Raw genomic sequence first — 70,943 nt, forward strand, 5'->3', positions numbered from 1 at the left:
CCATGGAGGGCTTCTGAATAGGACAGTAACATGATCAAAGTTTTGCTAAAGGAACAAGTAATGTGGCATTGGGGGTGAGCCTAGAGATAGGGAAACTGCTTAATAAGTAAGGGGTAAAAATATTCTAATTTAGAGTGGTTTACTGTCCAAGTGGAAAGAAAAGACAGTTGGCCCAGCTGATGCCAGAAGCCCTTGGTCAGGCTATGTACAAACTGTACTCATTATTTTCATTGATGTCATCTGCTTACCATGCACACTTGAGTCTCATGTCACATAATAAGTTATTCAGGACATTAGCTATGCAGCTATGTGTTTTATTTACTTTAAACACAGAACTACCTTTTGGTCAGCCAAAAAAAATCAAAATGAGTCTACATTCTCTGAAACTACAGCTCATGTTGTTGTTTTTAGCTATTTTCAGTTGTGTCTGACTCTTCATGACCCCATTTGGGGTTTTCTCAGCAAAGACACTGGAGTGGTTTGCCGTTTCCTTCTCCAGCTCATTTTACAGAGGAGGAAACTGAGGTGAACAGGGTTCAGTGACTTGCTCAGGGTCACCAAGCAAGTAAGTGTCTGAGGTTGAATTTGAACTCAGGTCTTCCTGAGTTCTATCCACTACAGTGCCAGCTGGCTATCTTCACTAATAGCTCATGAGCTCCCCCTGATGTGTTAATCCAAAACAAAGGCATTCATCAAAATGACGTAGCAAGAAATGGAACATCTTCCTTATAAACCTGGGGCACACTGTCCCTGGGGCAAACACACAACACAAGCACACAATAGGAAGAATGAAGACACATAGAGCCCACAAGTAGAGTGCCGCTCACATGAGGAGGAGTAACTCCAGCCTCTGTTCCTGTTGACCTTGGTCTCAGTAGGCTATGCTGGGCATAGATATAATTATTTTTTACCTTTCTTTGTATCACCAGCACTTAGTACCGTGCCTGCCTGGCACATAGTAGGTGCTTAGTAAGTGACTGTTGACTTGACTTTCCTCTCCCCACCTCAAATATGCTTCATACCCCTGCCAGACCAGTCCTCCTCATGCAGACATCTGGTCACATCCCTCCTTTACTCAAACACCCTCACTGTCTCCCTATTGTCTACTGTGTAAAGGTCAACATCTTTTTTCTCTTTTATTTCATATGGCCCCTGGATGCTGCACCACTGAAACTCTCAACCAAGGGACTGCTCTGCTCTTTTACAAAGAGGAGATGACATGAGACCCTTGCCATCAGACCAGTGGAAGCCTCTCCTGTTTTGCTGACTTGGAGACTTGACTTCCCATCTCTTGAGCAGGAGATCCCCAGTCTCAGGTGTCAAGACTTTCACAGCTCAAGGGTGGTGCTAACAAGCTATTGCCCACAAGCTTAGCCTTCCCCCCCCACACTCCTTCCTGATCCCTCACCACGTGTCCTTGGTCAATTAGAGACCTCATCCGTATTATGATTAACCAATAGGCCTCCTCAGTTTGCATTTCTGCTGGTCAGGTAGTGGCCATTTTCCCAATAACCACACAACATCTCTGAGGTTCAGGGTTTTCCAAGTTTTACTTCTGGATCTTTCCCATTTTTTCATGAAAAAATGCCTGTTGATCAGTATATTTCTAGCCTTTCCATACACAAATACTGCTACTTCAGGCCTACAAAGGAAGAAGTAAAAAAAAAAAAGAAGAAGCATTTTCCACACTCTTACAAAATCATATTTAAAGCAAAGTAATTCCAACAGGACAACTTTTTTTGGGGGGGGGGGAGGGTGTCAGGGATTAGGAAAGACTCCAAGGTGGGTGAGGGGAGGGGCAGGATCCCAGTTGTACTTTGCAGGAAGCTGTGTGTTCTAGGAGATGAAGGTGAAGAGGAAAGGCACTTCCGACAGGAGGGACAGCCTGGGCAAAGACATGGAGGTGATAGAGCTCAGTAGCCTGGTGAAGTCACTCTCTCCTCTCCTCCCCCCTCCCTCCAACAAGGAGATGGGCTAACATACAGATCATTGCATTTCCCCAGCTCTGGCCTCCCCACCTGTACCCCTCTGGAGATCCTCAAGTAAAGAAAAGGCCCAAGACACATCCCTGACCAAAGCCAGACACTTACACATTCACTGGCTACTCACCCACACTGAGATTCAAATTCATCTGCCATTCAGTTTTCAATTCCCTGACTGGGTCTGGGGCTGGGGGTGGAGGGGGTAGGGCATCCTAGTTCCTCCCCCGATCTGGGGCTGTCCAGCCAAGGAGTCTGTCCAGACCACCTCTCTACCTGGGTGGGAGAGTGGGGAGGGGGCCTCTTCTGTATGCCAGACTCAGAAAGGGGCCCCACGGCAAGGCGTTGCCACATGGGAACAGGGAAAGAAATATCCCTCCAGAGAAAAGCTGCCAGAGTCCATCCAAGGGTCCTGTCCCTAAGAAAAACCATGGCTGTCTCTCGCAGGAGGCCTCCTGTCATTGAGCCATGTTTCTGTGGGGCCCAACTTTGTTTCTGGGTCAGATCTTTGAGAGAACACACACGGAGACCAACCTGTCTGCTCTCACTTCCGGGCCACCTCTGCTAAAAGGCAGGACCCAGGATCCTGCTAGGGCTGGGGGGGGGGGGGGGGGGGCAGTTGTGATGGAGGCAGGACTCTCTCTGACCTCCAACTTGGGGAAGTGGGGATGGGGGAACTGAAACCTCCCAGGTTTTCCACTGGCTGTTTGGAGCCCAGTGCTGAATGGGATGTATCCATACAAACCGAATCCCTTTATTTGCCCTACCTGACAGCACCCATCATCAGGCAGATCTGGCGCCCTGTCCACTTCAGTGCATTCCCAGGATACAACTTCTGGGCCAGACAGGAACAGAGTAACAGGAGAGCTCTGCACAAGAGGAAGCCACCTCTGGGGGGGCGGCCTGGTGAACTCCTTGGGCATGCCGTTTTCATGCTTACTTCATGAAGTGCCCATGGATGAGTCAGGGATGGGAAGGGGGTTTGGGGAGAGGGGAGAGGGCCAGGTCGCCTGCTGCCACATGTGCGGGCTGCATGTCCACCCTAGGGGTGGACAAAGGAGGCAAAGAGAGCTGCCCCAACTCAGCTCCCAACAGTCAAACAGAATAGGCCCAGAAATGACCTTCTCTCCCCTCAAGCATCCTTCTTGAGCTGAGGCCTCCTTTCCCTTTCCTAGCAATGAAGGGAGTGCCTGCCCTAGCTGCAGCTTTTTACACTAATAAGGGAAGGCTCATTACTACATTGACCTTAGGTTCCAGATTTTTTGGGGGGGGGCAGTCCAAATTTCAAATGCAAATTCTGTCCCATTACCTTCATATGTCCAATAAAAACCTTTTTGAGGCCTTGTGGTTCAGTTCGGGGTTCAAGAGATATGGTCACCAGAACTCATTAATTTACTTTGCCTGGCTGAATTGGACTTAATTCATGACCCTCACCTTAATCCATCAGTCCCTTCTACAACCTCCTACGGCCTTCACTTGCAGCCCTCAGAAAGCAACCTGTTCCATTTGGGGGTGGGGTGAGCTTCTAATTATTTGAAAGTTTCTCTTCACATCCAGACTCCGTCTGCTTCTCCAAAACTTCCCCCTATTTTTCCTGGTTTGACCCTCTGGGGCCACGCTAACCCCACTTTAACCTGGTAGCCTTTCAAAGTCTTGAAAACAGGTCTTGGGTTCCCCCCTAGTCCTCTCTTGTCCACTTCCTTCATCTAATCCCAGTTGCTCTCCTCTCCAAGCTCTCTGGCTAATGAATGTCCAGCCTAAATGGGGCCCTCAGAACTGAAGACAATCCTCTCAATGGGGTCTGGTCAGGAATCACTCAAGAGGCCCAAACCAGAGTGCTCTGGGAGACCTGGGGTGGGGGAGGTGGGGGCCATCTTCATTGACTGAGGCCCTGGGGAAGGCTCCCTGGAGAAGGTGGCATTTGAATTGGTCTTTGAAGCCTGGCTAGAGAGGGGAAAGAGAAACTTTCAGGCCCAGGGAACCAAGAAGTCAAAGGCATAGATTCCTGAAAGCACAGAGAATATTCAAGGCCAGTGAGCTGTCTGGCTTGCCAGGAGCGCTGCATGCACAGCGGGGGGCCATATGAAATAAAAGAGAAAAAAGATGTTGACCTTTACACAGTAGACAATAGGGAGCCAGTGAGGGTGTTTGAGTAAAGGAGGGATGTGACCAGATGTCTGCGTGAGGAGGACTGGTCTGGCAGGGGTATGAGGCATATTCGAGGTGGGGAGAGGAAAGTCAGGTCAACAGTCACTTACTAAGCACCTACTACGTGCCAGGCAGGCACGGTACTAAGTGCTGGTGATACAAAGAAAGGTAAAAAATAAACCCAACAATCCCTGCTTTCAAGGATCTCCCAGGTGAATGGGGGAAGGTAACATGGAAACAATATACAAACAAGATAAATATGAGATCAGCTGGAGATAATCACCAGAGGGAGGGGGGTCCTGCAGAAGATGGGATTGTAGATGGGACTTGGAGGAAGCAAGAGAGGTGAGGAGGAAGGGAGAGGGTTCCAGCATGGGGCCAGCCGGAGCTGGAGCGTCTAGTTTGAGGAATGGCCAGGAGGCCAGAGTCATGGGATGAAGAGGATGTGGTGGGGAGTGAGGTGTCAGCAGACTGGAAAGGGAGGAGGGGGCAGGTTAAGAAGGGCATTGAAGGCCAAACACAGCATTTTGTACTGGCTCCTGGGGGTAATAAGGAGCCACTGGAGTTTACTGAATAAGGGGATGACATGATCAAGACAGTCTAGAGAGAAGGACTAGTTGGGAGATCTTCCAGATGTCTATTGATCACAAACTCATTTCTTCCCGTTCTCTCAGGAGAGCACGTGAGTGCAGCCTGGGGTGGGGGAGGTGAGGGCCATGTTCATTGACTGAGGCCCTGGGGAAGGCTCCCTGGAGAAGGTGGCATTTGAATTGGGCTTTGAAGACTGGCTAGAGAGGGGAAAGAGGCTCCAGGCTGGCACCTCTGGGAAGGAAGGCCAGCTGGAGCAGAAGCAATGCCTCCCAGGTCCAAATGGAGGGATGTCTCCACCGAGGAACTGTATTTCTCAAAAATCCCAGGTGAAATACTTCCAGCTCCTGAGCTGCTAGACAAAGCCAAAATCAGGGTAATTAGCAACAAGGAGCATGTATTAAGAACATGCAATTAACAACCACTGGGTTATAATTTGTGTCTAACCCTCCTGTGCAAAGATCATTAATACAGTATCCAGTGATTTCTCCCTTGCACTGTGGGAGAGGGAGCTGGAAGCCAGCAACATCGCCCAGTAATAAGGAGAGGAGCCAGGTAGTGAGGGTGGAGCCTTGGCACTTAAGCCTCCACAGAAGCAGGAAAAGGTACAGACCTTGCTATCAAGCAAAATCCAGCACCTTTCCAACATAAGTCGATGCATGCTATCTCAGAGCCAATGACAACACAAGTCAAAGAAGGGACCACCTTAAAAAACAGCTGGGGAAATGGGTACCGTGTGACCTTGGATAAGTCACTTAACTCCTGTTCGCCTCAGCATCCTCATCTGTAAAGTGGGTTGCTTATCACTACCCTGTCTACCTCCTCTTGATTGTAGGTTATAACTATAATAGGCGGGGGTTGCCTCTCTAGCAGGGGTGAGAGAAAGAGGAGTCACTATTCACTGGAGAAGCTTTTTTGCACGTGGGACTGCCAGGGCAACTTGTTCCTAGCTGTGAGGATTACATCAAATGGTACAAATTTGGGAAAGGGGAAGAGTCGCATGGGGAGGGAAGTTGGAGAAGTGAATGGACTCAGCTACTAGAAAGGTCCAGGACATTTGTAAGCAATTAGGAGCAGAGCTGTGGAGTGAGAGGAGTCCAGCCCAAATCCTGATCATTCCAGAGTGGAGGCAAGGTACTTAAGATTCTAGTCTGCCCCCTGAGAGATTAAGACATCTCTCCATTGCCAGCCACTGAGAGTGTGCAGAGAGGAGACAGGCGGTCAACAAGCATTTCTTAAATGCTTACTGAGCCAGGCATTGTGGTAATGAATGGGCCCACACACTGAGGAAGTTTCCTCACCCTCTCAGTTTCCCCAGGAGGCTTTTATCCTACCCCACTCCCATCAGGGAAGGTGTAGGAACTGTTATTTGTTTGCATATGGGGAAGAGAATGATGCTTTTTTTTTTTTTTACTTCCTTTCCTTTTATTTACATTTCTTTCACGGTTTAATTAAATGCTTTTGCTATATTGTTTCTCATCTAATCTGCCACTGTACTAGGTAGGGGCTTGCTCCATGACATGCAGAGTCAATTGTCCCCAACAGGGTGACAACAGGTGTACTGAATCTGGGATTGAAAGGGGTTCCAGAGGTGCAGGGCATCCGTGCTATATTACATGCAAGGACACTCGGCAAAATAAAAAGTATTGTCTTTCCTCCATGCCTTGAAGGTTCCTCCATTCCATCTGCGTGCATCTTCCATCCACTGATACTGATCTCTCCACCCTTCAGTGCATCATTTCATCAATCGTTTTGATTCATCACCTAGTGGCCAACCATTTTGTATTTAGCTCAGCTGGATTTCAAAAAGCAAACACACAGTCTATCACTGCGGCCTGTACTCAAAGCCTTGCCAGCTTGGCCTGAGACCTGCCAAAGCTTGGACTCCACTGGCAGAGGCTTTGAGAGCCCGAGGTCACCACCACTCCATAATGAGGCAGTAGAAAAGGACTTGATTGGAGAAGAAACATTCAAGACACATGACTAGTAGCCTTAGGCAAGGCACTTCCCTTTCCTTGGCCTCCATTTCTTCACCTGTAAAAAATGGGACTAGACCCTCCATTCTAAATCCTCAGCTCCTATTACTTCACACTCAGTCTTATGCTCTGATATCCTTAGAGAGGTTTTTGGTCTTGGTGGTGGTTTTTCTGAGGGTGTGAAAGCAAGAGAAAGAAAACACTGCAAGCTGTGACTGGTTGCTACTCTCTTCAGCCCTCCTCAACAACTCACTGCCCAGTCAGCCTCCAGATGCCTTTCCCAGCTCCCATACTTATACTTAGCCAAGCCTCAAGCAAGGACACAGCTCAATTCAATTCAATTAGACAATCACTTGGCCAGTTCCTGCTATGTGCGAGATACTGTACTAGTCACTGGGAGTGCAACCACCCTGCTCTCAAAAAGCTTACATTTTAATAGAAGTTCCACTTTGCACCCAGCATATAAGAGGCACTGTGATATAGTAGATAGAGAGCTAGACTCAGAAGAAACCCAGTGAAGTAGGCACTACAGGTGTTGTTATTCCTATTTTACAGATGAAGAAACTGAGAAGACAGGTTAAGTTACTCACTCAGGTAATGGACCTGAAGTAGCAACCAGTAGCCAGTCAGAAATTTTTTAGGTAGGTCCCATCTTATACACAAAACTACTCTATTGCCTCATGCTTGAGGAAAATTTCCAGGGAGGTGGCAAAGCACTTATTCACCTCCTGAGCTCAACTCAACTGTCAAGCCCTTCAGAAGATCCTCCCTGGGCATTCCAGTCAATGGTTCTTTTGGGTGATCTTTAGTAAATCCCTTAACTACTCTGGGTGTCCCTGTGCAAATTTGGGAAATGGGGGAGTAATACAATGTCTCCCCTTGTATCCTGATTCTAGCAGAACTTGTCTGTGAAATACAGAAGAAAAAGAGCTCTATAAAGAAAATACCACCATTCTGCTTAGAGCCTATGTGAAAACGCAGCAACGTGAGGACCGATGGTTTGCATTCTGGACCCAAACTAAGGTTGTGGCAACTGGCCCCATCACTTCCTAGCAAACAGAGGGAGAAGAAATGGAAGCAGTGTCTGATTTTATATTCTTGGGCTCAAAGATCATTGCAGACATCGACTGCGGCCGTGAAATTAAAAGACGCTTGTTCCGTGGAAGGAAAGCTATGGCAAATCTGGGCAGCAGACTAAAAAGCAGAGACATCACCTTGCCGACAAAGGTCTGTAGAGTCAAAGCTATGGTTTTCCCAGCAGCAATGTAGGCTGGGAGAGTTGGACTCTAAGGAAAGCTGAGAGCTGCAGAATTAATGCTTTTGAATTGTGGAATTGTGCTGCTGGAGAAGACTTCTGAGAGTCCCTGGGACAGCAAGGAAGTCAAATCCTTCAAGAAATCAATTCAGGCCATTCACTGGAAGGTCAAATACTGAAGCTGAAGCTTAAATCTTTGGCCCCATATGAGAAGACAGGGCCCATTGGAAAAGACCCTGATGTTGAGAAAGATTGAAGACAGAAGGGAAAGGCAATAGCAGAGGATGAGATGGATAGAGGGTGTCCTGGAAACGATGAACATGAGCGTGGACAGACTTCGAGAGAGAGTGCAGGATAGAAGGGTCTGGTGCACTATGGTCCTGGGGGTTACGAAGAGTTGGATTGGATGAGTGAACAGCAGCAACATTATGGACACAGAGGCCCAAAAGCCTGGGGGTTAGTCCTGCCTCCAAACATTTCTAGCTTTGTGGCCTAGGGCCAAGCATTTCATTTCTCAGAGCCTCAGCTTCCTGATCTGTAAAATGGGGATAATAATTGCACCTACTTCCCAGAGTTATTGGGAGGCTCAAAGCATTTTGCCAACATGGAAGCACTCTAGAAAAGTGAGCTATTATTATTTTATCATTTTAAAATATCAAACTCAACACCCAGCCTCATTTAAAAATACTCAGGGCCCAATCTTGACTTTGGTTCTTTCCGCATATTTCCCACTAACTTGAAAGAGAGCTTGGCTTTCCTTGTCTATACATAATTAGACAAGGTAATCATCAAATACCATATTTTCATACCCGTATAATGAGTCTCCAAAGTCAATAATGAACTGCAAATATTCATAGAAAATATTCCTTTCTAATTTTAGGATTGATAATTCTCTCCTGGTTCTATTTGTGCACCAGGAATGATGCTGGGTTCGGTTGCTTCCCACGATGTACACCGGGGCCCATTTTGCTCCTCCTCCCCTGAGCTAGCAGTGAGCTCTGCAGAGAGCCTGGGATGGGGGGAGGGAGGGGAGGAGGAAGAGGAGGGGGAGGGGCATGGGTGGAGCTTGTCACATCTGCTGCTGCTCATCAAGTAGAAGGCCAAACATAGCCCAGAGGGGCTTTGACACAATTTGTATGACCCTGGACAACTCAGTCTCAATCTCCTCATTTGTATTATGTGATGCCTATCATATGTGACATGATATGATATGTGCCTATCATATGTATAGTAAGGCTCAAATGAGATCACAATGTATTTAAAAGTGCTTTATGAACCTTCAAGATCAGCTGTTATTCTTACTTCTGGGTTTGGTTTTTGTTGTGAGGGGAAGGGAGTTGGAGAGAATGGGGTGGGGCTAGGGAACAGGAATACTAGAGTCATCAAGGTCAGCTCTGCTAGTGCTCGTGTGTTGCCATCCATTCTTCCTCGCCAGTCTTGAGATGTGACTTTCATCTCCACTAGGAGACAAGAACCAGATGGGCCTGGCACTCCCTTCCCCATCCACCCCATACTCGACATTTTGTAACAGATTTCAAAGTGCCCCCCTTAGCTCTGAATCCTTGCCTTGAGAATCATCTTCTCACTGACCTCTCCTTGTATGATTTGGGGACTGAAGAATGTGCCATATGAAAAGGGCCTAAAAGAGCTAGTAGAGGAGGGATGTTCAACTGGAAGGAAGGAAAGAAAGAAGGAAGGAAGGAAGGGAGGAGGAAGGGAGGAGGGAGGAAGGAAGGAAGGAAGGAGGGAAGGAAGGAAAGAAGGAAGGAAGGAAAGAAGGAGGGAGAGAGGGAGAAGAGAGGGAGGGAGGAAGAAAGGGAAGGAGGGAGGGAGGAATGAAGGAAGGAAGGAAGAGAAGAAGGGAGGGATGACGGAAGGAAGGAAAGAGGGAAGAAGGAAGGAAGGAGGGAGGGATCAAGGAAGGAAGGAAGGAAAGAAGGAAGGAAAGAGGGAGGGAGGGAGGAAAGCTCAGTAGAAGGAGGGTAGACATGTTATCCACCTTCAAGCAGTTGAAGTTTGTCATGATGAAAGAGGGTCTCCAGCCCAACAGGACCAGAGCTGCCCAGCTTCCAAACTTACACATGATGTGATAACTCTTTAGGCAATTGAGTCCTCAATTTTACCTTCAAACTACTTCCTAGCTCATGGGATACATGCTCCAAAACTGGAGGGGACCTGAATGAACCAGTTACTCCAATGCTTTATAGATGGGGAAACCGAGGCCCCAAGAGGGGAAAACACTTGTTCCAAGTCCCACTACTAGTAAGTCACAGAGCTGAGATTTGAGCCCAGATTCCTTGACTCCAGAAACAATGCTTTTTGCTTCTCCTGATCCCCATGGGCTCCTCTGAACAGTTGTCCTGGCATATTTGTTCTGACCCTTGGCCCACTCTTTTCCCTCTTCAATTTTTCTGTTTTTCCTTGCTCAATAGGAATCGCATTTACTTGGGAAACCCTCTCGTCTTTGAGAAGTAGCATGGTGGGATGGGTAGAGCATTGGACTTGGCATAAGGAAGACAGGTCCAACTCTGGCCTCAGACACTTGCTAGCTGTGTGTGAGCCTAGGCAAATCATTCATCTGTCCCAGCCTTAGTTTCCTGATCTTTAAAATGGGGATGGTGTCTATACAGGATGTCCCCAGAGTCTGGGTGTGGTTTTAAACACTTGAAACTCTCTGAAGACTTTGGGGATACTTTGCATGTGGATATCAATTATTATTCTTATTATTATATTTCCATTTCCTAGGGAAATTTGGTAGCTGTTCCTATCTCCCTGCCCTCCCTATGTGATCTGTAGTGGGGCTTATCTCTCGTATCCTGTCCCCCCACTCCCTGGGGGCAGCAGGACAAACGGGTCACTTTGTCATCAGGTGTTTGTAAGAGCCATTTGTGGGGGAAAAGGAAAAGGACAAAATAGAACAAGATGTCGGATCTCTAAGTATGGACAAGTATCCGCCAAGGGAGCTCCCTCCCCTTACCCTGGCACAGAGACCAGGTCTTTTCAGCCTTTCAAGCCTTTTCAGTCAAGCTCCTCTCACTCCTGCCCATCTTCCCAGGATCCCTCTTCATGAAATCCCACTGCATTATCTCCCCCAAAGCTGTTTTAAAGACATCCTCACTGTAAAGGACATTCTGAATCCAAGCAAACAGGAATCATGGCCCAGTCTGCAGCTGCTTGCCAGTCAACGGCAGTCTCTGTGGGCATCCGGGGGCCCAGGGATGTGAGTTGGATGGTGAGCAACCTTGCCCTCAATGTGGGCTCCCAGCCATGGGGAGCCCACCTACTGAGGGCAACTGAGTCAGAGGGCTGCTGGTTACTTGCAATTGATGTATTTCCACCTTCTGAAAATAGGGGTGTAGTCTATTGACATTGAACTTGGAATTTTTTTAGGCTGGCTAGTCCATCTGGGCACAATGGGGACAGTGAGACTTTTGGAACAGAGGATGCGGGAAGCCAGGCATCAAAGCTACATTACTGCAGCAGCTTCTCAGTTGATGTCCCTGCTTCTAGTGTTCTGTGCCCCTCCTCTCTCTCTCTCTCTCTCTCTCTCTCTCTCTCTCTCTCTCTCTCTCTCTGTGTGTCTCTCTATCTGTCTCTGTCTCTGTGTCTCTCTGTGTCAGTTTCTCTTTGTGTCTCTCTCTCTCACATACACACACACACACACACACACACACACACACACGCACACACACAGAGTGAGGAGGATCCACCTTCCCTTGATCTCTTGACCTTGGTCCCTCTTCATCCTGCCTAAGGCAACTCCAGCCATGCCATGGTTGCTGAGCCCACCCATGGGGCACTGCAGGGCTCTGGGTGCCCAGTGAAATGCTTCAGGAAAGCAGAGGGCAGATCGACTGTGCGGTTCTGGGCTGGTACTTGTGCTGTTTTATCCTTAAGGCACCATCATCCCAGGCCAGGGCCCAGCTGGAGTGTTTCTGCTCCTGCTCACGTAGGAAGTTGCAACTTCTTCCTTGAAGAGTCTTCTTTCTGACCTTCCAGCTCTGCTGGGAGCCTGAGGGCTCATCATCGGAAATGGTCTGTTCCCCATAATTCCTTTCGTCAATACTGAGAGCATCCCTCTTTCCCAGCAACCTCATCAGACAAAACCGAATCTTGTGCAAATACAGGAGCCTCTGTTAAGAACGGAAGGAGTTCACGTAACTAACCCTTTGCCCAGTGGATCTGCCCAACTTACACCCCCTCTTCACTGCTTCTTGCTATTGGCTGAAGACCAGTCCCTGAGCCCCACATAAACATTTAAAATGTAGATAAATCTGTCAGGTCATCAGAGCAGGAGAAAGAGGATGCTGCCAGTGATTCTGCCAAAGCTTTGGGGGCTTGGAGTGGGGAGGCTCAGACTCGGGACAGCCCCTTTAGGTCCCAGGGAGTTTCTGGTCCCCCAGGAGTTCAGGGCTGGTACTATTTATGTGGAATGTGTAATTGTTTGATTTCATTGAATGTTTAATCAGATGGATGCACCTTGGCCTCGATGCTCTGGGGAAGTGAGTGCCATGGTAGGCAGCCTTCCCCTCAATATCTTCTAACCACAGAGAGCCCACTCCCTGAGAGGAACTGAGTCAGGGAGCAGCTGGTCCCTTGGACTTGATTCAATTCATCTTTTTGCAAATATGGATTTCAGTCTATCAAATGACATGGCTGAACCTGTCATTTTTCTGGGTTGGGGTCCTCACTGGGTGGGGAAGCAGGGAGATGGGCCATGGCAGATGCCAGGCCAGCCAGAGGCTGGAAAAGAGTCATGAGGCTTGGGGGTGAGGGTACAAAGAGAAGCTCAGAGTGTCACTGTCACCATTCCAGCAGCGTGGGGGAAGGGCCTGAGTCACAAGTAGAATCCTTTCTTTCACTGGTCCTGTTAACATTTATTGAGTGCCCACTGTGTGTATCTTTGCCTTTGAGTGGCCCTGGCTAGGTGGTGCAGTGGTTGGAGCACTAGACTTGGCATCGGGAAGACCTGAGGTCAAATGCATCTTTAGACACTTCCTAGCTATGTGACCCTGTTTGCAAAATGGGGATAATAATAACACCTACCTCCCAGAGTTGTTGTGAGGATCAAATAATGAGGTAATAATGGTAAAGCTCTCAGCACAGTGCCTGGCACATAGTAAATGCTATATAAATGTTAACAACTATTATTACAATTGTTGTTACTGTTATTGCTATTATTATTATTATTATTATTACTACACCAATGTCCCCAGGAAGGTGCAGCGAAGGACAGGGAAGACACAGGTGGGCCTTCTGAGAGCTGGTTGGGAGATTTTCTCCAAGAGTGAAGAAGAGGAGAGGGTGAGAACAGTTGATCATGGAGGGATGAGTGCCAGGGAACAGCTCATAGCTACTATAAAATACCTCATTGTGATGGCTAGCTGGGCTTCCTCTTGGCTTAGCATCCCAGCAGGGCATTTAGCCTTCACCAGTCCCTGGCTTAGCATTCACTGAGGCACCTGGAGGTCCCACAAGCCTTTCATCTCATTCCACTTGCTATCACAGACCTGGCATGGGAGGTTCTAGAACCAACAAATGACCTGTCCAGTGCCAGATCTGGGAGTGGGGTCTAAGCTGTGAAGGGCAAGAAAACTGAATGTTTCATCCCTATCATGGAATCAGGCAGTAGTGAACACAGTCCAGAGGAAAGAGGACTGGATTTGGAGTCAGAGGTATTGTTTTTAAATCTTCACTCTTCCACTTACTATATGTTTGATAGTTACTTAACCTCTTTGGGGGGGCCAAAATTCCCTCATCTGTCTATATCCTAATTATCTGTCAATGCACTCCAGGTTCAAGTCATGCTTTGAGGCAGCATCTACTCAAAGCCCTAGCTCATGAGCCCCCACCAATGTTTCTTTGCCCAAATCAAACAGAGGGCACTCTAGTTCAAAGCAAAAGATGTTTAATTAAAAGAGCGTAGCGAATAAATGACAAAGAACTCCTGCCCAATCTGCACACACTGCACACACACAAAGAATCTGATAGTTGGAAGAGACCTCAGTGGCCATCTAATCCAACCTGTAAATAAAAGGAATTCCCACGAGAACATAACCACCAAGTGTACACCCAGGCATTCATTCTCCCACAGCTTCCCACACCATCACTGGGAGATGATACATGTAGGGAATGCACATGGCCTATGAGCTGATGTCTTCTGCTGGCCTAGCGATGTCATTGAACTATAAGGTGTTATGAACCACTGGGGTCTTCCACTGCTTTATTCTCTTTACTGCTGGTTTCTCTGCCAAGCCACTCTCTGCTCAGTCTCTGTTGCTGTCCTCTACCAACCATAGGCCCAATATTGTCTCCTCAGTGAGGCTGAGAGCACCCCGGTGGGCAGGGACTGTAGTCTTTTCATTTCAGAGCCCATGTTGAGGGCTCTGAGCCCAGGGGCCATGACAGGAGGGAAGCACAGAGGTCACGGTGCTCAGGCCTTCTACCCTCATCGCTAAGGGACAGGACCTCTGCCTTCTCTGAGCCCTCTTTTTCAACCTTTTTCAAATATCCCAGCAAAGGTCTTATCATTCATTTTTGCTCTACTGTTCTATTGTCTCTTCTGCTCCAGATGAGAAGATGCCACAGTAACAACCCTGGGCAGCTCATTGGCTCCAGGGTGGAGCTGGTGTTCCTATACCACTTTAGGGCCCTTGCTCTCTCTATTAAACAGCGAAGTGAGCACTGTGCAGGGGGGAGGAGGGATTCTGGAGAGGGAAGGGAAATAGGAAGAGGGGAGCCTGGGGTAGCAGACCCCTGGTAAGAGAGCTACAAGGGAGGGAACTCACGTTTTTGAAAGTACCTGGAACACCTCCTGTGTCCTAACAATAATGACCCCTAACAGGCTCCATTCTCATGACAACATTCAAAGTGTAACTTCAGCATCTCACTCCTCAGAAGCCCAGGAACCAGGGCACCAAGTGCCTGCTGGTTTATTTTTAGCCTTGATATCATTCCCCCTCCCCCTCCCATCCTAGAGGGAGCCCAGACTGGCTTATTTAAGACCACACCATGATGCTGTGAAACTCGTGGGTGCCCTGGAGACCCTACCATGTGCTGGAGGGGGGGAAGAGAGAATAGCCCAGATTGTAATTCCCAGGCAATGTCCCTCTCAGCAGGAGCAGCCCCATGGCAGCATGGGTTTGGCAAAGGGACCCTGCCTCTTGTTGCCCCAAGGAGCCAAAAGCCTGTTTCACAGGGTTCAACAAGATGACCGTGAGTGGCAGGCATTGACATTTTCATAAGTGGCCCCAAATCCAATCTCTCTAAATGATTGATTCTGTAAAGAGACCCCCATTTGTCCAAATGCCAGTGGAATGAGTGAGGCCTTTTTGCCCCACAGCTTTTGCCTAGATGAGGACAGAAGGCTACGCAGGGGGGCTCTGGTGGTCCCAGAATGGTGGCTGAGAGGTTTCCTGAGCCAGAGCCTTGCCTCTTTCCCTTGAATCTGTCACAGTCAGCAGTCAGCCTCCCCCTCCCTCCTTGTGATGCTTTGACCCTGGACTGCTCAGTAGCAAGCTATGTTCTGAGTAACAGACCCATTTCTCAAACTCCTTAAGATGTGTAGAATGCTTTCCTTCCAACAACCCTGGGAAGGAGAAAGGGGGCAGAAGTATTGCTATCACATTGTGCTGATGAGGAAACTGAGGCACAGGAAATGGAGACTTGAATTGGTGTAACTTGCCCACTGTCCCATGGCTAGTGTGCATCAGGGCTGGGACTGAAAGCCAGGCCAAAAAGGCCTGCAAAAAGCACACTACAGTGCCGCCTGACCAGCTCCTTAATCCCTTTCAGGACTGTTTGTGTGGCCCTGGAGGGAAGCAGGATAGTGGCCAGGGCTGGGGTCAGGAGGGAGTCAATGCTGGCAGACTTGTCTTGTAAGCATGTGAAAGGGAAATCCGAGCCGAAAAATGCATCTCTATCCACCTAGGAAGAAAGCTGCTAAGGCATGAAATCTCTTCAAGAGCTCAGAAAGAAATCCTCTTAGAGCAAGCTCCCCAGACCCATTTCCAATTCAAATGGAGGCTCCAGGGTCCTTTTTGGGATCTCCAAGGGATTCAGGAGAATTGTAAAATGGCAGGACTGGAATCAGGACCCTCTGAAATCATCTAGTTCAACCTCCCCTTATTTTCCTCATGAGGAAACTGAGGCACAGGGAGGCGACCACAGCAAGCAAGTGGCAGGACTGGGATTCAAATGCAGGCCTCCTGACTGCCAGGGTAGTGCCCCCCTCCCCTGCACTTCATCTCCCTTCTCAGCCCCTGCTGGCCCCTATTCCACTGCCTGATGTAGGAACCCTTGGAATCAGCTAGAATGTGCCCAGCCTTCTCTGTGTGGTGTCTATCTAGAGTGATTCCTGAGCAGGCAGAGCCATTGCTAACAATTGGCATATGGAGGCAAGAAGCACGGAGGGGGCCCTTATTTGGAAAGTGAGGGAGAAGCTGCCCCGTGGCAGGACGTGGCTGGTGTAAGAACGTTGCTGGGCAGCATGGTGGAGGAGCTCCAAGGGCCCAGATCCCAGCTCTAGGGCTTCATGATCTCTGGGCCTCAGTTTCCTCATGTATCCAATCAGGAGGCTGTACTTCATGAGTTCAAGGATCTCTTACAGCTCTAGGTCTATCATTCAATAGGAAAGGACGTTTGTGCCAACCACATAGGAATAATAGTCATAAGCGCTCAGGGAAGTATTGATGGGTTTTGGTGGAGGATTCTTGAGGCATTTGGGGGAAAGGAACCCTTGAGGGCCTGGAGACCCCAGGGGGAAGGAGGGAAGAAGAAAAGTGTGAAAGTTGTAAAGCTAATATCCCATACCAATCTAGTCAATGGCTCCTAGCCCCCCTGGCTTTGGGCAAGTGAAAAGGAAAAGAGAAAGCGGTAGCTAAGGCTAAGACTTAGGGGTTGGGGGAACTGGTAGGGAGAAAGCCTTGGACTTCCTTCCCAGACATGCCCTTCCCCACCCCCAGCACCCCAAGAGACTAGAACGGCCAGCTGGTTCAGGGGTGGAGGCAATGCTCCAGCTCCATGGTGTACGAATTCACGATGGGCTTGGGAAGCCTTCCGGCAAAGCAGGAGAGCCAGGTGCAGATCAGCATGGCCACTGCAGCTCCGCCCCCAGCGCAGTAGTATGCCCAACCAAGCTGGCAGGTACCTGGGGGAAGAAGAAGCAGAAATGGGCGGGAGGGGCACAAAGTCGGGAGCTAGCCTCCTCTCACTGGCCCAGTCTGGCCTGGCTCACACGAGCCTGGCTCCTTTGGGCCAATCCAGCGGCTGCACACCATGCAGGGCCCTGAGCATGGGAATGCTGAGGGGCCTCTAGGCTGGCCAGGGACTGTTCACCAATGATCAGTCACCCGAAAGCTGGATGAGAAATCAAAGAAGAAATCAACACCGACAGCCCTAGCCAAGCCACTTTCAAGCCCTCCCTGTTGTCCTTTCCCAGTGCTGCCCCTTCTTCTCCATTCCCATAGTCCAGGCTCTCTCTCGGTACTTCCCTGCTGGACCCACATGGCCTCCCCACCTCCAGGCTCACCCATCTCCCAATCATTCTCCCCCACGGTTCCCAAGATCATCTTCCTAAGACACGGGGCAGCCTCAGGCCCTCCCTTTCCCCAAATCCTTCAAAGGTTTCTTCAGCCTCCGGGACAAAATCCCCAACTCCATACCAAGGAAGGCCCTTCCCCACAAGTGGGCGCCAATTTTCCTTTCTAGCTTCATTTCCCTTTGCTCCCCTTCATTTACTCTCCATCCCAGGCAAGGCTACCCTCATCTTGGTTTGCCCTTTCCACGTACTCCAAGAGGGCCCGTTAACCTTCTGCCCATCCTCCAAGCTTAGAGTTCACAGAACGAGAGATAGAGAGCTGAAGAGGACCTAAAGTACATCTAGGCCAACTTTCTCCCCATTTTATAGATGAGGAAACTGAGGCCAGGAGAGGTGAAGTGATAGGCTCCAATTCTCATAGACAGTCAATGGCAGAGCTAGAATTTGAATCCAGACTCCCTGACTCATGGTGGTCTAGGGGAGGGAGCACTGGGGCTAGATTCAGAAGACTTGGATTCTCTTTCACATACTCCCTATGTGACCTTGGGCAAAGTCCTTTAGTCTGTCTGGGCCTCAGTTTCTTCATCTATGAAAATGAGGGGATTGGTCTAGATGATCTTTTAGGGTCTCAAAATCTATGGCCCATTAAAAGTCCAGGGCAGCTAGATGGCACAGTGGATAGAGCACTGGCCTTTCAGTCAAGAGGACCTGAGTTCAAATCCGGCCTCAGACACACTACTTACTACTAGCTATGTGACCCTAAACAAGTCACTTAACTCTGATTGCCTTGCAAAAAAAAATATTATAGCCATATTGATGATTTGTATCAGTGAAGAGAGTGTCTACCTGGAGAGTTTCCCACACTGATGAAATCATGAGTTCAGACCAAAAAAAAAAATTACAGGATTAAATTTTGGGGCAGCTAGGTGGCATAGTGGATAGAGCACCTGCCCTGGAGTCAGGAGGACCTGAGTTCAAATCTGCCCTCAGACACATAGCACAACACTCACTAGCTGTGTGACTCTGGGCAACTCATTTAACCCCAATTGCCTCTAAATAAATGAATGAATGAATGAATGAATGAATGAATGAATGAATGAATGAATGAATGCCGATAAAGGTCCAATAATCCGATACCCTTCTCACAGCCACCTACCCCCTGCCTAGGATTTCTCCCTCCTTAGATTTTCCCGGAGACTTTTGTCTGGGTCTGTCCTTTGCATCCCCCACCTCCAATCACAATATACCTCATAATAGACTTATTTACGTACTTTTTGTATCCTTCCCACCCCAACCCCCCCACAAGATTGTAAACTCGATTGTAAACTTGAGAGATGGGCAATGTCATGGCTACTTTGGGATCTCCAGCAATGGAAATGTAGTTTCCCACCTATTAGGTACCTCCTAAGTGTTTGCTGCTGAATTTGTGGAAAATGAACCCATACCCCTCTTCCCTCCCCTTGGTCTTACCATCCCCAGCCCCTTACATACATACACACACATACACACACACACACACATATATATATATGTGTGTGTATATATATATATATATACACACACAAATATATTTTTTTTGGGTTGGGCTGCCCCTGAGTCCGTAGCCCGCCCCTCCAATTATCCAGGTAGTAGACAGTCTGGGGCCATCTCTGCACGCAGAGGGTCCAACCAGCTCAGCATCCTGCTCCCTCCTGGCCCAGAGACCATGGGGAGCCCAACCAGCTTGTCTCCCTACTATTTACTGCTACTGCTTGTCAGGTCAGCCCCTTGTTAGAGCAGACAAGATGTTTCTATTATAGAAGTGCACCTTGGGACCAGGAAATGACTTGTTTTCCTAAATGAACAGAATAAATGCATAAAATGCCATTATCCCAAAGCCCTCAGCAAAAAGAAAGCTGCTGAAGAGTGGGAGGCAGTGCCTGGAGCAGTGAACTGCCTAGGAAGTCCCACTATTGTCTCTGGGGCCTGAGCTGGCTCCTGTCTCCTGCCCCGAAGGCACTTTGGACTTCTTCCCCCCCTCCCCCCGGGGGGCCCACTGAGTAATCTCTAAAGCCCAGGTTGTGACCTGGAAGACTGATGGGGGGGGGAATAGCTACTCTCCCTCATCTGTTTCAGGGCCTGCTCCACCCCCTGCTTGAGGGACCTTGAGGCAAACTGAAGGAAAGTGGACTGCAAAGGGTGGGATGGATTCAGCGCAGCCAGAGGGAGAGTGTTCAGAATCTTCAGATCAGAGCATCAAGAGCTAGGAGCCACCTTCAGGCCCTTTAAATCTAAGTGCCCATTTTACAGCATGGAAAACTGAAGTGTTGAGAAAGGAAGGGAACTTCGAGATTGTCTAGTTTTAGCCCCTCATTGCCGAGAAAGGGAGCCTGAGGCCCAGAGAGGACCTCTTCATGTCCAGCAACTAGCCAACTCTTGTTCTTTCTACCTTCCCCTCGTCTCTATCCAATTCAGTTCTGAAGGACCTCTAGCCCGGCCTCTTGTGACAACTTCACTCATTACCAATGTCTCTCCTGACTCCAATCTGTCCTTCCCACTACTGGCAAATGGATATTCTCCGAGCCCTGGGTTCAAATCCACCTCCCTGGGCCTCATTTTCCTCCTCTGGACTAGATGGCCTGGGAGCTGTCCTCCACCTCTCATGAAGATGATGATGAGGAGGAAGATGACAAGCACAATGATGAAGACAGCAGCAGGCATTTCGGGAGCATTTTAAGGTTTGGAAAGTGCTTTAGAGCTATTATCTCATGTAATCCTTGAAGCAATCTTGGCAGTAGGTGCTATTATTATCCCTATTTTACAGAAGAGAAGCCTGAGGCCGAAAGAGGATGTGAATGCCCAGAGTCCTGCAGCTAGTCAGTATCTGAGGGAGGATTCAAATTCAGGTCTTTCTGATTCCTAGTCCAAAGCTCTTTCTTTGTTTTCTTTTTTTGTTTGTTTGTTTTGGTTTTGGTTTTGGTTTTTTTGTTAGGCAATTGGGGTTAAGTGACTTGCCTAGGGTCACACAGCTAGTATTAAGTGTTTGGTCTGAGGGCAGATTTGAATTCAGGTCCTCCTGACTTCAAGGCCAGTGCTCTATCCACTGTGCCACCTAGCTGCCCCCGAAGCTCTTTCAAAGACACCACTTAACTGCCTCTAAGGATCCTTATAGGATCTGGGAACACAAATCGGACCTATTGAAAAAAATTTTAGTGGCTCCCTATTGCCTCTCAAATAAAATACCAAATAGCCCAGCAAAGCCCTCCACGTGATCTGGTTCCCAACTCCCTTTCCAAATTGATTTCATTTTACTCCTTCTCATGCACTCTGTATCTGAGCCAAACAAGCTGCTTGCCATTGGTAGAATCCCAGGTTCACCAAATCTCAGGATTGGAGAGTTGGAAGGGACCTCACCTCAGTGATTGTCTATCTAAGCCAACCCATTTGGTGAACGTGCCCACCAAGTGGTTAGCTAGACTCTTCTTGAGGACCTCCAAGGAGAGGGGTCCAACCGCCTTCCCAGGCAGCCCACACCACTTTGGGACAACTCCAGTAGTGAGGAAAGTCTTTCTGACGGCAAGCCTCAATGAGCCCCATGGCTGCTTCTCCCCACTGCTCCTCCTGGTTCTACCCTTGGGACAAACAACACCTCCGCTCCCTCCTTCACATGACTGCTGAATCTCCTCTTCTCTGCACTAAACCTGCCCAGCTCCTCCAGCTGATCAAAGATTACACGGACCCCAGGCCCTTTGCCATGCCCAGTCGCTTTCTGAATATTTCCACCTCTTCGACGGCCTTCTTAAGTCATGGCACCCAGAGTGGGGTCTGACAATGGCGGAGGACTGGGGGACTGTCGGCTCCTTCCCCCGAGAAAGTGCTTGCTCTTTGGCTGCCATTTCACTCTGTTCATTATGCATTGAAACCCCCCAGATCCTTTTTCAGAACAACTGCGGCCCTCCCAAATTATACTTGTAAAGTCATACACAAAAGAAAAGACTTTCTGTTTATCCCTATTGAATTGTATCTTATTAGATTTAGCCCAGAGCTCAGGTCTGGCAAGATCTTTGGAATTAGGACTCTTGTCCACCTTTGTGTTATCTGCAAACTGGATGAGCAGGCCATCCATGCCTTCACCCAAGTCACTGATGGAAACGGGAAATAAGGCCAAGTGCAGGTCCCTGGGAGACCTCCTGCCACATTGACATGGGACCAATCCCAATCGCCTTTGGATGTTGGCCTTCTAACCAGTTTTGAATTTATCTGACTTTTCATCTTCCACCTCTGCACCTTTCTACAGGTAGTCCCCATGGAATGGACTGCCTCCATCACTCTTTCTCCCAGAATCCCTAGCATCTTTGGAATCAGTAGCTCAGGTACTATTTCTTCCAAGAAGCCTTTCCTGATAGCCTTTTGATATTAGTACAAGCTTCCTCTTAAAATTACTTTGTGTTTATTTATCAAGTCAATCAATAGGTCTTTGCCAAATGCCTGCTTAGCCAAGCACTATGCTAAGCCCCAGAGATACAAATGCAATGAATGGAACAGTTCTTGCCCTCAAGGAGGTTATATTCTATGGGGGAGATATCAAGTACTAGTATAAGTATATATTGAATAGATACAAATCAATAGAAGGCAATCAAGGAGAGAGGGAGAGAAGGAGGGAGGGAGGGCACTAGCAGTGGGATGAGGGGGTCAAGAAAGACTTCTGGTAGAGGGTAGTGCTTAAAAGAAGAGAGAGATTCTATAATGCAGAGAGGTAAGGAGGGAGTTAATTCCAGGCACAGGGAACAGTCAATGCAAAGGCATAGTGATGAGAGATTAAGTGACATATATATAGAATGGAGAAAAGGCCAGTTTGGCTAGATTACAGAGTGTGGGAAGGGGCCAGGTTGCAAAGGGCTTCAAAAACTAAGTGGGAGTTTAGATTTGATCCTAGAGGCAATAGGGAGCCAGATTGCAAGGGGAAATGAAGAGAGAGAACATAGAATTCTTTTCAAGGAGCTTGGCTGAGAAATGGAGGAGAGATAAAGGATGATGGCTTGAGAAGGTGAAACGGTCTAAGGCAGGCTTTGGGGGAGCCATATATGGGGAGAAATTGGAGCTTTAAAAGAGGAGGCTGGTTAGGGATATGATCTGCTGGAGAAGACAGGAGGGGAAAGAGTAACCTGTAGAGGAAGGGTTGGCCTTAGCAAGAAGAGTCATTGATTTATTGGAGATCAGAAAGATGGGAGGAGAGAATTGGGGGTGGGGGAAGATGCTTTGAGGTGAAGAAAAGGGGAGAAGAGGGAGCTCCCATCAAATGGTCATTAGCTTAGCAGAGGGACCTGTATTTATGTCCCATTCCCTAGTCAAATGGAAGCTCCCTGAGGGCAGGAATTGTTTCTCCTTTGTCTTTGTGTCCCTAGAACCCAGTGCCTGGTCTACTGAGTGAATGTAAAGGGACTTGCCCCAAATCACCCAGGGAATAAGGAGCAGAGCCATGGCTTGAACCCAAGCCCTCTGACCCCCAATCATAGAATCATAGACTTAGAGATGGATAGTACCTTTGAAGTCATTTGATCCAACCCCCTCATTTTACAGATAGAGAAACTGAGACCCAGAGAGCAAAAGGGACTTTGCTAAGGTCACACAGCTAGGGAGGGGCAAAGCCCTGTCGTCTGCCTGCAAAATCCAGTCCTCTTTTCAAGGCACCACATTGTCTCTTCTCTGGGGAGAGAAAGGAGGAAAGTGGAGGAAGAGGAAGAGGAAGAGAAAGAGACAGAGGGAAAGAAAGAAAGAGAGAGAGAAGGGAAAGGATAAGGAAAGAGGAGAGGGAGGGACAGAGGGAGAAAGGAGGGGGATAGGGAAAGTGGAGAAGGAGGGAGGAGGGAGAGAGAGAGAAAGAGAGGGGGGAGAAGGGAGGGATAGGGAGAGAGGAGAGGGAGGAGGGAGAGAGGGGGTGGAGGGGGGGGAGAGCCTAAAAAGAAAAGCATGATGCTAGGAACCAGGATACTCTGCTTCTATTCTTCCATCCCTCCACTATCTGGGTTACTTTGGGCAAATCACCTAACATTTCTGGGCCTCAGTTACCTTTTCTGTAAAATGGGGACAACAAGAAGCAGGAAGCAGAGCTCAATGCCCTCTTGTGGCCTCTACTAGCCAGAAAGAGCTGAGATATCTTGAAATATATGGCTAGAACCCAGCCTCTGTTGAGCCTGAGATGACAGAAAGGCAGGAGCTGGGCACCTTGTTCTTGGGCATTGTTTGCATGGTTTTTGACCCTCAGTGCCTACACCAGACTTTCTCAAGAGCCAGCATTCCTGGCAAACATGGCCCCAAGCTCGTGGAAGAGAAGGATGGAGGGAAGGGAGCAGAGGAGGGTCTTTGGAGCATCGAGCCTTGGCCACAGCAGCTGCAGTGCCTGGCTGAGGCCGAGGCCAATCTCATCCTTCTCTACTCTGTGCTTGCTCGCTGTGTCTTCTCTAACACCCTATCTGTGAGTCATTCTATTCCAGTGTGGAATTTGCTGTGACAAGATCCCTCATAAAAGTTATTAAATCATCACTCAGCAATGGGGCTGACATTTAAATCAGACACTTTGCTTTTATTCCAAGTTGCGAATCAAATTGATTTGGAGCCTGACTCTGTTTCCTTAGATTTGGCATTAAATTATGCCATACAGAACCAGTGTTTGGTTTGGGGTCTCCCTGCTGGGCTTCCACTCATCACAGGGACCTCAGATGGTGCTCACTTCAGGCTCAGGACCATTCTCCAAACCCCTGGGGGTTGCTGTGAGTGACCAGGCTGAGTTTGAACAGAACTACAGCATGAGACAGGGGCATGTGGGGGCGGGGAGAGTGAAGGGAGGGCAAGGCCAGCTCCCAGGTAGAGCAGGTTCTAGGTCCATGCAGGGCAAGACTTGACTCTACCCCTTCATGTGCCATCCATCCATCCATCCACGCATCTATCTCTCTATCTATCTATACATGATACTGGGTATTCAGGCAATCAACAAGCATTTAGTAAAAGTGCCTACTGTGTGCCAGGCACTGTGCTCAGCACTGAGGCTGTAAGGACATAACTGAAACAGAGCCTGCCCACAAGGAACTTACATTCCAATGGAGGGGACAACAGGCGATGTATACAGAGTAGCTAGATGGTGATCTGAGAGGGGAAGGCCCTAGCAGCTGGGGAGGCCACAGAAATGGCTCCCGCACAAGAAATCATTTTAGCTGAGTCTTAAAGGTAGCCAAGGGTTCTAAGAGGCAGAGGTAAGGAGGGAGAAGAAGGAAACAGTGGCCCTTATGGGTAGTTGGAAAGATACTTAAGGGCACAAGTGGTGCAGATACATTTAGACTAAGAACTCCCCTTCTGGCTGGGGACAGTCATTGTTGACATGATTGAGCTGTAGATGCTGAGACAGAGACAGAGAGATGGGGTGGATGAGGAGGAGAGACACAGAGAGAAAGAGATGGGGAGGGGGAAAAGAGAGAAAGAGAGAGAGAGAGAGAGAGAGAGAGAGAGAGAGAGAGAGAGAGAGAGAGAGAGAGAGAGCTGTGAAAGAGGTTACTCTACAAGAGGGTAGGTGAGGAAGCCAGGATATACGGGGAAGCCCTGAATGGTGTCATTTGAGGCAGAATTTGGAAGGAGCTTGGGAAGAAAGGAATGAAGATGGTTGAAGGGCAGAACCAGCATAGGGGAGCTAAACAGAAGGTTGTATATCTGGAACAGAGGACATTTTCAGTTCTCAGTAATACCACTGAAGATATGACAACTATGACCAAGTTAGGAGTTGGGTGGGTACAAGAAGAGCAGTTTGGACGTGGGCCTCAGGATGGGTGTGGGACCCTAAGAAAAAAGGCTTCTATTTCACCAGTGACTGAGGGAGCTGAGAGCCACAAGGAAGGCTTATCTACCAAGACAAGAGAGCCTGAGTTAATGATTGGTGCTGCAGAAAGAGATGGCTCACTGGTCTGGAGATTATGTGGGAAGGAAGGACTTGGAAGAGATTGGGCCACGCTTTCAGCTAACCAGGGCTGACTAATTTCAGAGACCTACATGCTGCTTATCTAGAAGCTGTAGCTTGAAATGTCCCCAAGGTGGGCCCTTTAACTGTAGATACTGTGGGGAGGAGGGTCGAATTGGCAGCCATAGGAAAAGGGGAGTAATCCCTTGAGTTTGGGCCAGAGGTGGGGAATCTGTGGCCTTCTAGATCCTTGGGTATGGCCTTTATTTTTACAGAACAAATCCTTTTATGAAGAGGATTTCTTCTGTGAAATTTGGATTCAGTCAAAGGGTGGCACTTGAGGACTTAGAGGGCCACATGTGGCCTCGAGGCCGCAGGTTCTCTACCCTTGGTCTGGGCTCTGAAGGAGAAATCCCCTAGTCCGATGGGGTGGTGGCAGTAGAAAGAGGTTCCCAAACAGCCAGGGTCCCTTTTGTATCCTGAGCATTCTTGCATGACAGGGGCCACAATTACTCCTGGGCTTATGGGCACCAAGTAGTTTTGGGGAGGAGCCAGCAGCCTAGGGCAATGAGCTTTCCAAGGAGCATGGGAAGGAACCAGAGAAAAAGGACAAAAGAAGATAGAGACAGGGAGATGGAAAGGAGGGGAGGGGGCCAGAAGAGGCAGAAAGGAGGTTTTCCTTGGAGAACAGCAGGCAGGATGCTCATGGGGGCTGCCATGGGGGAGGGAGGCAGGATTAGGCCCTTTCCTTGGCTCTTTCCCAATGTGGGGCCACCTGGCCCAGGAGCAGCGGTTGTCCCCTCCCTTGCCCACCCCCTAGCTGAGCTTGCAAAGTCATGTGCAGACTCTTTTTCTAGAAGAACTCTTGCTGAAAGGGAGGCCTGCTGGGGCCAGAAATGGGCACCACCCAGGAATGCCTCACTGTCTCCCCTAGACAGGCATCTCCAAAGGAAAATGCCAAGGAAGTTGAGACTCATGGCCAAGGGCCCCCAGACCACAACGGGAAGCAGAATCCAGGCCCTGCTGCTGAATTGGGAGGAAGAGGAGCTGCTGCCTCCTCGCTGTGTGACTGCGGCCAAGTCCTTTTCCTTCTCTGGTCTTGGCTTCCTCTTCTGTGAAATGAGGGGGTTGGACAGGGGACCTCAAAGGTCTAGAGGTAGTAGGCTTTGTGCATAGGAGACATTCTGGGTGTGGCCCCGATGGGGGTCTCTTCCCTGCACTCTGGGTTTGGGGTACGCTGCAGCAGCTTGGGGCTTGGGGCAGCTAGGTGGTGCCATAGTACAAGAATGCCAGGCCTGGAGTCAGGAAGATTCACCTTCCTGAGTTCAAATCTGGCCACAGACACTTCCTAGCTGTGTGACCCTGGGCAAGTCACTTCACCCTGTTTGCCTCAGTTTCCTCATCTGTAAAATGAGCTGGGGAAGGAAATGGCAAATCACTCCAGTATCCCTGCCAAGAAAATCCCAAATGGGATCATGGAGAGTCTGACATGATTGAAACAACTAAGCAATAAATAGCAGCAGCTTGTGGCTTTCGCACATGCCCGGCTGGCAAAATGGAGGGGCACAGAAGACTGCCAGCCTCCTCAAGTAGCTCCCTCGTGTAGCTGGCCACCTTCTGGGCCCTTCTCTGTGGCAGTCTGCTGAGGGTAGGGTCAGATGCCAATGCTGAGCAAAACAGCCTTCAAAAGCTAACGGGGTGCCAGTTTTTGAGGCAGGCAAGACTTAGGCTTGGGTCCCAGCTCTACAGTGTCCTAGCTGTGTGACTCTGGACAGGTCAGTTCCCCTTTGGGAGTCTCAGTTTCTTTATATGTCAGATGGGGCTAATAATAAACACTTCTACTACCCACTTCACAAAGGACATATAGTCCTTAGAGGGTGAAAGAAACTTTTGTCATTGGCCCGTGTCTCAGTGCTAGGTCTGCAGTGAGGGTCTGCCCCTATCTGGGACTAACTTTGATCATGGGTACGAGAACTCAGGTGGAACACTGTTGCTGCTTTGGTGACTGCATGGGTCCCAAGACTCCAGTGAGGAAGGGGAGGGAACTGCCTCTCAATTTCCTCAGCTGCCTCACTGGCCTGGCCTTTATTGCCCCATTTAAACAGCATAGCTCCCCCTGGGAAGGCAGCAGCTATTACTATCCCTCCCCCAGCCCCAAATGCAATCTCTCCTTTTCTCTTTTTTTTTAACACATGGAGAAACCGAGGCTCTGAGAAAGGAAGCAACTCACCAGACATTACATAGCTAGTAATGAGGCCAAGCCCCAGGCCTGGAACTCAAGGCTTTGGCTCCCAGACTTGCAGTCCATTTTCCAAGGCATTCTGGGATCTTTTGCAGGCCAACCAAGGCAGGAGAGGCAGGAACCCCACTAAGGAAAGAAGGCAGGAGGAGAAGGGCCCCCCCCAAGAGCGGAGTGGAAAGGGGGGAGCAGGAGGAAGAGAAGGAAAAGTGATGTGATGGACAGGATGGTGAGTCAGGGCCAGGGGAAGGGAGGCTACAGTGAAATTGGATGTCTTTGTTGCCACCATGTGGCTGCTGACTGAGAGACAAGCTGTCCTGGGAGCTCTCCTCATGGCCTCCATGGCTCTGCTTCCCAGAGCCCCCCAGAGCTGGCAGAGTCTGAGAGCCCACGAGGCCCAAACCCCACTGGAGAAGGGACCTGGCCAAGGGTATCCAAAGAGTCAGGGGCATAAGGAAGGGCAGGAGCCAAGGTTCCTGCCTTCTCCTCCTTCCTGGTGCCTTCTAGGCCTCCTTTCAGGGCCTGCTGAGGGCTGCTACTCTGGGGATGTGGGCCTTGCTTACAGTCTCCCAGTACCCTGCATGAGCACAAAGGATGTGCTGGACATCATAAGAGGGAAGCAGTCAAAAGAGAGGCCTGGAGATGGAGCACTTGGGAAGATCTCATGCCAGCCAGTGGGCTAGCAAATGATAAGACGGGGCCAAGGGGAGCCTCCGTCTGGGCAGGTCAGAATCTGAGCCCCAGAGCTGGATCTGAAAGACCCTGGAGAGCGACAGGAACAACATACATGAGAGGAGGAGAAGGGATCCCTTGGCCCCAGGTGGCAGAAGCAACAGGCCAAGTGGCAGAGGCACAGACTGGGACTTCGCACGCCCATGGACACGCTCTCAAATATCCAACCTCCCAGTTCCTCAACGTCCTCACTTCCCAAGACCTGGTCCTCCACTCTACTCCTACCACTGCTCTTTACCCTCACAGTGACCTCCAGTCTTTAGACTCCTCAGGGCATCAGCCCTTTCCTGGCTACCCTCTGCTCCCTTCCCTAGCTCTACTCTGTCCTCTCCTCTAGAAGCCCTTGCCCCCTGGGCTTATTGCTTACCATGACTTGCCAAGCTACACCCCATCATCTGCCATGTTTGCTCCCCATCACAAGTGGAACAGGTGAAAATCACCAAACTGCTGACCGGACCCACTACAAATACGTCACCTGATCGCAGCTGGGCACTCCCTACGGCACCTCTCCACGGTGGCCCAGTCTCCAAAGATGCCCTTGCAAAGCTCCTTTTGCTCCTTAAAGCCCCTCCCTCAAGCTGAGGAGCCCTCCCCCACCCCCATCTCCCATTACTCAGGCATCTTCCTGCACTGTGTCCTCCTTTACTCCTGTCTCTGAAGAGGTAGTGCCTCATTCCAAGCCAGAGCCAAAGCCAAAGCCTCTCCATGCATCCTCAGGCCTCTGCCCTGCCCTCCTGGCCAGCACATTGCCCCGTTTCTCATCTTGACCCTCAGATCTTCGGTCTCTGCCTATGTACTCACCTTCTATAGGAAGCCTTCCCCAGCCCCTTTTAATTCTTTTGCCTTCCTCTGTTAATTATTTCCTATTACCTTTTTGGTCTCATCAACTCCCAAGGGGTTCAATGGTCATTTCTGGGCAGGTGATTCCCAGATCTATATACATCAGCCCTAATCTCCCTCCTGAATTTCAGTCTTGTTTCACCCCCTCACTGCCTTTGGACATCTCAAACTGGATGTTGTAAAGTTTCTCAAATTCCACCCCACTCTGGGTCTTTCCCCCAAATCCTCACTTCTTCCTAATGTCCTTATTATTGTCAAGGCTTCTCCAGGCTCACAACATCAGCATCGTTCTTGACTCCCCAGCCAATCTGCTGCTGAGGCCTATTGATTTGGCCTTCACATCTCTCAGATACACCCCCTTCTCTCCTCTGACACTGCCACCCCCAACGCAGGCCCTTAGCACCTGCTGGTTAAGCTTCCTGCCACAACTCTCTCCCACACCAGTCTATCCCAAAACATAGGTCTGACCATGTCGCCACGATCAAATAAAAGTCCTCCATTTGGCCTTAAAACTTCTACAACCTTGTCCCTTCCTCCTCCCTTTTAAGTGTTATACTTTACTTCCCTCCATGGACTGACTATAATCTAACCACATTGGCCTTCTGCTGTCCCTTGAACACGACATCCTATCTCCCATCTCCAGGCCTTTGCATTGGCTGTGTCCCAGGCCTGGAATGCTCTCCCTCCTCCCCTCTGTCGAGGAGTTTTCCTTGGTTTCCTTCTAGACTCAGCTCTGAGATCCCCTTCATGGATCTACTTATCTTTATGTTGTCTCCTCAGCTAGACTGGGAACTCCTTGTGGGCAGAGAATGTGTTTTTGCCTGTTGGTGTCTCCCCAGCGCTTAGCACAGCACCTGGCACAGCACCTGGCACTGATGAAATCTTCGCTAAATGCTTGTTGAATGACTAAAGCTTGATTTCAGGAGAAATTTTCAATCAATGGGAGCTATCCCAAAGTGGAACAGACAGCCTGGGGCACCTTGAGAAGAATCTGAATGGCCTCTAGTCTGTGATATGGTCAGATGCGGCCTCAGAGATTCCTTCCAACTTGAGGACTCTCCAGGTCTGATAGCCTAGGAATCCCCCCCAAGCAGGTCTGAGGTCCTGGGAATCTGCCTCCCTCAAGAAGGTCTGAGGTCTTGGGAATCCCCCCTCCAGGAGACCTTATGGCCTGGGAATCCCTCCTCCTTCCCTGCCCCACCCCACCCCTCCCTGTCCCTACTACTCCCCTCTTCCGGCACACTGAGGCCACTTGGGTACCTCTTACCTAAGTGAAACTGACTGGAGGCATTCCCACAGGTCTGCATCACCTCAGAGCTGTTCCAGCCTAGGGGGTACAAGGCACAGCCTGCACCAATCAGCAGACCTAGGACAAAAACATATATACTGGAGAATGGGTTGAGAAGCCCCAGATCCAGTCCACCTCCTCCAGGAAGCCTTCCTTGATTACTCCCAGCTACCCTGTTCTTTCCTTTTTCAGATCTGCCATAGTCTCAGTCATGCATACCATGAAAATAGTCAAGGTGGTGATCTAAACAGAACCCAGTGAGTAATGTAGGCCACTGAGGGGGGACCTGCTTGTTAGTAAGACCTGGCCAGACCTCTGCCTTGATAGGAAACATGTCTCTTCCATCACCCCCAAGGACTGCTGTGACCTACCACCAAGCTTGACTCTGTCAGAGGCTCTGGTGGGGAGTGAGGCACATGCTGACCTGGCTCAGGTGTTCAGACAGCTGGGTGAAGCACCAAAGAGAGGAGTCCCAGACCTCTTCTGTGCTCCTCTTTTTCCTGAGGAAGCATCAGGAATCATCTCTGCATGGAAGAGCCTCGCTCTCCATTCAGATTGCTCCCACCTTGGGAGGATGTCAAAGCATCTTCTAAACTAGACAGAAGAAACTGGGTAGAAGCTTCAGCAGAACTAAGTGTACGGCATCAAGGACGACTCCCTGACAGGAACGCAATGAGTAAGCAAGGGAAATGATGACGTCTCCTTCATGGGATAGCTTTAAAAATAGATGAGATTCTCTCCTGTGGACGATCACTTCATTGTGGTATTTTTGCCTTGAGGATTGGGGGTAGCTCAGAGAGTAACATTTCCACTTCTCTCCAATGAGAACAAGATCCCAGCAACTCTGTGAAGTAGGCAGTGCAAGCATTAGTATGCCCATTTGATGGATGAGAAAACTGAGGCTCAGAGTGGAGCAGTCACTTACTCATGGGCACAGAGCTTCTAACTGTCAGAGCCAGGATCCAAACTTAGCTCTCCTGACTCCTGAGGCTACAGCACTTCTGACTTCAGTATGCTACCTTCCTTCTCAAGGAGGGGGCTGTGGTTCACCCACTGGGAGCACCAGAGGCTCAGGGCCAGGCTGTAAAGGTAGACCAAAGCCAGGCTCCTCTGCCCAGTGCCCATGCCTACTGTCATCCCAAAGAGCAGCTCAAATTGCCTGGAAGCCAAAGAGAAGCAAAGCTGCCTTCCGCCCCAGGCCCCAGGCCCCAGGCCCAGCTTCTCAGGGAGCAAAGAGGGTTCTGGTCAGGTGCCCTCTTAGCTACTGAGCCCAAGGCTAGAAGAGATCTGCAGGAGCCTGGACAAAAGAGGGGAAGGGGGGGGGCAGAGCCAAGATGGCACAGGGAAAGCAGTGACTGTCTTGAGCTCTCTCCCAAAGCCCTCCAAATACCTAAAAAAAAAATGGCTCTAAACAAATTCTAAAGCAGCAGAACCCACAAAAAGAGTGAAACAAATTTCCAGCCCAAGACAACCTGGTTGGTTGATCAGAAAGGTATATTGTGCTGGACAGGGAGAGGAGTGCAGTGCGGCATGGGTGCGCAGGCCACAGCGAACCTGGAGCAGGCCTCAGAGGACTGAATTGGTGGCAGCTGTGGCAGTTTCCAGACTTCTCAACCCCTGAACGCCAAAGACAACTTAGAAGGCCAGTGGGAAAAGTCTGTGTCTGCAGTGAGAGAGGAGCTAGGTCTCAGCTGCAAGTCTCGAAGGTGGCCTGGGGCCACGGCTTTTTCCTGAGCTCCCGGCCCACAGACTGAGGGGGAATCAAGTGGCTGATCAGAGGGGGATTGCAGGGATCTCTTTGCCAGCACTGAGGCAGGAATCCCTTGCTTTGCCCACGCTTGGATCTGGGTCACAGTTATCTTACTTTGGTGACAAAGAAGATCAAAACATACAACCAGAAGAAGACAACAAAGCCAAAGCTCCTACATCCAAAGCCTCCAAGAAAAATATGAATCAGTTCCAGACCTTGGAAGAGCTCAAAAAGGATTTTGAGAAGCAAGTAAGAGAAGTAGAGGAAAAACTGAGAGTGATGCAAGAAAATCATGAAAAACAAGTCAACAGCTTGCTAAAGGAGACCCAAAAAAATACTGAAGAAAATAACACCTTAAAAAATAGCCTAACCCAAATGGCAAAAGAGGTCCAAAAAGACAATGAGGAGAAGAATGCCCTAAAAAGCAACATTGGCCAAATGGAAAAGGAAGTCCAAAAGATTACTGAAGAAAATACTTCCTTAAAAATTGTAATAGAGCAATTGGAAGCTAGCAACTTTATGAGAAATCAAGACACCATAAAACAAATCCAAAAGAATGAAAAATTAGAAAACAAAGTGAAATATCTCATTTGAAAAACAACTGACCTGGAAAATAGATCCAGGAGAGAGAATTTAAAAATTATTGGACTCTCTGAAAGCCATGATCAAAAAAAGAGCTTAGACATCATCTTTCAAGAAATTATCCAGGAAAACTGTCCAGATATTTTAGAACCAGGGGGCAAAATAGAAATTGAAAGAATCCACCAATCTCCTCCTGAAAGAGATCCCCAAAGGAAAACTCCTAGCAATATTTTTGTAGCCAAATTCCAGAGTTCCCAGGTCAAGGAGAAAATACTACAAGCAGCCAGAAAGAAACAATTCAAGTATTGTGGAAACACAATCAGGATAACACAAGATTTAGCTGCTTCTACATTAAGGGACCACAGGGCTTGGAATATGATATTCCGGATAGCAAAGGAGATAGGATTACAACCAAGAATCACCTACCCAGCAAAACTGAGTATAATCCTACAGGGGAATAAATGGTCATTCTGTGAAATAGAGGACTTTCAAGCATTCTTGATGAAAAGACCAGAGTTGAATAGAAAATTTGATTTTCAAATACAGGACTCGAGTGGAACATGAAGAGGTAAACAGGAAAGAGAATATCATAAGAGACTTATTAAGTTTGAACTGTTTACATTCCTGCATGGAAAGATGATATTTGTAACTCATGAGACCTTTGTCAATATTAGGGTAGTCGAAGGGGAAAAAATTATATGTACGTATATATAGATATAGATAGATAGATAGAGGGCACAGGGTGAGTTGAAAATGAAGGGGTCATATCTGGAGAATAAAATTAAGGAGTGAGAGAGGAATATACCAGGAGAAGGAGAAAGGAAGAGGTAGAACGGGGTAAATTATCTCACAAAAAAAAAACAGAAAAGAAAAGGCTCTTACGGGGAAACGGGAAGGTGAGAGGGAATGAGTGAATCTTATTCTCATAGGATTTGCCTTAAGGAGGGTAAAACATACACACTCAATTGGGTGTGGAAATGCGTCTTACCCTACAGGAAAATAGAGGGGGAAGGGGACAAGAGAGTAGGGGAATGATAGAGAGGAGGGCAGATTGGGAAAGGGGGTAATCAGAGGCAAATACTTCTGAGGAGGGACAGGGTCAAAAGAAAGAATAGAATAAATGGATGGGTGGGATAGGATTAAGGGAAACAGAGTTAGTTTTTCACAGCATGTCTACTATGAAAGTGTTTTGCATAACTGCACATGTATAGCCTATATTGAGTTGCTTGCCTTTTCAATGAGGGTGGGTGGGGAGGGAGGAAGGGAGAAAATTTGGAACCCAAAATTTTAAAAACACATGTTTTAAAAAAAATGTTTTCACATGCAGCAGGAAAATAAGAAATACAGGAAATGGGGTACAGAAATCCATCCTGCCCTACAGGAAAATTGAAGGGGAAGGGAATAAGAGAAGGGGGGAAAAGATAGAAGGGAAGGCAGACTAGGGGAAGGGGTATTTAGAATGCATGCCATCTTGGGGTGGGGGGAAGGGCAAGATGGGGTGAAAATTTGGAACTCAAAATCTTATGGAAGTAAATGTTGAAAACAAAAAAATAAAAAAAATTACCATTAAAAAATTTTTTTAAAAAAAGAGGGAAAAGGACTGGTTCAAGGTCCCCCGAAACATGAATGGTAGAGCCCCAGGCCCTATGGTTCCTCCCAGCCCTCTCCAAGGTGGGGCTCAGTTGCCAAAGGCTTGAGAGGAAATAGTAACAGTTAGGTTGGCTCTACCCTGTGCCCCCTGTTCCAGGCTTCATTCAGCTTCCTCACCCTACCTTCCCTTTCCTTCTAACTGTGCCCTAGATGAGGCTCCACAAGGGACCAATCAGAGTGTGCCCAGCTTGACACAAAGGTGATTCGGGGGGAGGGAGGCACCACCATCCCTTGTGTCCATCCAGGGAAAGGACACCAAGGGTAGCCATCCGGTGGGAGAAGGCTAAGAGAGCAGAGAAAACATGCATTTCCACCCAGCCATCTGCCTTGTAACTCTCAATTAATTCCATTATGTTTGCTCAAAAGGGGGAGGCCAACTCTTCCGTGCACGTTTAAAAAGCAAAATGAAGTCCAAGGTCAATTACATGCAAGTGTATTGGGAATCCATAGCATCTCACACACTTCTGTAAGAGGCTGGAGAACTGGGGTAAATTGCAACAGGCTGTGGCATGCTGGGCCACATCCAGAAAGCGTCTCCACGACCACCGCGGGCAGAAGGACAGGAAGGGGAAAGAACAGGGAGGCCAGGGAGTCGGACTGGATTCCTCACTGTGGCTCACCGACTTTGGGTGACCTTGGCCAAAGGATTCTATGTTTCCTAGGCTTTCATTTCAAAGCAAAGATCACACAAAAGTAGCCATACTGTAGGATCCTAGGTGCTAGTGCTGAAAGGGACCTTGGAAACCTACTCATTAAACAGAGGAGGAAACCGAGGCTGAGAACAATTATGGAACTTGCCCGATGTCAAATGCATAGGGCAGGATTTGAATCCAGAGTCTCTGCCTCAAAATCTAGGGTTCTTTCTCCTTTACCATGAGTGCAGCAAGGATGAAAGAAATGGCAATGCCTGTTGGGACTCTGGAGGCTTTCAGAGAAGATGGGAGGAGGCATTGCTAGGAAGCCCTAGCTCCATTCTGAGGAGTCCAGGCACACGGCTTCCAATGGCTATGTCAGGGTAGAGATTCCATTCAATGTAATTCAACAAGCATTTATTATGTTCTTACTATGTGCCAGGCATGGTGGTATCTGCTGGGGGGGGCGAAGGTCCAAATGCCAAAAGTCAAAAGGTCTTTGCCTTTCAGGAGCTTACATTTTATCAGGGGAGATAACATGCACACATATAAATCTACAAAGTATATACAAAGCTATTTTGGGGGGTGGGGGAGAACTCTACCAAGTGAGGGATTCAGAAAAGGCCTCATGCACATAGATGACACCTGAACTGAGCCTTGAAGGATGCCAGGGATTCTATGGGGCAGAACTGAGGAGAGGTGGGGAGGAGGAGGGCATGCCAAGCATGGGAAACAGCATGGATAAAGGCATAGAGGCAAGAGATGAATGCCACTTGCAGGAAACAGAAAGGACTCTGGTTTAGCTGGAAAGTGATGTCTGTGAAGAGGAGTAATGGGAAACTGGTCAGAAAAGCTTTGCATGAAAGGGCAGGAGAGATTACTAGGGAGCCAGTGGAGCTGGGCAAGGAGGGGGTGATGTGGTCAGAACTGTGCTTGAGGAATGCCATCGTGGTAGCTCAATGGAGGCAAGGAGACTGATCGGGAGGCAACTGTGATAGTCCTAGAGAGTGGGGCTGGTGTACTGACTTTGTGAGTGGAGAGGAGAGCACGCATGTGAGAGATAGTAGAGGAATAGAATCAACCCGATTTCACAGCTTTTTGGATGTAGGAGCCACGGATCATGGAAGGAGAAGGCAGAATCAAGGCTGACTCCAAGGCTGTGAGCCTGGCAGGCCAGAGGGATGGTGGGCCCCACAACAGGAACAAGGAAGTGAGGTTTGGGGTGCAACAGAATGAGTTCTGTTTAAGGCATGTCAAGTTTGAGCTGTCTACGGAACGTCCAGCTGGAGGCGTCCAAGAGGCAGTGATGCAGGCCTGGGGCTTAGGAAGCAGACCAGGGCTGGAAGTTTGGGTGTGGAAATGACAGTTGAAACCTTGGAAACCATTAGAGCGCCAAGGGAGAAAGTACAAAAGGTTGGTGTCCTTGACAGAGCCAGAGATAGGGCTGTTTGGGATGATCAGGGCTGGGAAGGCGTACTGTAGCCACACATGGAGCTCAGAGCCCAGAGGGCAGGGCTGGCTTCATGGATCCAAATGGGGGCCTCAGCACGGCTGGAGTAGAGGCCTGGCAAGTCACCCCTCAGACTAGAGCCACATCTGGGATGCTCTTTAAGCTCTTTTACTTGTGGTAGGAGAGGAAGGGTCCTTTACATCACCCAGCCTGTGCCCCACTCTGAGGCCAGTCAGGCACTTCCACAGAGTGTAGTTGAGCTGCAAGGGCTGGGGCCTGGAAGGACCTTGGGAAACCAGTTTAAATCTGTGCTCCAGAAAAAACAGTAAGACTTTCCTGTGTAATGCTGCTACGGTTGTTCCGGGGGATTTGTCTTGCCATCATAGCTGAAAAGGAGGCCCTAGCAGCTGTTGGTAGCAGTCCCCACCTGAGGCCCCACCTCAACCAGCTGCTGCCTTCTTCCTTATGGGAGGAGTGGATGGTGGCCACTGATCTGGAGGTGAAATGTGCCCCGTATTTGTCTCTCTCCCCCCACGGGCTGGAGCAGCTCCCTAAGGTGCTGTTCCACCCCATGAGCCCCTGCTAGAGTAGCAGGGGGGATCTGTGGGGGGAGGGCTGTGGGGGGGTGTGCTGGGGTCACCTTGTCTGGTCTGACTCTGGGCAGGAGCAGCTCCTGACTCCTTCCTGCATTTGGCTCCCACATCTCATCTCCGCGGTCAAGGGCTTGGCAGAGAGAACGGAGACTGGGTCCTTAATGGATGTTCTCTCAGTGGTTTGGGGGCCCATAGACATGAATCTTCCCTGGACGTAATTGGCTCCTTGGCTGATGTATTTTGGTTAATGCACACACTGCCGAGAAAGTGCAGGACCCAGGACAAAATCAATCTCCCTCAGCTGACCTGGGGGCTGGGGAAGCCCACCTCCTGTCTCTCTAGTGTCTTCCTTCCTTGGCACACAACTGGCTGCCTTCCCACCCAGGAGGAAGCTGGCCTCTGGGGCTTGGATGGCCAGCCTGTATCTGGTACCCACATAGTGTTTCCTAAGTGACACCCTAGGGTACCGCTGTCCCAGGGCAGTGCCATCCCCACATCTCAGCGAGCCTTGTCAGGTACACTCCTAGAAAAGGGGAATTTTACAAATGGGGAAGTTGAGGCACAGAGAAGAGAAGGCAAGTGGGAAGAACGAGGCCCCTAAGAGCTAGGACCAGACTGCCAAGTCTTGGTTTTAAGAAACATGGAGGACTGGAAAGAGCCCTGGTCTGAGGCTAGCTCCGCCATGACTTCCATTCTCTCCCTTGTGTGCTCCATCCTTCACGCCGCTACCAAAATACTCTTGCGATCTGGCCATGTCACTCCCTCGCTCAGCTGGCTTCTAGCTAGGATAAAGTACAGGTTCCTAATGCCGGCATTTAGAACCCTTCTGAAAGGACCATGGCTTTACTTACCCACCTGTATATAGTTGTTTCCCCCCACCATGTTAATGCTTCCTCCATTCTCGGGTTACCTGGGACTTAGCCAGGAAGACCACCTTTCTCAGCCTCAGGATCCTCATACTTGCACTACCTCTTTCCCCCAGAAATGTGCCACATCCACCCTCATTTGGATGAACATGGAAGAGCTGACTTCATAATCCCACCCCCCACATTTATTAGCTGTGTGACTCTGGTCAAGTTACTTAACTCTCAGTTTTCTCATCTGGAAAATGGGGATAAATATAGCACTTAGTTCCCAGGGTTGTTGTGAGGATCACATGAGATGATTGTAAAGTGTTTTGCAAACCTTAAAGTGCTTAATGGTAGTTAGTAATTGTATTATTATTATTATTGGTACTTCTCTCTTTTCCATTCTGCCACCCTCAGCTCAGTGCTTGAGCCAAGCCCTAAAGGAGACTAGGGATCCTCAGAGATGAAGATCCTTCCAGAAGTGAGGACCAATGCATTCTGGGCATGGAGGGCAGCCTGTGCAAAGGCAGGGGTGGAGATAGGAGATGGAAGGCCCAGAATGAAGATCTCTAATTGGCCAGTTTGGTCAATGAGGATGATGATGGTGATGGTAATGGTGATGGTGATGATGATGGTGATAATGAGGATAATGATGATGATGGTGATGGTGATAATGATGATGAGGATGATGATGATGATGATGATGATGATGGTGATGGTGATGGTGATGAGGATGGTTATGGTGATGATGATGATGATGATGGTGATAATGAGGATAATGATGAGGATGATGATGGTGATGGTAATGGTGATGATGATGATGATGGTGATAATGAGGATAATGATGATGATGATGATGGTGATGATGATGAGGATGATGATGATGATGATGATGATGATGATGGTGATGGTGATGGTGGTGATGATGCTGAGTGTGTAATAATACTGGAAAGCTAGGTTTGGGCCAGGTTGTAAAGGGCTTTCAAAGCCAAATAGTCATTCCTTGAGGTGAAAGTGAGCCACTGGAATTTAAGCTGGGAGTGACATGGTCACACTTTTGCTGTAGTAAAATGGGTCCTATTGTTATCCCAGAATAAGGGAACTGAGGTGAAAACACTTGTCTAGGCTCACAGAGCAGCACTGGCTGGCCTCCTTTTCCAGGGCAGCCCTCTCCCTAAGCTCTTCCTTTGGCAGCCCATTCCCAGCCAAGGCTGACCCCAGGGCCACAGCCAGGTATGCAAAGGATGGGAAAGAACTCCCCCAGATTTGTATATGATTTGCAGGGGGCTGCCTGCGTATCTATTCTCAGACAATACCAGCTAGATGGGATGAGGTTCCTCTGAAGCCCATGACCGCATGCCTCTCCTCTCTGTTCTTTGTCACCCTCCCACCTGTGGCCATGGCCAGGGCCATGCAGCCAGGGCCCCTAGAGTAGATGAGGAACCCAAGTGAAGCAGGAGATGACAGGGTTCCCAAGCTCATAAACCCAAAGGAGCTAGGCCAAGGCCCTCATTTTACAGAGCGGGAAACTGAGACCCAGGCACTGGGAAAGGCCCCAGAAAATGTGTGCAGGCCCAGCAGTGGCCCCAGAACAGGGTGAGCCTTCCAAAGAAGTGGGGCAATCACAATGACAATGATAACAGTAATAACATCACTAACCGTGACAATAACGAGGGTAACGCTAACACATTTATGTAAGTAAGTTTGCAGAACCTATGAGCTTCTGGCTCTCACTCCAAGTCTCCTAACAAGCCTGTCAGGCAGGTACAAGTTTACTGTCTTCCTCACTTGACCAATGAAGAAGGGAAGGCACGGACTCCAGCCCAGACACTGGAGGTTGGACTCCAGCCCACGGCAGCTTCCTGACCAAGTTCAGCACTAATCTCTCTAGCAGGCTTTCTCTCTAGAGAGGCCTGGGATGGCTGGAGCAGACCGGAAGGCCCCTTCCCTCCCCCTCATTTCTCCCCTGCTGGGTTGACAAGATGTCTACAATTCTATCACTAGAGAGTCATTCATTTAGCTGGCAGCTAAAAGTCATACCTTGGGGTGCAGGGATTTATAGGAGATAGACTCTGCCGGATGGGGGCCTACCAGAGCACAAGCCTACAGAGAAGACTGGGTACCTTCAGGGAAGCAGCAGATAGAGGAGGAGAGGAGCCCAAGGGGGCAGCAGTAATGATGCCTCCATTAACCTGCCACGGGTGATACACAGGCCTTGATGAAGGCAGCCCCTCCCCAGCCCACCCGTTCCTCTGCCCCAGCCTTACCTCCCACAAACTGGGCTGCTCCCATGCATCGGCCCATGATCCTGGAGATGAGCTCATCCATGCAGCAACCCAGGATGGCCCCCAGTGCCACCAGGAGCAGCAGGGCACAGCCTGTGCCCGTCACCACGGTGCACATCTGCCAGGCCAGGCTGGGGATGGCGTTAAAGTTGGCATAGCGGCCACACTCTTCCACCATCACCAGGCTGCGCCCTTCACCTCGGACAGGGTAGTTACAACGCCGGAACATGCTGAAGGACACTGGCTTCCCGAGCTGGGAGCCAAAGAGCCAGTAAGGTAGGAAGTAGCTGGTGGTGCTGGCCACAGCAGTGAGCAGAGACAGCACGGCCCAGAGGATGCCAACCAGGGTCAGGCTGCCCTTCATGCTTTCAGAAGGCCGAGTGGGACCACCAAAGGCTGCAAAGAGCTTACAACAGTCACACATGAACCCTGCCTGCCAGCTGAGGCCTGATGGGGAGGCCGATCCTGAGGGCAGACCGAGATCCACTCCTCCTCTAGCCGAGGCCCTTCTCCTCTGGAATAGAATTCTGCCTGGTCTCAGGCCCAAGGCCTTCTCCTGTGGCTGGTGTGGTGGGCTGCTTCTCACTGGTGCTGCGATGGGAGAGGTACAGAACTGTGTTAGTAGCTACCCTGTCCTCCAGCTCAAATTCAGGGTGCTGGGTGGGGGCAGGCAGACTTTTCATCAGCCCAGGCAAGCAACAGCCTCTGTCCATCCTAAAGCCTCCCATAGTCCAGCTACAAGCCCCCTTTCCAGGCTGATGGCACATTCCTCTCCCTGCTTTCCCCCACACTCCCTGCCCAGTCCACACCTCATCTGCCACCTCTGTGGCTCTGCATTGGCTGTCCCTCGGGTCTACGGTCTGCACCCTTATCACCGCCCATGGTTCTTCAAAGTTCAGCTCAGCCGCTCCCTCCCATATGAGGCCTTTCCTGAGCCCCCAGTTGCTAGTGTCCCTCCCTCTGCCCCCACCCCATCAACATTACTTGTATTTATTCTCTCTACTAATGTGTGTGTACGTATAAATCTTTAATCACTGAAATAAATAGCTTCAAGAGCTTACAACTCCACTAAAACTCCTAGAACAGCCGGTAGGCCTTTGAAGGCAGGGCACATTTCACTTTGGTGTCTATATTCCCAGCGCTTGGCATACCGTGCCTGGCATACATCCAGTGCTTAATAAATGCTGGGACTGAATTGACTGGGGGGCGGGGGGAATCATGTAGCTCCCATCCATGGGCAGCCAGAAAGCCTCCTGCTTCCTGTGCGGCTGCTCAAAGGAGGCCCACCCACCCCCCAGCCTGACAGGTCCAGAGGGAAAGTGCTGACAGTCACTGAGAGATGTCTCGGGAGCTCCTGCCTCCCCAGCAGGTTAATGTCTGAGGAATGCCCCCTTCTGTCCTCAGGCCCCACTATGTGCCAGGCAGGCACTGTGCTAAGCACTTTACAGATATCATCTTATTTGATCCTCATAACTACCCCGGGATAGAGGTGCTATTATTATCCCCATTTTACAGGTGAGGAAACTGAGGTGGAGGGTTGCCTCTCTAAAGGTTACTAAGAAGAGTTGTTATTTCTACTTCACTTGGGCCTCCCAACGACCTCATGAGGTAAATACTGTGAGGATCATTATTCCCATCTTACAAATGAGGAAACTGAGGCTCAGAAAGGGACTGACCACACAGCTAGTAAACTTTTGAAGTGAGATGTGAATCTGGGTCCTTTCTGATCCTCACAACAACCTTGTGAGGTAAACACTACAGGGATTAATAACCCTCTTTACAGATGAGAAAGAAAGTGAGTTACTTGTCCATGACCACTTAGCTAATAAGTACCTGGGGAGAGATCCCGATGCCTCTGCTAGAATGTGCCAATAGCAAGGTTCTGTTGTCCTAGGGCTGGAGGGAAGGAGGGGGAGGGAAAGGCCGTGGTGAGGGAGAAGGGAGAGAGGGGGACAGAGAGATCAGAGACATCAAGAGCCTGGGGATGCCAAGGGCCAGCATCCTCTTGGTCTACAGAGATGGGCATCATTCAGAAGAGCTTCCCTGAACACGGGCCTGGAAGGGACCTTCCCAGGTCAGCCACTCTATTCCCCTGCTTCTGCTTATAAGGCAGGTGCCGATTTTTAAAGGGCCTCTCAGCGGTCTGTGCTGCTGTCAGTAACACTCGCTGCCGATGCCTTCTTTGTTAGGGCCCTTCTACATCTCTCCCACTACAACTAATGGCCATCCCCTCTCGTTGGGTGCTTAGCAGAAAGAACCAATAGCTGGTCTCTGTACATTCCTAGAGTCTCCAGACCCATACGAGACATCTACCAGGTCATTAACAAGCTCCGAGTGTCCCCAAACATCCATCGTCTGCCACCTGCCCCCTACTTCCCTGCTGGTTTCTGCTGCTGAGGGCATCACCTCATTTCTCCCCCCGAGTCACCTTGGATTCTTCCCTCTTCCTCACTGGCCATCACCAATCGGGTGCCAGGGCCTGCGGCTTCTGCCTTTACTGTAGCTTGTCTTTCAGTTCCGCTCCCCCAGATACCACCCTTGTGTTGGCCTTCACCCTCTCTCGCCTGGATTATCGGAATCGTTCTCTGCTTCCAGTCTTCCTTCTCCTGTGAATCCTCCATATGGCTGTCTCAGATACAGATCTAATCAGATCAGTCCCCTGCTGAAAACTCTTCTGCGGCTCCCAGTCACCTTTGAGTAAAGTCTAAATGCCCTAGGCTGGCACTGAAGGCCTCTATCTACCTGTTCTGTAGTCTGTACTGAAACTGGTGTCTGTGCTGTTAGATGAGCCCAGAATTCTGACTCCTGGCTCTGCCTTGCAGAGGCAGGGCCCCATGCTCACCGTGCCCTCCCTGCTCTCTTCTGCCAGTAGAATTCTTAGCTTCCTTCAAGGCCTAACTCACCATGCTACCTCCTCCAGGAAGCCTTCCTGATTTCCCCAGTTGTTAATGTTCCCCCCCTTCTCTAATCACCTTATAGGCACTGTGTGCATAAATTCATTAGGCCAGGGAAACATAAATTTCTTAAGGGAACAGACTGCATTTAATTTCTTTTTTTTATTTTTGTTTTTGTTTTTGTATTGCTGGGGCCTAACACAGGCTCTTGTATGCTGTATGACAGAATCATAGAATTTCAGGGGTGGAAATCATCGCCAACTAGGTTGATCCACACTGGAACAAGAGTCCTGTCTACAATTTCCCCCACTAGAGGTTGTCCAGCATCTGACTGAAGCCTTCCATTGAGGCAGGAGAGCCCCTCCATCCCCTTCGGGGTAGCCCAGGCCACTTGGGACTTGCACATTGTTAGGAAGTTTTCCTGATATCCAGCCAAAGTCTGTCTCTCTGCCATGACCCTCGCTCCATCTACTCCCATAACTCATGTGTCCCCCCCTAAACCTTTAACCCAGGCCTGCACAACCTGTGGCCTGTGGGCAGCTAATGGCCAAAGGATTTCTGGTGGCCCATGAGAAAATGTAGAGGATGTTTTCCTGTACATTTTTCGCTGGCCACCGGAAATCCTTTGGCAGGCTGCAGGTAGCGTAGGTCTGCTTTAACCAGTCACAGAGCATGGACGTAGAACCTTTCCCCATCCTGTTTGCTCCCCCCCCTCCCATATGCTGTCTATGTCCTTCCTAAACTGTGGTGTCCAGAAGTGACCCCATGCTCCAGAAGTGACCTGAGCAGAGCAGAGGATGGAGCGACGATCCCCTCCTTATTCCTGGACACTCTTTTTAATGCAGCCCAAGATCAAATGATCTAGGAGGTTGGGGAGTGGAGGCTTCCCTATCTCACTATTGTCTCATGGAGCTTGCAGTCCACTCAAATCCCCAGATCCTTTTCAGAAAAACCACCACGTTACATTGCTGCCTCCATCTGGTACAGAAGGCCTCCCCCCTCCCGTTAGTACCCCGTCCTTCTTGCGCTAACTTGGTAATACTTTGTATTTTCTGACTTCAGTACAACAAGGATTATTGCAACCTCCAGTAGAATGTAAACTGAGAAGAGGCAGGGCCTTTGTTTAGCTTTGGTTTCTCCAGGGCCTTTCACAGAGTAGGCATTTAATAATGTCTGCTGAACTGACCCACTTGCCCACCAGAGCTCTTGGCCCACTGGGAGCCAGCTGATGAGGTATCTTGGGCTTCCAGTGGTCTCTACCTTGGAATCCTTTAACCAAGGACACCTGGCTAGTGGATAAAGGGTCGGAGTCTAAACCTGCTTCCAAGGTGGGTGGGTTCTAGTCCTGCGTCTGAGACTGGCTTGGTGGCCCTGAGCAAGTCACGAGCTCTCAGATGCACATCCTCCCACAGGAGGATCCCCACACTAATGAGCGTAGGGAGTAGCGCTGGGAGCCAGTTCTGAATAGGATGGCGGGGGAGTCTCTTGTCCAGCAGCTGCCATGGAAAAGGGCTGGAATCTTGCTCAAGGGGGATGGGCCTTCAAGCAAGGTGCTACCAGAAGGGAAGAGCCAGCCTTGACTGAATTGTCAGTGACTTGGAAGCAACTGGGAATGTGCTAATCCTCTCCTTGCCTCTTCTCCCTTCTCATCCGCCAGCTATCTGCTGTTCTGAATGTCGATGACCATGCCTGCGCCCCTTGCAAAGCTGTCTGGGAGGGATTTCCAAGGCACTGCTCTTCCCCATTTTTCTCAACAGGACCTTCTGGCTCTTCTCTTTGTCTCTTCTGCCCACAAGACACTCAAGATGCTGCTGGCATATGCCCTTGGTAAGTGAATAACTTTCATGGAGATCTCTCCACTTCAGAGCTCTCTCCAGCCAATCTCGTCCTGCCTCTTCTCCCATTTGACACACATCACGTTGCAGATACTCAAACATCACCTGGAAACTAGATGGCACAGCATGCTACTGAGGAAAGAACCCTGAGTTCACTGTGCAGTTATGCCACCTGCTAGTTGCGTGACCTTGGAATAGTCATTTCATTTCTTTGGGCCTCAGTTTCCTTCTCTGTAAAATGAGGGGGTTGGGTCAGATGACCTCTAAGGTCCTTTCCAGCTCTCGATCTAAAAGTCTATAACCAATGTGGTAAAGGCATGACTCCTTGGCCCCCTCCCAGACCTTCCCCTTCACCTCACATCCCCATTTCTGTGGTGTAACTACAACTCATCTCCACTGCAGCCTACCCTTCGCTCGCTCCTCCCCGGATCACTGCCCCTGGAGCCCAAAGTCATGGAATCTCCTGGGGACTTCCTTGCCCCAAACCAGGTTCCCAGCCCTAAGCCTGGTGTCCCCTACCACAGCTGACCCTCTCCGTTTTGTCTGTCTCCCTCCCTTTTGTCTGTCTCCCCTGTTCCAGCTGCGGTGAAAGGTCACCAGCAGTGGGCAGTATCTTTGATGGGAGTGTGGCTGGCACATAAAGGGGGCAGCCTGGAGGCCATCCACTCAGGACTGGTAGAGCAAATGAAGCTGCCTACAGAATCGGAGGGCGTGACCCCAGCCAGGGATTTGGAGAGTGTCAGAGCTGGGCAGGTATCCCTTCATTTAATAGAAGAGAAAACTGAGGCCAGGAGAGGGGAAGTGACTTACTTGCCCAAGTTCCCACAGCTGATACATGGCAGGACCACATAGTAGAATTAGGGGTAGCCAGGTGGATACCAGATGAAGTTGAGAAGACCTGAGTTCAAATGTGACCTTCAACACTAACTAGCTGTGTGACCCTGGGCAAGTCACTTAACTTTGTTTACCTCAGTTTCCTCAACTGTAAAATGGAGATAATAATAGTACCTATCTCCCATTGGTCTTGTGAGGGTCAAATGGGAATCTAGCACATAGGAGGCACTATACAAATGTTAGCTATTTTTAGAATCCACATCTACTAATTCCTAGTCCTGAGTTCTCTCCGCTTCACCATCCTACCTTCCCTTAAAAGAGACCTTTGCTTCACTCTATAAAAAGAGAACCTCCCAAATTTGAATGTGACACCCCCCTGGGCAGCCTGAAGCCATCTACTTTTACTGATGCTCAGTGTGGACTGTAACATATCTACAGATTCTGGGGGAAAGGGAGACACCTTTCAATGTCTTTTTAAAAAAAGCTATCGTCTCCTACGAGGTGGGCTCCTCTGTGATACGGCGAGCTTGAGAAGGCTGTGCCCGCACAGGCAGACTGCCCCGTGTGAAAGCCAAGGTCGGAGCGGTGCCTCACCCATTTCTAGGTTCCTGCCTCTTGTATGGGTGCACGCAATGAAACATGGATCTGGAAGCTGACAGGGAGCTAAAGAAAGTTATGTTTGATTGAGATGAAATGGCCCAAATTTCAAATGGAAGAGAAAGAGACTAGGAATAATGCCAAGAGGCTGATGCTTTGGTCGTTAATCTGAGGAGAATCCATCTTTGCTATGGGACTAGAGAGGCATGGTGCAGCAATGCCCCTGGACGTGGAAGCAGGGAGACTGGGGTTCAAATCTCACCTCTAACACTCCCAGAGTGACCCTAGGCAAGCCATCTCACTTCTTGGAGACTCGGTTTTCCATCTGTAAAATGGGGATAATAACAGCACCAATCTCATAGAGTTCTGGTGAGGCTCAAATGACAAAATATATAGAAAACACTCTCTACGGAGATATCAGCTATTTTTCTATACTAGTTCAACCACCATCATTTTACCAATTGAGGCTCAGAGAAGGAAAGAGATCAGCCCAGGCCACCAAGGGAATTCAAAGCAGAGCTAGTACTTGGACTTGGCCCTTCCCCCTCCCCCTTCCCCCTCCCCCTTCCCCCTTCTTTCTCCCCTCTCTCCCTCCTGCTCCCGCCTGCTCTGCTAAAATGTCTTTCTTTGGGGCAGCTAGGCGGAGCAGTGGATAGAGGACCGGCCCTGGAGTCAGCAGGACCTGAGTTCAAATCTGGCCTCAGACACATGATCCTCACTAGCTGTGTGACCCTGGGCAAGTCACTTAACCCCAACTGCTTTGAAAAAAAAAAGTCTTTCTTCTCTCGAGTTTCACAATAGCCCTATATGCAAAGAGGGACCTCCACACTGATTTCCGGAGCTCCTTCCCTGGCACCTCAGCCCTCTGACCCTGGATACCACACACCTCTGGCCTGTTGGACATGTCAATCTCAATGACACTCTGATTCAAAGGCTACTTCCCTACAGACTTACAGACCCAGAGGAGCCCAAGTCCTTCCCTGCACCCCAGTTTCCAAGCTTCTTCTGTGCTTGTCCCTTTTCCCAAATGCTTCTTCTGCTCAATTCACTTCTCTTGCTCTGCTCTAGGAGCTGAGTTGGGAGCTGGCGGGATTCAGGTGGGAAGGGGTGGCAAAGGCAAAAGCCAGACAGTTCTCTTCCCTGCCCCTGCCCCTGCCCCTGCCCTCTCTGATGGAAGGAAGCAGACACTGGAGCCAACGACAGAACGTCAAAACCAGATGGGGGGGCAGGCAGGGCTAGGATTGAAGTCAGGGCCAATTTTCTCACCTCTGGAGCTGTCCAGAAGAGGAGTGGGCTGCCCCGAGGATGCGAGGGCTTTCCTCTCCCTGGGGGCCTGCCGGCCCTGCCTGTTATGCTGGGGTGGGGGGCACTCTTACATACCCCCTAGATGCCAGGTGCCTTGCTAGGCTCCTTGGGGCCATACAGGCAAAACCAAAGCAGCTGGCCACTAAAGAGGTCCCTCCGTCCCTTCAGATTCTCAGGGCTAGATTCGGAGTCAAAGGACCTGGTTTTCAGTGAGGACTCTGCCAGCTACTCTCTGAGTGACATTGGGCAAGGCTTTTCCTCCCCCTTTCTGGGCCTCAGTTTCCTTATCTGCCAAGTGAGAAATGTGGACTAGAAAGCGTCTAAGGTCCCTCCCAGCTCTACATCTCTCACCCCATACTGTCCCTGTCCCTCCCCCCCTTCTCACCACGCCCCCATCTCTCTTCCTTCGCTCCTCTCCTTCAATCCTCCAGAGACGGGGCGAAGAGTTTAACCTCGGACTTCTTTTTCCAAAGGAGTCATAGAGGGAAGAGAACGGGAGGGGAAAGGAGCCCGAGCCCGTGCAGGGGCAGGGGCAGGGGCAGGGGGCTGGCCGGGTGCCCGACGAGCCTCCAGAAGGGAGGCACTGAGCGGACTGCTTGGTCTCTAGTGCGAGCCTGGGGCGCAGGGTCGGGGGTAGGAGCCGCCTCAGAGGACAGGAGCCCCTGACCTTGGTCCTAGGGGGTGGGCGTGGGGGCAGGCTTAGCCTCAGACACCAGAGTTCCCTCTTACCCTGAAGGCTGGCAGGCTCGGCGTTCAGAGGCTCACAGGGAAGGCACTTGCCAGAGTCGTACCGGGCTGGGCTCAGAGCCGCCTCTGGCTCCTCTGCCGCCTGGGGTCGGCCAGTCGGGGGTCCGTCTGGGGTCCGTCTGGGCGTTGGGAGCTCCGAGGCCAAGTTCTCCAGGCTGGGAGGGGCTGGCCAAGCTGCTCCTTTAGCTGAGAGGGGAAAAGTCCGCCCACCTCCTGAGGGTCATTGACGCAGGCTCCTCCCGCCTCCTACCACGTCCGCCCGCCCAGGGCCCCCCCCCCCTTTCTCTCCCCTCCCCCTCAACTCCAGGCTCTCTGGTCTCTGAAGCCCAACCAGCTGCCTCGACAATAATAGTTTCTACGACAGTTTATCGATCTGGAGTCGGAAGGGACCATCACACTCATTTGACAGAGTAAACTGAGGCCAGAGAAGGGAAATGCCTTGCCCAAGGTCATACAGAGAGTAAATGACAGAGGCAATATTTGAACCCGGGTTTCAAAGGATCAGAGAAGTAGAGTTGGGAAGGCCCTTAAAGGTCACCGGTGCAACTCTGTCCACATCGTTAGAGCTTCCATACTGTCAGGGACAATCAGATTTTCTGTAACAGTCTGTAGCCGCAGAGACAGAAAGGAATTTAGAGATCATCTGGGTTTTCACCCTCATTTTACAGAGGAAGATACTGAGGCCCAGGGCAGTGAAGGTCATGTAGATAATACTCGGTGTAATAAATGAAGGGATCTGACTCTAAGAATTCAAAGGGGCTCTGGGTTCAAAGACTGCTACTGCTCTGTGTGACCTCGGGAAGTTTTCTTAACTTTTCTGGGCCTTGGTTTCTTTATTTGTATCAAAAGCCCTCTACAGTGCCTGCCAGTGCCAAATCTCTGATCCTAAGTGGTAGAGGCAGGGATTTGAACCCAAGCATTCCTGGCTCCACCAGCCAGCATTCTGTCCACTGTGCTGCATGGTTCCAGAGGCTGACTTCTTGGGAAGCAGGAAGTACAAGTCTTATTATCCCCATTTTACAAAGGAGGAAACTGAGGCCCAGAGAGGGTCACACAGCTAGCAAGTGGCAGAGTCTGAATTGAAACTCTAAATCCACACGCCTTACCAAAGCTGTGCACAGAAAACTATTCAAACAGGAAACGATCAGTTTCCCAAAGTGAGTACGTGGGGGGTTGGTGTGAAGCAAACTTCCACCTTCAGCCACTCAGAGTCTGGAGAGGTCTCAGCCGTTACTCAGGCCACTCTTCTACACCCAGCAGATACTGGGCTGGGCCAGGATTTGAATAAGGTGCAGAGGCCTAGCTTCTAGACTAAAGTGCCAATCTCCTGACCCACTCCCAGGTCGGGGCTCTCTCCACTGTGTATGAAGTCCCACCCTGACTCCTGGCAGCTCTGCTCAGCCTGACTGAAGTTGGGCACTAGTGCCCACTGTCACAGAAAGTCAGCCTTCTGCAAAGCTGTGGCGAAAAGAGCTAGACTGGGTGCCAGCAGGAGGCTACAGGGAGAGCCAGAGGTGCCCGCTCTCTACCTGGCGGCCCTGAGGTCATCAGAGCAGAGGATAGTGGCCGCAGAAACCTCCATGTGGAGGCCTAGAGAGATGAAGGGCTTTGCCCAAGGCAGGGAATGCCAGAGGCAGGATCTGAATCCAAGTCCTGGGAATCCAAGACCACTGCTCTTCCCACTCTCCCCTCTTTGAGTCTCAGTCTCCTCATCTCCAGACCTTTAAGGGTCCTCCCAGCTCTATGTGGCTTATGCCCATGACTCCTGAAGCAATGGATGGTCCCACACAGGTTCATTTAGCTCTCCCTGTGCCACATGTGGGAGTCTGGGGTCCACAGAGACATGACCCATGGACCAGCCTCCTCCAGCACAGTCCTGAGCTCCAGATGAGCCTGGAATTCAGCTAGTGCCTCCAAGTTGGCACTGCCTTTAGGAGGTTTGATTATCCCCATTTTTCAGAGCTGGAGTGACTTGCCCAAAGTCAACATTGAAGCATCCAGGGTCTGAACCCAGGCCTTCCTGACTGAAGTCAGGTCAAGCTTCCAAGCCACAGAGGGCCTGAGATGGCAGGGGGACAGTCTCAGGACTCTCCATTTTATTTCCCCACTGTTTCCTATGATCCAGCCTGCCGTGATCCAGGATGCAAACCCCTGGGACGCTCACTGTTTCTGTAGCTTGCTGGGCCCCTAGTTTCACTGTATAGAACAAACATGGACTTGTGATTACTGCCCAGAAAAAGGCACCTGATGTCCTCAGGAGACACATCTTCTGATTTAGGTTGGAGTCTCCCTCACTCCAGATCAATGAGCTCAGAGAATCTCACCAACCATGGCTGGAGGCCATCTTTGGCACAATGGCTTAGAAACTTCTCTGGGCCATGCATGACTCAGCCACCATCCCAGAGGGCACAAGAGTAGCCCAGACAAATCAGCTGCCATCCCAGAGGGCACAAGATTAGACCGGACAAATGGCCTGTTTCCTTGGCCATTGGAAAGACCAAAGGTTTAGGCCTCTCTGTTTGCCAGGGGCATGACTCACCCCTCCCTCCATTAGCTCCCCTCCTCCCACCTCCCCTACTTCTAGTGAGGACACTGCCATCCTCTCAACCATCCAGTTTTATAAACTGAGAGACTTCCTGGACTCTGCTTTTTCTTTTCTTTTTTTTAATCTATTTTTTATTAGTTTATTTTGATTTATCAACAATTACTTCCATAAGCTTTTTTTTTTAATTTTTTGGGGGGTTAGGCAATGGGGTTAAGTGACTTGCCCAGGGTCACACAGCTAGTAAGTGTTATGTGTCTGAGGCTGGATTTGAACTGAGGTACTCCTGAATCCAGGGCCAGTGCTCTATCCACCGCACCACCTAGCTGCCCCTTTCCATAAGCTTTTGAGTTTTAAATTTTTCTCCCCCTCCTTCCACACCTCCCTCCCCAAGATGGTATGCAATCTGATGTAGGCTATACATATACATTCTTATTAAACATATTTTCACATTAGTCATATTGTAAGGAAGAATTAGAGCCAATAGGAGGAACCACCAGAAAGAGCAAACAAAACACAACAGAAGAAAAAAATAGCAAATTGCTTCTATCTGCATTCCAACTCCATAGTTCTTTCTTTGGATGTGGAGAGCATTTCCCACCATGAGACTTTTGGAGATGTCTTAGATCCTTGCATTGATGAGAAGGGCTAAGGCTGTCAAAGTTATTCATCGCCCAGTGTTGTTGTTACTGTGTACAACGTTTTCCTGGTTCTGCTCACTTCACTCAGCATCAGTCCATACAAGTCTTTCCAGGTTTCTCTGAAGTCTGCCTGCTCAACATTTCTTATGGCACAGTAGTATTCCATTACATTCATACACCACAACTTGTTCAGCCATTCCCCCATTGATGGGCATCCTCTCAACTTCCAATTCTTGGCCACCACAAAAAGAGCTGCTATAAATATTTTTGTACATGTGGGTCCTTTTCCCATTTGTTTGATCTCTTTGGGATACAGCCTTAGAAGTGCTATTGCTGGGTCAAAGGGTATGCACATTTTTATAGCCTTTGGGCATAGTTCCAAATAGCTTTCCAAAATGGTTGGATCATTTCACAACTCCACCAACAATGCATTAGTGTTCCAATTTTACCACATCTTCTCCAATATTTATCATTTTCCTGTTTTGTCATGTTAGCCAATCTGATAGGTGTGATGTGGTACCTCAGAGTCATTTTGATTTGCATTTCTCTAATCAATAGTGATTTAGAGCATTTTTTCATATGACTATAGATGGCTTTAATTTCTTCATCTGAGAACTGCCTGTTCATATCCTTTGACCATTTATCAATTGGGGAATGGACTCTGCTTTTTCCCTTACCATTCTGATTAACTAAATTAGTAAATTAACATTAACTAAAAAGGTTTCCAAGAGATGCAGTTACAAGTGTGCTTCTCCAGACAGGAGCCTTCAACTTCATACTCTGACTTCCCGCCTTCCAGCTTCAAGACCATGTCCTCTGACTTATGCCCCTCCGCGTGGGCACAGTGGTTCATAGCGACACTTGGGCTCTGGGTGCCTCTGGCTCGGGGAGTACGGGTTGGAAAGTTGTTGATTCTACCTCCTCAAATCTTCTCTCAGGGCAGCTAGATAGCACAGTTGATAGAGCTCTGGGCTTGGAGTCAGGAAGACCTGCATTCAAATCTAACCTCAGACACTTCCTGGCTGGTAATTCTGGGCTAGTCACTGAACCTCTGTCTTAATTTCCTCAACAGTAAAATTTGGATAATAATAGCATGTATCTCCCAGGGTTGTTGTTCATTCATTCAATGAATATTTATTAAATACTCACTATGTGCCAGGCACTGTGCTAAACTCTGGAGGAAAGAGGAAAATGACAGTTCTTGCCCTCAAGGAAGATCAAATGAGATAATATTTGTAAAGTACTTGGCACAGTGCCTGGCACATAGTAGGTGCTTAGCAAATGCTTATTGCCTTCCTTTCCCCTTCTCTCCATTAACATAATCTCTAACCTCAGTCAGGCCCTCATTATCTCTTGTCTAGGCAACCTCCTCCATGGTCTCCCGGCCTCCAGGCTCTGTTCTCTCAAATTTGGCCTCCATATAGCTACTAAAATTTTTCTAAAGCATAGCTCTGATCAGGCCATTCACCTGCTCAAGAAGCTTTGTGCCTCCCTGTGGTTTCTGTGATTCGATACAAACTCCTCTGCTTGGCATTTAAAGCCCTTCCAAAGCTGGCTTTAGAATAATTTCCTTTTCTCTTTTGAAATTTGATATCAATACTCTTTTGGAGAGATTATTTCCCAATGACTCCCCCCTTCTACCTATCCCCACCACCAATAGATAGAACCCTCTGACAAAGAAATATGATTAAGTAAAACAAACTGACACATTGGTCATGTCATTGCACACCTCTAGCCCATCACCTCTCTGAAGGAGTAGAAGGCATGCCTGGTTCACTATCACTCCCCTGAAGTCACAGTTGGTCACTGCATTGATTCAGAAGTCTTTTGAGGTTGTTTTCCTTTCTGTTATTGTAGTCATTATGCAAATTATACTCCTGGTTCTGCTTATATCACTTTGCATCAGTTCATACAGACAGCTCTTCCAAAGTTTCTCTGAATTCTATTGCAATAATATTCCATTACATTCATGAACCATTCCTCAATTCTTTGTTTCCAGTCCTCTCCTACCATAAAAAGTGCTGCTATAAATATTTTGGTGTATATGGATTATTTCCCTCTGTCTTTGACCTCCTTGGGGGTATATGTCTAGTAGTGAAATCACTTGGTCAAGGGGCAGGTACAATTTTAGTGACTGTCCTGGTACAACTCCAAATTGTTTCCTGGAAGAGTTAAACAGATTTATAGTTCCACCAGTCTCTCCCCACCCCCTGCAGCATTAGCCATTTTTACCTTTTGTCATCTTTGCCAATTTGACGGGTAGAGCCCATCCTACTTTTTCCAACTTATTTCATTTCTGGTACTTCTCCCCACACACTACGTTCCAGTCCACTGGCTAACCGAGTACTCCTTGTATGTACCATTCTGTTTCCTATTTCTGTTTCTCTGCACATACTGTCCCTCCTATCAGGAATGCTTACTCATCTTGATTTCTTTAGATCTAGCTTCTTTTAGGTTCAATTCATCCATTACCTCCTACAAGAAGCCTTTTCTGAGAGAGCGAGAGAGAGAGAGAGAGAGCGAGAGAGAGAAAGAGAGAGAGAGAGAGAGAGAGAGAGAGAGAGCGAGAGAGAGAGCGAGAGAGAGAGAGAGAGCTTCCTTGTCAGGAAGACAAGTTCAAGTCAACTCTCACACATACTGGCAAAGTCATCTTGGGCAGATCCCTTAACCCCCTCAATGTTCTAAAGTTATAAATTGTAGGGGAGTGACCAGCCTGCATTGGGAGAGGGACTTTCCTTATTTGGGAATTCCTGATACCAAAGAAATCACAGATCTAGGCCCTAAATCTCATACTTCTCTTTACATATTATATCTTCCCAGTAGAATGGAAGTTCCTTGGAGGCAAGGCCTGTTTTGTTCTGTCTACATATCCCTAGCACCTAGAACATAGTAGACATTTAATAACTACTTGTTGGAATGGATCTTCCAACAATACCTTCAATGCATCAAAGCACATTCCTGTCCATTATTTCATTGCATTTTCCAATATCCCTGGGAAGGAGGAAGATAGGTGGGCAAGGATTAGGATCATGGATTATAGACGTAGGGCTACAACAGAACTTAGAAGTCATCTAGTTCAAACCTCTCATACTAAAGATGAGGAAACTGAGGCCCAGAGACATCAAGTGACTTGCCTCTGGTGGCAGAGCCAGGATTTAAAGCCAGGTCATTTGACTCTAAGTAGAATGTTCCTATAGCCTGGATAGATAGGATTGTGGGAGAAGGGTCGTGGTTTTCCCTCCATTAAAGTCTTCCTCTAATCCCTCATGGTGCTGTGGAGCTGACCCTATTTCCATGACCCTTCTCCCACAATCCTATCTATCCAGGCTACAGGATTTAAAAAAAAAAACAAAAAACAAGGAAAACAGTGGGCCAAAATCAGAGCTAGAGAAAGGTGGATGCTGTTCTGTCTGAGTTTTGTGATAGGAAGCTGAGTTCTTCCGTGTCAGTTTTGACCTTTCTTATAGACTCGGTTGGGCCAATTTGCCCTGTTGTAACTGACATCTCTGGGTCTTTTCCACCCTTTTAGGAGGAAGGAGGGATCTCACAGATAGGTCATGTTGGCCCTACTCTTCCCTCTCACAGTGCTCGTTCCCAGAACCACAGGCCTTGATGTCCTCTTCTGGAAAGTAAGGGATTGCAACCAGTGCATTGGAAGGCCCCTTCTAGCTTCAGGTCCTTGATAGCCCCAGCCTAGGCAGCAATGGTAACAGCAGGGAGAGCAGGACCTGAAGGAGGACCAGGGGCCATGAGAAAGCCTGGAGTGGGTCATCCAAACCCCGCAGTTGTTCTCCAGCTGCTCTAAGGAGACCTCTCTTTAGGGACAAATGAAAACAAAGCAGTTTTTTTAGAAATGCTATTTTGAGAAGATCAAAGAGGGGCCACTGCTTGGGGTAGATGGGGTTATGATAAGGCACAAGAGACAGCTGGCAAATGTACTCAACTTCTGGATTGCTTTGGCTTTCTCTGCCAAGGAGAATAATCTTTGTACTGGAAAGGACAGAACAAGCCATGGCTAATAGACAGCTGATGCCCAAGATAAGGAGCAAGAGAGTACCCAGCTGTCCTTGGTGGGCCTCACTCATCAGGGCCAAATTCCCTTTGAGGTCATTCAAAGAACTGGCACACGCAGTGATTCAGTCAGTGCCCTTGCTCTCTGAAGGAGCACAAGGGGAGCAGAGGGGCACTCCCACAGAAGAGAAACTGGCTGCCTGATTCTGCAAACAGGCAAAGAACGGGGCCTCTAAACTCTAGGCCAGTGAGCCTAGGAAAATGAAAGCACCAAATGAAGCAATGTCTATAAAGTGTGTTGGGACCTTGCTCTAGGAACACCGGCTGTTGGTATAGTTTCTGGAAAAATTCTAGGCCAAGTTATTAAAAGGACAGCAATTAATGAACACTGAGAAAGGGCAGAGCCAGCATGGCCTCCTCCTGACCAGCTCCAGAGCCTTGCTGGACATGGGGGAAATGCTGTCAAGATCATTTGCTTGAATTTTTAGCAAAGTATTTGAGAAAGGTCTTTGCACGTGACAATGCAGCTCGCCACTGGTCGGCCCTCAAGTCTGGAATTCTCTGCCTCTCACTTCTCTCTCTGAGTTTCTCTGACTTCCTGCAAAACTCAGCTCCAATCCCACCTTCTTTCAGAGGCTTTGCTCAGTCCCCTCTACCCCTCCACTGCTAGGGCCTTCCCTCGGAGCTTACCTTCCAGCTACCCTTTCTATATCGTGGATGTAACTAGTTGTTTGGAGGTCTCCTCCTTCATCAGACTGTGAACTCCCTGAGGATAAAGACTGTCTTTTACCTCTCTTTGTATCCCTAGCTTTTAGTACAGTGCCTGGTACACAGTAGGTGTTTAATAAATGCTTGTGGACTAACTGACAAAGTTTCTCCAGCAATTGTTTTTGTTACAGGAGAAATGCACTTAGGTCACTTCAGTATTGGTTAAATGGACAGACCCACAGGATAGCTGGTAGGTGGCACCATAGTGCACAGAGCACCAGGCCTGGAGTCAAGAAGACCTGAGTTCAAATCTGGCCTCAGACACTTTCTAGCTGTACGATCCTGGGCAAGTCATTTCACCCTGCTTGCCTCAGTTTACTCATCTGTTAAAGGAGCTGGAAAAGGAAATGGCAAACCTTTCCAGTATCTCTGCCAAGAAAACCCCAGATGGGGTCATGGAGAGTTGGACACCCTGAAAGGATTCAACAGCAAAAGGGTAGCTACTAATGGGTAGATGTCACCTTGAAGGTAAGTCTCCAGTGGTGTGCCTTAGGGCAATGATCTGCAAGGTAGGGACCCTTCTACCTACAGAGGGCCATGGCATGACCCCAAGGGACCGACCAATTGGGAGATGGAATATATTCCTCCTTGAAAGCCAATTATGAACTTTTCTCCAATAGAACTTAACCAACTATCACACATTAGTGTCTTACTTTGCTCTTTTGGCACTGGCTTCTTACAGTCGTGACCCCTGAGAGAAATTAAAACCTAACCGCAACTCAGACATTCCCAGTAGCTCAAATCCTCCCTTTCCCAGGAGGCCTTTCCAGGTCCTTCTTCCTCTTCCCTTCTCTCTGGGATTACCTTCCATATAGATTGTCTAGATATAGCCTGTCTACATCTTGCATATATATCATTACTTGCATATTGTTTCCCCTGGTAGAATGTAAGCTTTCTGAGGACAGACAACCTGGTTTTGCCTTTCTTTGTATCCCCGACTTGTAGTACAATGCCTAGTACATAGCAAGACCTTAAGGAATGCTTGCCAAGTGACTGACTAGCCCAGTGTCCAGTATCCCCCCAGCCAATCCCCCAGGTCACCTCAAAGCTAAGGCAGCCCCCTGGCTCTCTGCTCCTAGCAGTGGCCAGGTGAGTAAGATCCCTGACCTCCCCACACACACCTTTCATTTTGTCATCAGGGGAGGGTGAGTCACCCAGGACAAGCCAGCATGGGTGTGTTGTATGGTCCACGTTGGAGCTCTCATTGGATTCTCTTTCCCTCTTCTCTATTTCTGACCATCCAGACACCAAGGCTCTCAACCTCAGTATCCTTCCTGACTCCTCCCTCATTCCGGCCCCTTCTATCAGATCCTCTCACAAATCTTGTATTCTCTTCCTTCACACCTCTCAAATAAGTCCCCTTCTCTGCACTCACATAGCCACCCCCTCTTGCCTTGACTACCATAATCACTGTCTAAGTAGATCCCCTTGCTTCCAGGCTCCCCCCTGTCTGTTCCATCCTCCTAAAACCCAGATCTGACCATGTTAACTCCCCTCCTCAATGAGCTGCTGTGGCTCCCCAGTGACTTTAAGACCAAATAATATTTCATCTTTATTTCATTATTTTTAGCTTCAATTTTTGTGTAAGTTCTATAGAGTTTATAATTATTACTATAGAATGTGTATATAATTTATACATAAGGTATTCTACATATTGGGTGTACATGTTCAAAATTATTTTCCAACGGGAATGTGTAATCAAAAAGCTTGGCGTCCTCTGCCCTAAGGGATCTGTCTTCGGCCCTGTGCCATTGACCAATTTCAGGATCTCCAAACATCTTCCGAGGTGAGAACACCAGGCCAAATCTAATCAGGTGAAATGCAATTTCATCTGATAAACATGTCACGACTGCCTACTCTGCGAGAGCAAAATCTTCCCATCGGGTTCAAAATAGTCAACTTCCTCCAAACAAGATGGAGGAGGTGGGAGTTTGGGCAGAGGGCAGGCTGCCCCTGAATCATCAGCAGAGCCAAGGAAGTGACTGCAGTGATCCTGGGGGGCGTTCGAAGGTCGCGGGTAAGCAGGCAAGCATTGAGGATGGCCATTAGGATGGTGAAGGGCCTCCAGATCAGGCCACAGGAGGACTGTTTGAAGGACTAGGGATAAGAAGATGGAGTGGGGACATGAGAGCTCTCCTTTAAGTATCTGAAGGACAGACAAGAGGGATTAGATTGTTCTGCCTGGGCCCAGAGTAGGGGGAGGAGGGGAAGGGAGGGAAGGGGGAAAGCCGAAGAGCGGCAGACTTTGGATTTCAAGGAACACTTCTTAGTGCTCAGAGCTGCCTCAAAGTGGAAGGGGCTACAGGGGGCTGGGGTGGAGGGAGAGGGGGAGGACTATGGAACCCAGGACCCACAGTGCATTTCTCCTGACTAGAAGTCTTCAGCAAAGGCTCGAAGACCATGACCAGGCATGTAGCAAGGAGGATTTTTGTTAAGGTCCAGATCGGATCAGAGGGCCTCTAACATTGTTTTCACCTCTAAGACTCGATGCTTCTGTGACCAACCCCTGGGACGCTCACATGTCTTGCTGCTAGCCTACATCTTGCTCAGTCTGTGCTTCCTCTAGGGATCCCCTAGCCGTAAGGGTCTGGAGGGGCCCTGACACTGACCACTGAGCTCTGGCTTCCCACAGCTGAGGCTTCCCCTTCAGGTACTTCATGTGGGGTATTGCCCCAGCCTCCCAGGACCTACTCAGAATCTGAGCATCAGGCCATAGGCAGCATGTTGGGGGGAGGGGGGAGAGGTAAGCCGATCAATCAACCAATAGGTATTGATTAAGCTTCTACTATGTGCCAGGCACTGTGTTAAGCACTGGGGACACAAAGAAAAGACACAAACAGCCCCTGCCCTCAAGGAGCTCCCAGTCGAATGTAGGAGACTACATGTACATACAGAAGTTTGTACAGAATGGATATAAAGTGTGTGCAAACTAGTTGGCAGGGGAAGTGGGCACTGCCAGCAGCAGCAGCAGGAACCAGGAAAGGCTTCCAGGAGAAGGGGGCCCTTGAGCTGAGTTTTAAAGGAAACCAGGGATTCTGAGAGGCAGAGTTGAGGAGGGATTGGGAACAGCCAGCCTAATGGTGGAGGTGAGAGCTATTGCATCACACAGAGGGGTGGCAAGTAGGCCTTAGGTCTGGAAAGGTGGGGAGGTACCAGCTAGTGAAGCACTCTAAATGTCAGGCAGGAGACTTTATATTACACCCTGGAGGTGAGGGGTACACCATCGGTGTGGATAGGCTCAGTCATAACACCTCCATTTGTGTATGGTTTAAGGCCAATGAAACACTCCTCTCCCAACTGATAGGTTGCCAGGTAGTTCAGTAGCTAAAGCTCTGACCTGGGCATCAGGAAGGAAGCTTCCTTTTTTTAATACAAGACACAATCTTCTCTGCATAGTCTTAGAGAGCCACCTACAACACCAAGAGGTCGAGTGATTTACCCAGGGTCACCCAGTGTGTATTTAAGATAGGACTTCAGCTAAGCTTTTTTTTTGGGGGGGGGGGTGAGGTAATTGGGATTAAGTGACTTGCCCAGAGTAACACAGCTAGTACATGTTATGTGTCTGAGGCCAAATTTGAAGTCGGGTCCTACTGACTCCGGGGCCAGTGCTCTATCCACTGTGCCACCTAGCTGCCACCTTGAGCTAAGCTTTTCTTGGTTCCAAAGAGGCCTTCCTGGGACAGGAATAGCCAGACAAAACCAAACCAATCCCTGCCCTCAAGAAGCTTCCATTCTAGTGTGGAGAAAAAGTCTTTGTACTCCTACTTTGTGACTCTTGTCTCACTCCTCTCATAAATCCTCCAAAGAGAATCTCTTCACAACTAGAAGCCTCCCTCCCTCTCTCCTTCCTTCCTTCCTTCCTTCCTTCCTTCCTTCCTTCCTTCTTTCTTTCTTTCCTACAGGTCTTCTCCAATCCCCCAGTGCCAGGGCATCTGTCATCCCTTGCTCTGGATCCCTCCTGCCACCCCCCCATTGCTGGTCCAGAGACGGCAGGTAGGCCTCATATTCAGACTGGGCAGGCCAACTAAAGCTCAGGGCCCAGAGGCTGATGGTCAATTCCATTGACCTGCCAGGCCTGCTCTGGTGCTGCTCTGGGAGAATAATGAAGGGAGGGTAATGGATCAGCATCATGGGAACCCAATCTAGTTCACCCCCTTCATTTTACAGAGAAGAAAACTGAGGCCAATCTATCATAAGCTCTTTCCTGGACTATCCCAATAGCCTTCTAACTGGTCTCTCTGCCTCAAGTTTCTACCCTATTCAATCTATCCTCCACACAGCTGCCAAAGTCATATGTCTAAAGCACAGGTCTATCCATGTCACTCCCATGCTCAAGAAACTCCAGTTTCTCCCTATTACCTGTAGGGACAAATATAAACTCCTTAACAGTCTGCTTCTGATCTCTCTTTTCAGACTCATTGCACATTTCCCTTCACACACTCTAGTCTGCTAATTGATCCCTATATGCAACATTCCATCTCCAGCCTCTGGGCCTTTTGTACAAGCTGTTCCCCATGCCTGGAATGCCTTCCCTCCTCACCTCTGCCTCTTGGAACCCCCAACTTCATTCACAGGCTCAGCTGCACTTTCCGCACCTTCAAGAGGCCTTCCTTGAAAGCCCAGTTGTCAATGCTACCTTGCCCTTCTGAAATGGCTTTGCATTTACTCTCCATATATTTTCTTATTCCATGGCAGTGAACCTCTTGTTTTCCCCGAACAGGATCTAAGAGGGAGGCCTGCCATGTTTTGATCACCTCGAGCACTGTAGTAAAACACCTGGCCTAGAGCATGCATACTTAATAAAATCTGGTTGAAATGAAGCGTTCCATCCTTGGTCATCAAGTCAGCTCTAAGCTAGGCTTGCGCTGGTGATGCCCAAGTTCCTTCCAAGGCTTTGGGAGGATGAGGGGCTGACTGGAAGCAGACTTTAGCCTCAGACAGTTGACCTTGCATGAGCCTGGGAGATGCCCAGCCACACTATAACTGCTCAGAGAGCACTCAGGGAGGGGAACAAAGCTTCCAGTGCACACTCACTCTGGGACTTAGGACCTATTGCACTTCTTCCATCTAGAAAATGGAGATGATCATCTTGATCCAGCTTTCCTTCAAAGGAGCAGAGGAACCAGTGGATTAGAGAGTGACGGGAAGGAAAGAGAGGCCTCGTTAATGTTGGCATGCCCACAGCTCATAGCACTGGGCACCAGGACTTTCCGTCAAGAAAAGCATGTGAAGACAGTGTGACACAGTGAAAAGAGGACTAGGTCTGGATAAAGGGACCCAAATGCGTCCCACTGCTGCCACTCACTCCAATGACCTTTTAGGTAAGGTCCTCTGGACTCAGTTTCCTTCTTTGTAAAATGAGTCAGACTCCATGACCTTTGAGGTCCCTTCCACCTCCAAACTGCTGATGCTTCTTTTGCAGAGGGCTCATGTTGGTCCTATATGGCTAGGCCCACAGTTGGCCATTTCTTCCATCTTCTACAAAATACCTCTGGGATCAAATATACACTTATGTTTGGCGTTTGAAGCCCCTCGCAGTCTGGTTTCAGCCATCTTTCCAGATGTCTTTCCTTCCCCGATATCGGTGGTCTCCTTGCCTCTAAGAAATTATTTTATATTTCCTTAGATATTTGTTGTTATTGTTTGTCTTTGATTCTCGAAGAGGACTGTGATATCAGGGAGGTGATGCCATGACTTGCAAGTGAATTGAATTTAAGTGAGGGAGGGCTGTGTAAGGTCACCAGCCTCACTCTCTCCTCCAGAGCCATCTGGGTCCAGTGGCAAGATATAGATCAGGCCGACTGGAGATGGCCCTGGATGGCCTTCATCTTTTAAGCTAAGGTCTTTCCCAGGTCTCATTTTGTCTGAGGAAACACCCATTCAGTGACTAAGGCTAGGTAAGAAATGAAGCAAAGAATAGCTTTTGTACCTAGTCAAAAAAAATCGATCTGGGAAAGGAAGACCCTCAGCGTTTCTGGCCAAAACAGAAACAGTTGCTATTTGCATTTGCTCTAAGCCATCAGGGCCCAAATGATGATCAAGTGGGGCTTGAGCTGGGACCTATTGTTGGCCAATCAGTGACAGCCAGAGTGATTTGGGTTTAAGGCACTGTCCATAAAAAAGAAATCTAGCCTATAAACCCCAAGATATCTTGTTAGGTTTCAGTGATCAAAATGTATATTCCTTTGGGCAGAGCACCTGCAGGTAAGGGTATTATACTCTATGTGGACAAAAGGAGAGGAGGGAGGGAGGAAAAGAAGGAAGGAAGGAAGGAAGGAAGGAAGGAAGGAAGGAAGGAAGGAAGGAAGGAAGGGAGGAAGGGAGGAAGGAAGAAGGGAGGGAGGGAGGAAGGAGCTGCTACTAACAGCATGTAACCCAGTGAAGACAGGGGCTGCATATTCCCAAAGCCTAGCTAAACAGCCAACTGTGCTTGTGGAAATGAATTGAATAGAACAACTCTTGGAAAATCATCCTAGAAAGAATCACGCTCCCCACTTGGAGGTGGGCAACTTGAAGCTTTGGGAAGGGAAGCAACTTGCCATGGGGCACACATAGCTAGGAAGTGGGGAGCCTGCATCCAAAGCTTGGGTTCCTGCCTCCAAGTCCATTGCATTGGGTTCCTTCCCTTGCTATCCAGTCGAGGCTAGCATGATCACGTGACCGTAGGACAGAGATGGAAGATCCTCATGGGAGATCCTCAAATCTAACCTCAGTCACTGAGGAGCCAAGATCACACAGCTAAAAGTCAGAGGTGGAATTTGAATCCAGGTCTCTTCACCTTAAACCCAGTGCTCTTTCTATTACACCACACTTTAGACAATGATGATGGTGAATAATCATGGCATCTGAGGACCTTAAATTCCATCTGACCTCCTATCCCAGTGCAACCCTGGCAAATGGGCTATCCAAGCCTCTGCTTGCATACCTTCAGTTATAAGAACCTCCTTATCTCACAAGGCAGCTCACTTAATTTGCAGATTGCTCTAGTTGTTAATAGTTTCTTCTATGAAGACAAAAAATGTCTCCCTGCAACTTTAACTCAATCTCACAAATATTAATTAAGCATCAACTACATGTAATAGAAAAAATTAAGGCCATTCATTTTCTGTTCTCTATGACCAAGCAGAATGTGTCATATCCATTTTTCACAGGACATTTGGGGGTGGTCATCTGCTCCCCCCCACATCTAATTTTTTCCTTCTTCATTGAAACATTCTTGGTTCCTTGGATTGATCACATTAAAAGATTCCAGAAAGTCAGACTTAGAAAGGCCCTCAAAGGTATCTAGTCAAAGCTGTCCTGTACTTCCAAAGAATCTCCTGGGAGCTAAACATATAAGGCCCTTGGTATTTGACTTCTGCTTCTGCCATATTTCTATTGAGTGTTCAAGTGTAGCCAACACACCACTACGATGGCTATCTAAGGAGAAGGCCAAGCTTGGTTCCAACTTAAGATATCAGTTGGTTCTGGAAAGCCTGGAAACAACTGCATTTGTCAAATGTCACTAACTAGTCATTGTCTTGGGGCAGAGGGCTGCTCCTTGGGGTTCCCCAGTAGCAGGGTAGGCTACTGGCCAGGAGAATTGTGGTCATCTTTAAGAGGCTTCTCATGGCCAGGAAGAGCTCGTGACACCATTAAAAGCTTTGAGGAATATCAAGGGTTACTACCAGGGGCAGACCTAGCTGGAATAGAGGGCTAGCCTGAGGAAGAAAAAACAGCCTTGGGCCTTGCAGGGCAGGAAAGAAACTAACTGTGAAGGAAAGAAGAATCTAGGTGGAATCCACAGATGGTCTCAGGAAGAAGAGTGCTCCATACCATGGCAGTGGCACCTCGGGGAGCCTGTCCTTTGGTTCGCTATCAATTAACCAATGAAGAAGCATTTATTAAATACTTAGCATGGGGTAGAGGCTGGGTATACATAGAAAGGCAAAAACTCAGTCCCTCCCCTTGGAGAGTGTATCTTCTAATGGGAGGAGGAGAAACATGTAAATGACTAGATGGAAGGCAATCCCAAGAGTGGACAGCCCTAGCACTGAGGAGGACCAACATCTTGGATAAGTTTGTGAAGATGCTGGGACCCTCTGCTCAGCATCTAGGATGACTAGAATCTCTGAACTAGCTGAGGCCTTCCACTCTAACGTGTACCTGAGTGGGAAATCTCCTGTACGGTCAACAGGACAAGACGCTGGGCTTCCAGACTCGTGCTAGAGAGAAGCAGCCCGCTGCTTCCCGAAGTGATTCTTCTTTACATTCATCCTGACCTTGTCAACCCTCATTTCTGGTCTCTGGGGACAAATGGAACCAATCTAATACCGTGGCCCCTCCAGGTGACAACTGTTCAAATATTTGAGCACAGTTATCATGCCCCCCAACACCGAGTCTTCTGTCCTCCAGGCAACGTTCCTTCAATCCCATGCACGTGGCATGATCTCAAGGCCAAAATGGAGGAGCATCGTTGAATGTTAGATCTTTGAAGGATCCTTTCCAAACACCTAGCCCAAGCCCTTGTTACTTTAACCTATGTAATGAAGGCAATATGAATATAAACAGAGAAAAGCAACCCACTTTCTTTGTGCTCATGGAAACCACTCCCTGTTTCTTGAACTCTTTGCCCCACCTGACTCTCATTTTCATAACATCAGGTCAGGGGCAGATCTCTCAATGACATCCCCTCCCCCAGCCACTGCCCCATCCCTCAAGCTGGTGGGTTGCTGACTTTCCCTGACAGTGTCCGGGGCTGGATGTGTGCCTTGTGGCTTTTGACGTAAGCAAAAGGCTAAGAATAGAGCAGAGAATTGTGTGAAAGTAGAGAGCTAAACCAATGTCTCCGCGCGGTAGTGGAGTGCTGCTGATTAATGGCCCAGCTGTCCTAAATGAAGGTCATCTATTCTGACTGAGCTTGGGGGTTCAATTCTCAGCAGCTCCTTCATACCCCGTTTCATCCCAAGGCGAGAGCTGACCATATGTGGCACCTTTGAGGGCCTGGAAATAGGAGAGGCTGAGTAGGCAATGCCCAGGGGGTCCCCAAACTCAGAGCCCCATGCCCTGAACCCAAATGTGGAGTGAATGCCACACTTGCCCTGGGTCTCTGGGCAGTGATATCACTAAAGCATGGCTGGTGACTGCATCAGCCCTGATCCCCCAGGGTTTTGTAATGTTTCTCATTTCTTCCACACAAATCGGAGGGTACTGAAAGGAAAATGAGAGGGAGAAGGCACAGAGCAGCACCACCCCCCCCTCCAAAAGAGGTGCTGCCCTTCCTCAATAGTGCTTTCTGTATCTACTCTTCATCATGGTCATGCTTCCAGGCAAGTCACTTGACCTCACGCTAGGCATCAGCATCCTCACCCGTAAAATGAATAGGGTTGGATTCAGTGACATCTAAGGTCACTTCCAGTCCTGAGGCAGTCAGACGTTGTCACCCAGGAATATAGAGATAGAACCTAGGGCCCAGAGAAGACAAGGGAGAATGAGGGCAGTTGGGGTCAGAAGATAGGTTTCCAGTCCCAGATCTGACATTTATGAACTAGGATCCTGAGGAAATAACTTTCTCCCTCTAGATCTCAATTTCTTCATCTGTAATTTGGATTAAGTTATCTCAGTGGTCCCTTACAGCACTAAATCTTATGATCCATCCCTTTTTAAGGACCCTTAATAAAGAATTTGTGCCAGCTTCAATTCCTGGAACATCTGGTTCACAGCTGGGACCTTGGTGGTACTGCTGGGATTCTCCAAAGTAGATATCTGCAAGGGAAATGGAGTTATAGATACTTTCTGGTCCTGTCAGTCTCCTTTAGCTCATAGACAGCCTCTTAAAATAGGTGGCAGGGGTGATCAGGGGAACCCCAGATTTGATGGACTGGGATACCTCCCAGGGAACTGGATATGTCCTCTGGCTTCTTGCTAAACAACATGCCCGATTTTCTAGTATTCACCAAAGATGATTGGCAACTGAGTACCAAGATAATGGACTCTTATTGGGGTCTTTCCACAGTCTCCCTCTCTGCTAGTGCCTGCCCTCCCAGACTCCCTCCAGTTTACTCTGCATACCTTGTCTATGCGTGTCTCTCTTGTTGAAGTGTGAGCTCCTTGAGGGCAGGGACCCAGTCAAAAGAGGACCCAGGACAGAACCTTGAGGGAACCATAGTAGGCATGATATAGAACCAGAAAACCAGAAAGAACCAGAAAAGGAAACTGAGAAAGAATGGTCAGACAGGTAGGGGGAGGACCAGGAGAGTGGCACAAAAACCTAGAGAAGAGACAGTGCCCAGGAGAAGGTGGTGATTGCCAGTGTCAAAAACTACAGATAGGTCGAGAAGGATGAGGACTGAGAAAAGGGCATTAGGTTTGGCAATTTCTTAGTTAATCAGTGCACTATGTCATTTTCTTTTTTTTTTCCTGATTGTCATTTTCATTCTTCTCCAGGCTGCACTCTTGACTCTCTGGATTTTTTCTATCATGCCACAGAAACCTCTATACCCTGAAAGCTCTCCCTACCCCTGGGCTTCACACAGTGGAAGTAACCTCTGCCCCCTGCAGCTTCTCCCTCTGATTGATTGATTTCTTCCCAGAATCCCCATTTTAAGGAGGACACCCAGGCCAAGAACTTTGAAATACACAATTACACATTAAAACAGAAATTCTGAAAATCAAAGAAAATATGTTTAAAATTGAAAGCAAAACAGCTTTATTGAATTAACAAATCAAACTAAGAATTCTTTAAAAAAAAAGACAACCCATTATTTAATTTGATTTTCAAAAAGAAAGATAAAAAGAAAAATTTCAGAATTAAAACTAAAAAAGGAAAATTCACACAAATTAATAAGAAATAAGGAAAAATGTTAGAAATTATTTTGCTCAGACTCTTGGGTCCCTTGCACAACAAGATAGTGGACTTGACATTTTCTCTGATCCCCATGACCTGTCAAACCTCTTCCAAACAGAAATTATTCACCAAAGATAAAGCAAATTCAGTTATTTCCATGATCTAGGACACTCAGCATTCAAAAGAAGGTTAAAAAAAAATCCAAACCCAGGAAGTGACACTAACTCACCTTGAGCTCACACAACATCCCTCTCCCCACCTCCCATGCTATTAGCAGATCCAAGGACATAATAAAAGCTTACATCAAAACCAGCCCCTGCACCCTGTTCCTCTCTCCTACTTTGCAGTTTCATAGAAGCGTGGGCTTCGTGCTTCAGAAGTTTGCTTGAGCTTCAGCAACCAGCTTGGCCACAGCCCTTCAAGAGCAAAAGCCTATTGGGGGCAGCAGCCTAGAAGAACTAGTACTGCAAAGCTCTCAATCGCTAGTGCTGGGAAAAGCAGGCTCTGAATTGCTGGTCCCAGGCCAGAGAATCAAGGGAGTTGGGCAGGTCATGGGGACAGAATGCGTGCGTGTGGGTAGCTCTGCATCGCTCCACCAAGCCTGAGGGGAACGAGCACAGCATCCAGCTGGGGCCATTTCTGGTCACCTGGAAGTCAGTTCAGGCAGAGACTTGAGCTGGTGAACTATGAATTGCAGAGCGTGAGAGGAGACTGAGACTCTGAGATTCAACCTCTAAGGAAAAAACAAACAGAGAGAGGGAGCCAGGAAGTGAATAATAAGGAAAAACAAGGCGGGAGGGTGGCTAGGGAGAGACTGAAATTACCAAAGATTTCAAGAAGAAATCTCAAAAACTTTGAACATAAACATATAAATCAACAGGGAAAACAATAACAGAAGGAAATATGGCCTCCAGAGCTAGTAAACGAGTTCAAGCATCTACAAATAAATACTACAAAATGAAGGGAAATGATGCAACACTTGATGAGGGCAGAGCCTAGGATGGGTACTTTGGAAGCTTTGATTGTATAAACAATACAGAGAAAAGAGAGAGATCAGAGGATTATAGGTGCCATGAACCAGAGAATGAGGTTCTAGAGTAAATAGAAGAAGATGGATAATGAAAAAAGTGAGAGAAATCTTTTTGGAAAGGGGTGCAAAATGAAATTGAAAGACTAATTCACAGGACTGGCTGAAAAGGAGAAGATGAAAGAGGAATCTACTTGGTTAAGTGAGAGAAAAAAAGAGAGGGAAGAAATATGTAACCAGATAAAAGCAGGAGAGAGGGGAAAAAAATCAGTGAAACTCCATGGAGAAAAAGGTAAGGAATGAGAACAGGGGAGGGGAAGATAATCATTAGGAACAGGGCCACCTTAAAAAAGATGAAAGTAAAATAATTAAAGGAACATGATACTATGTTTACAGAAGAAGAGGGGGGAAACAATAATTAAAAAACAATTTTAGAGACAGATGGAGGAAAATACAAACCCAACTCTCAAAACTTTAAATGTGAATGGATTAAACAATTCAATTAAATGAAAAAGAGTGACAGATTGGTTAAGAAAACAAAACCCTACAATCTGTTGCTTACAAGAAACACATTTGAAAAACAAAGACATACACAACATAAAACTAAGGGGATGGAAAAATATTTACTATGCATCAAATGAATCCAAAAAATAAGGAGTTGCCATTATGCTATCAGAAAAAGCAAAAACATTCAAAAAATAAAAAGGAACCAACAAGGAAACTGCATGTGCTAAAAGGAACAATAGACAACAAATAAATATCAGTAATAAATTTACATACTCTGAATGCCTTAGCATTCAAATTCATAAAGACAGGGGTAAAAGAAGATATAGCGAGGGAAGATGCCTAAGTAATGTGAGATAAAGAGGAGGAAGAAGGAACTCTCAGTAAATAACCTTTGTTTGTTTGAGAGAGTACAGTGGGAGTCTTGAGAGAAGAGGTTTGGAATAGTCACTGTGGAGAGTGGGAGAGTGAATTGATTAGAGAGGTGTTAAAGGATTGGCTTGCTACAGTGAGGGCCTAGTTGGTATTATGAAACATAAATTTGTAGTGGACCCAATCAGCACGATTTCATGATTTCCTCTAGCTCCACTGAGCAGCATGTGAATAGGATCAAAGGAAGAGCCTGGTGGAAGTAACCCAAGGTTGGGATTTGGCAAGGTGGGGTTGGTGATGGAACTAGGGGGCAAGGGATTTGAGTGTAGATGCTAGAATGAGGATGAACTGGTCCAAGAGGTCAAGATAGGAAAGGGAGGAGAGTGTAGCCAGCACAGGGGAATGACCTGGGAAAAAAACTGAGGGTAGAGGAATATTGGAAGTCATGATGATGACAAAGACCATGGTTAGGGGTCTTAAGGCAGAGAAGAAGAAAGAATGATGAAGGAGCAGCTAGGTGACTCAGTGAATACAGCTTTAGCCTTGGAGTCAGGAGGACCTGAGTTCAAATCTGGCCTCAGACACTTGACACTTGCTAGCTATGTGACCCTGGGCAAGTCACTTAACCCCATTGCCTAGCCAAAAAGAAAAAAAAAAAGAATGATGAAAGGACACGGAAGTCCTGCTTGGCCCCTAGTGACTAGAGACTGTACCAAACATGATTGCCTGTTCACTGAGAGTCAGAAGAATGGGTAGGAAAGGGTCCCACCAGTACCAGATCTCAAACTACACTAGCAAAAGAGGTCATCAAAATGACTTGGTACAGTTGAAAAACAGAGGTCAATCAGTGGCCTAGATCAGATATATAACATACAGAAGCAAATGAATAGTCACTTAGTGTTCAATAAACTTAAAGACCCTAGCTCTTGGGGTAAGACTCACTATCTGACAAAAACTTCTGGGAAAACTGGAGAGCTGTGTGGCAAAAATTAGGATTAGTCCAAAATCTCACACCATATGTCAAGATAATGGATATATGATTTAGATATAAAAGATTACGTCACTAACAAAATATAGGCGCAAATAAGAAATTTCTGTTGGATCTGTGGATAAGGCCAAACAAGGGAGAGGATCACAGAAGATAAATGAACAATTTTGATTACATAAAATTTAAATAAATAAATAAATTTAAATAAATTTAATTTAAATTTAAAAGTTCTTACACAAAGAAAACCAATGCAGCTAAAACAAAACAGAAGCAAGTAACTGGGGAAAGAATCTCTGCAGTGTTTTGCTGATAAAGGTCTCATATATAAGATTTATAAATGACCGATTCAAAGTTAAAAGAATAAGAGCCATTATCTGAGGATTTATTTGATCAATGGTCAAAGAGTAAAATGAGTAAAAAACAATATTGTAAAGGCAAACTGTTTTGCAAGCCTTAATAACTGTGATCAATGCAGTGACTAACCATGATTCCAGGGGGCAGATGATGAAGCAGGCTACTCACCTCCTGAGAAGCAGAGGCAATGGGCTCAAGATGCAGAATGAGGCACGCATTTTTAGACCTGAATGTGGGATTTTGTTTTGCTTGACTTCTCATATTTGTTACAAGATTTTATTTTTCTATGCTAGGGATGGGGTAGGGAAAGACAGAAGGGAGAGAAAGTAAATGCTCGCTCAATGGAAAACGAAAAACAAAAATAAATGTTAATTTAAAGAAAAGTTTGAAAAAGAAAGTTGT

General features: G+C 48.4%; 1 protein-coding gene across 3 annotated transcripts; it reads right to left on the bottom strand.

Annotated features, from left to right (window-relative positions):
- Positions 1-13,837: 13,837 nt before the first annotated feature.
- On the bottom strand, positions 13,838-48,617 carry LHFPL1 (LHFPL tetraspan subfamily member 1). 3 transcript variants are annotated; one of them, XM_027835460.1, is made up of 5 exons: positions 48,492-48,617; positions 46,720-46,782; positions 40,280-40,888; positions 30,487-30,585; positions 13,838-17,094 (listed from the first exon to the last, which is right to left on the bottom strand). In XM_027835460.1, exons 3-5 carry the CDS (start codon positions 40,719-40,721, stop codon positions 16,940-16,942), a joined length of 696 nt encoding a protein of 231 aa, XP_027691261.1. In that variant the 5' UTR covers positions 40,722-40,888; positions 46,720-46,782; positions 48,492-48,617; the 3' UTR covers positions 13,838-16,939. The 3 variants fall into 3 exon arrangements, with proteins under 3 accessions (XP_027691261.1, XP_027691253.1, XP_027691265.1); XM_027835452.1 differs by lacking the exon at positions 46,720-46,782; XM_027835464.1 differs by lacking the exons at positions 46,720-46,782; positions 48,492-48,617 and adding an exon at positions 42,131-42,195.
- Between the last annotated feature and the right edge of the window lie 22,326 nt (positions 48,618-70,943).

Source organism: Vombatus ursinus, unplaced genomic scaffold (assembly GCF_900497805.2).
Source record: "Vombatus ursinus unplaced genomic scaffold, bare-nosed wombat genome assembly UNPS02004337.1, whole genome shotgun sequence".
NCBI lineage: Eukaryota > Metazoa > Chordata > Mammalia > Diprotodontia > Vombatidae > Vombatus > Vombatus ursinus.

Coding starts and splice junctions, on each gene's coding strand:
- LHFPL1 (XM_027835452.1), bottom strand. CDS start 40,721: ATGTGTGACTGTTGTAAGCTCTTTGCAGCCTTTGGTGGTCCCACTCGG. Junction 30,586..40,279: donor AGCAGCCCAGTTTGTGGGAG/GTAAGGCTGGGG, acceptor TTTTTGTCCTAG/GTCTGCTGATTGGTGCAGGC. Junction 17,095..30,486: donor CTCCAGTCAGTTTCACTTAG/GTAAGAGGTACC, acceptor TTCTTCCCCCAG/GTACCTGCCAGCTTGGTTGG.